The sequence below is a fragment of the Salmo salar genome, chromosome ssa01, assembly GCF_905237065.1.
Source record: "Salmo salar chromosome ssa01, Ssal_v3.1, whole genome shotgun sequence".
NCBI lineage: Eukaryota > Metazoa > Chordata > Actinopteri > Salmoniformes > Salmonidae > Salmo > Salmo salar.
The window spans coordinates 51,889,939-51,962,027 of NC_059442.1; the positions used below are offsets into that span (position 1 = coordinate 51,889,939).

General features: G+C 41.5%; 1 protein-coding gene across 5 annotated transcripts; it reads left to right on the plus strand.

The window, feature by feature from the left end:
• Positions 1–7,424: 7,424 nt before the first annotated feature.
• Positions 7,425–41,519, plus strand: LOC106604674 (rab11 family-interacting protein 2). 5 transcript variants are annotated; one of them, XR_006770052.1, is made up of 8 exons: positions 7,425–7,642; positions 8,014–8,662; positions 23,205–23,611; positions 26,682–27,048; positions 31,954–32,017; positions 34,551–34,785; positions 37,594–37,684; positions 41,025–41,519. XR_006770052.1 is itself a non-coding variant. In XM_014199582.2 (7 exons), the coding sequence occupies exons 2-6, from the start codon at positions 8,310–8,312 to the stop codon at positions 34,776–34,778; spliced, it is 1,419 nt and encodes a 472-aa protein (XP_014055057.1). In that variant the 5' UTR covers positions 7,425–7,642; positions 8,014–8,309; the 3' UTR covers positions 34,779–34,785; positions 37,594–41,519. The 5 variants fall into 5 exon arrangements, 3 of the variants coding, with proteins under 3 accessions (XP_014055057.1, XP_045575374.1, XP_014055050.1); XR_006770050.1 differs by having other exon boundaries at positions 34,551–37,684; XM_014199582.2 differs by having other exon boundaries at positions 37,594–41,519.
• The last annotated feature ends 30,570 nt before the right edge of the window (positions 41,520–72,089 follow it).

Sequence of the window (72,089 nt, forward strand, 5' to 3'; positions counted from 1 at the left end):
ATGCAGCCATTTTTATCTCAATATCAAATAATTTCTGGGTAACAATTAAGTACCCTATTATTATTGTTTTTAATTAAAATGGTTAAAAAGAAACAACAGTTGCTTCTTAGCAAAGTGCAATTTCTCAAGCAAGAATTTTGCTATGACTGTCTGGGAGTGATCCAAGTGGGGAGGGGAAAACTGAAAACTAGCTGTTTTTGGCAGAGGTTTGGAACTCTCTTTCTTATTGGTCTCACCAAAACAGGCTGACATTTCAGGCGGTCTTTTCAAACAGCTCTTACATTAAAAGGGCATTACCATCATTTTCATAATTTCACAGTATTCTTCCAACCACATTGTCCTCTGTTTTATATGTATTTCCAGACTATCTAATTTTGGACCGCACTGGGCCTTTAAGGATCTGTGTCATGACCGTGGCAGTGTATACTCACTGATGCAAAATCATGCTATTTCACTATATACATCCTGACAACACAATATATAAAAATACACTTGAAGCAACCATGAACATAGAACAGAATCGAGCATAAAGAGGAGAAGGAAAGCAGCTGGTTGGTAATTCAAGTATCTTATTGGTCCCAGAAACATTTAATTCTTATACTGGGTGTAACATTATATCTTTATAGTACATGGTCTTCTGCTAGCTTTTCTTACATAATAAGTAGCCTACTTCACACAATTCCTCACCCTGTCATTCTTACATTTTACTCCAATGGTTCCCCTTCTGTTTTCTGGTGTTTGAAGTCAGACTTAACATAAAATGGCCGGGGCGAAAAAGTACCTTCTTATTTAAAGCGGCCTGAAGCATGTTTAATACAGCCTAATATTTCACTAAGCCATAGCATTTCATTTAAAGATGAACTCCAGATAAGAGTAATAATCTGGCCCAGCTTCATCTCTGGGACTGTGCATACTGCACTGTTCATGACAGAACAATAAAACCGACATGGGCAGGTGCATTTGGTTAAGACGTAGAGGAGAGTGAGGTATGTTGAGCCATTTTTTACATTCAGCATCACTATATCTTTTCTGGGTTATTTTACCTTTATTTAACTAGGCAAGTCAGTTAATAACACATTTTTATTTACAATGACGACCTACCCCAGCCAAACCCATTCCAATTGTGTGCAACCAATCAAAGCTGGATCTGATTCAGCCTGGATTTGAACCAGGGACTGTAGTGATAGAGATGCAGTGCTTAGACCACTGCACCACTCAGGAGCCACAACATCAAGGGAACTATAGCATTATTTCTAACAAAGATATATACATATATTTCAGGATGTCATGTATCCCTGGAAATAATCAGAATTCATGTTAACACACACTACCGTTCAAAGGTTTGGGGTCAATTAGAAATGTCCTTGTTTTTGAAAGAAAAGCAATTTTTTTGGTCCATTAAAATAACATCAAATTGATCAGAAATACAGTGTAGACATTGTTAATGTTGTTACTGACTATTGTAGCTGGAAACGGCAGATTTTTTTAATGGAATATCTACATAGGCGTACAGAGGCCCATTATCAGCGACCATGACTCCTGTGTTCCAATGGCACGTTGTGTTAGCCAATCCAAGTTTATCATTTTAAAAGGCTAATTGATCATTAGAAAACCATTTTGCAATTATGTTAGCACAGAAGAAAACTGTTGTCCTGATTAAAGAAGCAATAAAACTGGCCTTCTTAATACTAGTGGAGTATCTGGAGCATCAAGGACAAGTATATTAGAGTGTCTAGTTTGAGAAACAGACGCCTCACAAGTCCTCAACTGGCAGCTTCATTAAATAGTACCCGCAAAACACCAGTCTCAATGTCAACAGTGAAGAGGTGACTTGGGGTGCTGGCCTTCTAAGCAGAGTTTCTCTGTCCAGGAGTCGCCTCTATACTGTTGACGTTGAGACTAATGTACTTGTCCTCTAAGCTCAGTTGTGCACCAGGTCCTCACACTCCTCTTTCTATTCTGCTTAGAGACACCTCCAAGCATGTAAACATTAAAAGTGACTATGTACATAAGGCAGCAGTCTCCAAGGTGTAGGGTAGAGTACCGGGTGGTAGCTGGCTAGTAACAGTAACTAAAGTTCAGGGCAGGGTACTGGGTGGAGGCCGGCTAGCCGTGACTATTTAAGTGTCTGATGGCCTGAAGATAGAAGCTGTTTTTCAGTCTCTTGGCCCCAGCTTTGATGCACCGGTACTGACACCGCCTTCTAGATGGTAGCGGGTTGAACAGGATGTGGCCCGGGTGGCTGATGTCCATGATGATCTTCTTGACTTGCCTGTTACACCGGGTGCTGTAGATGTTCTGGAGGGCAGGCAGTGTGCCCCCTGTGATGTGTTGGGCTGATTGCACCACCCTCTGGAGAGCTCTGCGGTTGCAGACGGGGCAATTGCCGTACCAGGCGGTGATTCAGCCCGACAGGATGCTCTCAATCTGTAAAAGTTTGTGAGGGTCTTAGAGGCGAATTTCTTCAGCCTTCTTCAGCCTCCTGACTGTGTGGATGAACCATTTCAGGTTGTCAGTGATGTGTACACAGAGGAACTTAAAGCTTTTCACCCTCTTCACTGTGCTCCCATCGATGTGGTGGGGGGTGTCCTCTCTCTGCCGTCTCCTGAAGTCCACGATCAGCTCCTTAGTTTTGTTGCCGTTGAGGGAGAGGTTATTTTCCTGACACCACTTCGCCAGGGTCCTCAACTCCTCCCAGTATACTGTTTCATCATTGTTGGTAGTCAGGCCTGCCCCTGTTTTGTCATCTGCAAACTTGATGTGTGTGGCCACGCAGTCATGGGTGAACAGGGAGTACACGAAGGGGCTGAGCACACACCCTTGTGGGGCCCCCGTGTTGAGGATCAGCGTAACGGAGGTGATGTTGCCTACCTTCACCACCTGGGTTCGGCCCATCAGGAAGTCCAGGACCCAATTGAACAGGGCAAGAGAAAAAAATAAATGCACTTCATGATGACAGAAGTGAGTGCAACAGGGCGATAGTCATTTAGTTCACTTAGGGACAGATCAATATTAACTGTGGGGAGAGGTGGTCCAAAATAGGAGAGGGTTGTCAATTTTTTTTGTTTATTTTGGGGAGGGTGTATTTTAGTGTGTACTTTCATTCTTCTGCTCCTATTTTCCCTATAAACAATGGCTTGACTTACTTTCGATATTACCCTAATAAAGTTTAGAAACGTTTGTGAAGGTTTGTTGTGGTGTAGCTATTATTAAGCTTTAGCTACTGCAGGCCTATGATATGAAGACAGTGTGCCCCGGCACTCCAACTGACTCCGACAATTGAACTTGAGGTGAGGAAGACTGTTTCAGGCCTACCAGAGTTACTCCTGTAATCTAACAAAATAATGCTTATCTTTAAACAAAAGATTTGGATCGGAACTGAACGAATTCCCCTCATTCTGTTCGTCTATATCTGTATAGCAGACGCAGTAGCCATCTAAATCAAATCAAATTTATTTATATAGCCCTTCGTACATCAGCTGATATCTCAAAGTGCTGTACAGAAACCCAGCCTAAAACCCCAAACAGCAAGCAATGCATGTGAAAGAAGCACGGTGGCTAGGAAAAACTCCCTAGGAAAAACTCCCTAGAAAGGCCAAAAACCTAGGAAGAAACCTAGAGAGGAACCAGGCTATGAGGGGTGGCCAGTCCTCTTCTGGCTGTGCCAGGTGGATATTATAACAGAACATGGTCAAGATGTTAAAATGTTCATAAATGACCAGCATGGTCAAATAATAATAATCATAGTAGTTGTCGAGGGTGCAACAAGCACGTCCGGTGAACAGGTCAGGGTTCCATAGCCGCAGGCAGAACAGTTGAAACTGGAGCAGCAGCACGGCCAGGTGGACTGGGGACAGCAAGGAGTCATCATGCCAGGTAGTCCTGAGGCATGGTCCTAGGGCTCAGGTCCTCCGAGAGAAAGAAAGAAAGAGAGAATTAGAGAGAGCATATTTAAAATTCACACAGGACACCGGATAAGACAAGAGAAATACTCCAGATGTAACAGACTGACCCTAGCCCCCCCGACACATAAACTACTGCAGCATAAATACTGGAGGCTGAGACAGGAGGGGTCAGGAGACACTGTGGCCCCATCCGATGAAACCCCCGGACAGGGCCAAACAGGCAGGATAAATAAAATAAATGGCGGTGTGGTAGCATCCCAACGGCATATTTCTATCTCTCTGGGTTTAGGCCTAAGCTGTTCTTCCTTTATATATAAATATTTACTAAATAAAATAAAGTTAAAAATGGAAAAGTAACACAAAAAACAACAATAACGAGGATATATACAGGGGGTACATGTTAGTCGATATACTTTTTTTTTTTTACCGCAACTAACATATTCAAATATGAATATTATACAGTGGACACCTATGCCTAAAGGCATTTGCAAGCAATTTCCTGATATATTAAGCGCTCAAATCTCTGACAGCTGAACCGTGAGGTGGACAAATTTTTGTTTAGGAAAGTAGCCTAAAAATAGTCTGTAAAGTTCTGCATATGCTACACATCGAAATACAAGGAGTAGTGATTTTGTATATTCTTATAGGCTGTTTTAAGGACAAGTAAATGTGGCTCATTTGGCTAACATCCCTCGATTATTGATGGCGCTGGCTGCGCCAGGTTGAATCTAAATTCATATGGATGTCCATTAAAGTTCTCAAATGTCCGGTAAATTAAAATCGTCCCTGTCATGTTGTCCAGCGGAAAATGTTCCTAAAGGAAATGTCATATTGTTTTTTTGAAGAATTTTGAATATTCACAAATCTGTCACCAATTGGATGGAAACCTAGCTATAGACACCGTAAAGACTGGCAAGTGTGCTAGTCCAGTGTCACTTTGATTATGCCTGCACGTCATGGTTCACCAGCAGCCCCAAATATCTAAAGAATAAGCTACCAGCCAAACAAGCTTGTAAGAATTGTACTTGAACTTCCCCGTCATACTCATCTGGAGGTTGATAATTTTTTTAGTCTCTGTAATGTGTCTGTATCTACACTATATATACAAAAGTATGTGGACACGCCTTCAAATGAGTGGATTCGGCTATTTCAGCCACACCCATTGCTGACAGGTGTATAAAATCAAGCACACAGCCATGCAATCTCCATAGACAAACATTTCCAACGAGTCAGTTAGTAGAATTTCTGCCCTGATAGAGCTGCCGCTGTCAACTGTAAGCGCTGTTATTGTGTAGTGGAAACATCTAGGAGCAACAATGGCTCAGCCGCAAAGTGATAAGCCACACAAGCACACAGAATGGGACTGCCGAGTGCTGAAGTGCGTAGCACATAAAAATCGTCTGTCCTCGGTTGCAGTTCCAAACTGCCTCTGGAAGCAACATCAGCAGAAGAACTGTTCGTTGGCCGCTTCATGAAATGGGTTTCCATGGTCGAGCAATGCACACAAGCCTAAGATCACCATGCACAATTCCAAGCGTCCGCTGGAGTGGTGTAAAGCTCCTTGCCCCAGTGCATAGTGCCAACTGTAAAGTTTGGTGGAGGAGGAATAATGGTCTGGGGCTGTTTTCCATGGTTCGGGCTAGGCCCCTTAGTTCCAGTGAAGGGAAATCTTAATGCTACAGCATTCAATGTCATTCTAAACGATTCTGTGCTTCCGACTTTGTGGCAACAGTTTGGGTAAGGCCCTTTCCTGTTTCAGCATGACAATATCCCCGCGGCCAAAGCGAGGTCCATTCAGAAATGGTTTGTTGAGATCGGTGTAGAAGACCTTGACTGGCCTGCACAGAGCCCTGACCTCAACCCCATCGAAAACTTTTGGGATGAATTGGAACACCGACTGCTCGACCTCACTATTGCTCTTGTGGCTGAATGGAAGCAAATTCCCACCACAGTGTTCCAACATCTAGTAGAAAGCCTTCCTAGAAGAGTGGAGGCTGTTATAGCAGCAGAGGGGGGACCAATTCCATATTTATGCCCATGATTTTGGAATGAGATGTCCACATACTTTTGGTAATGTAGTGTATGTAATTGTATATGTATTTATGTGAAAAAAATAGGGACCACAATGGAAATAAATCCCGACTTTATTGTGCAATCCCGGTCACTTTAAAAAAATATTTGTGTGTATATGTATTTTTTTTATTGACAAATAAAATCAATCAATCAAGCCAAACTGTGCCGTTGTCAATTGATGAATGGAAAGAGACATCTGTTACAAAACACCAAAAAGTTGAATGACATTTGGAGATTGTCAAGCCACGCCTTCAAGGTAGAGAGGGATGTATTTTCTGTTTGTCGAGATTGACATAGTCTATTTATTGTGGTGTTGAAAACGCAAACCATGATATTGAAGTGTTTATTGGTCGTGTGGAGCATTGGCACAGAAACCTGTTGGTGGATCATTTGTTGCATATATTTTACATAATTATAAATATGACATCAAAATATTGAAAATCTGATTATTCCCCTAGTTGATCATTGTCTGCAGTTAGCTCTGATTGTAGTGCTATGAAACAGAGAGAGTGACCTTGTCGGTGTTGGTCAGCGAACTCTCAACCTTATGGCCCGTAGCCCTGCGTGGCATCAACTGTGCCACAACATCACAACTTTGCTAAAGTCGCAAAGTGTATATCCACGTTTATAAACACAGGGTCGCTACTCTTATTGTTATTTGTGGTCATAAACAACCATACATTGTAGAGATTTGGGTCGTCACAACCACAGTCATAAGCCCCGCTTTCTACAATTTCTCAGATTTGAAACCTTACCCTAACCTTAATTTAAGGTTAAACCTTAATTTAAGGTTAGGATTAGAAATAAATTCAGCCGTGTGGTTAAGGTTGGGGTTGAGGTTAGGGTAAAGTTCATCATCTGAGAAATTGTAGAAGGTGGGTTTATGACTTTGTGGCTGTGATAACTAGTGGAAACCAGATATTTGGGGCTGTAAATCATAAAGACACATACTTTCTATTGTTTCATTATTACTTCCTTGTTTTAATTAATTACTGTTAGTTACGATATGATTGGATTCACCACTCTAATGAAACACTTTGTCATGCATTTTCCATGTTCAGCATGCACCAACTCTCTCCTAAACGAGAAAACTGTATCACCTACATTAGAACCACATGGACATATGTTTCCTGCTTTTTCGAAAAGGCACATTCTTCTTCCACAGTCTTGGCTCCTTTCTGTACCTAGTTGCTATGTACCTAGTTGAGCAGCGGTCGAAGGCACTGCATCTCAGTGCAAGAGGTGTCACTACAGTTCCTGCGGTGATTGGGAGTCCCATAGGGCTGCGCACAATTGGCCCAGCGTTGTCTGGTCTTTCCCGGGGTAGCAAGTCATTGTAAATAAGAATTTGTTTTGAACTGACTCGCCTAATTAAATAAATAGAAATAAAAATAAACCTAGGGCATGTACAAATATGAACATGTTCCTGTAACCCCGTTCGTTTCTACGGCAACAGAGGAGGAGCTTGAACTTTCACCTGTGACTGTTGCGGATGTAGTTGGCTAACAAGGAAATTAGAGTTTTTGGTTGGTACAACTAGCAGGCTGTAAAATCACGATATCTACCTCCAATAAATCAATTTGCAGTTTATTTGTGAAATATGTTAAACAATCGAATGGATTTACATGATGGCAAAATGTCGCAAGTTTGGAGAAAATGACGAGGTACAGTATTGAGCAAGCTTGTTTAGTTAGCTAACAATCAGCTGTCCAATCTAATGTACGGCTATTAATCAATGCTACTACTTTGCAACACGTTATTATTGTATAAGAATAACGATTTGTCTGTCACAATATGACAAACCCAACAGAACTGAGAAACACGCTATTTTTGCTGTATTGCTAAATAGCTAGCTAATACTTTAGCCAAACTAGCAGTGGTTATTGGTGTCAGCTGTTTAGCTTGTTCGTTAGTTGGCCTGCTTAACTTGAATCATAGACAGCACATATGTATTACATACGTTAGCTAGGTAACTAATGCTAGTCAACCTGCACAACTGCTTACAATGTACTCTTCTCTCCCATGTTACGTTCAGGTGACTTGCTTAACAACAGTGGCTTGGACATTTGTGATATGATAATCACAAAAGACAAGTGTGTAAAATGGACTGAAGTAATTAGTTGCTAACTATTGAGATGTGCTACTAGCTGTACATATAAATATATGACCAATAAGCACTTTAAGTTATCTTTGCCTACGAATCACCAATCTACATGAACATCATGTACTAAGAAATAAGTAGTTACTGTTTGCATGCTCTGTTGTCACTTTAAGGTCAATTCACCTCCACATACATTTGTTTTTGCTAACCACACATAAACAGAGCTGATCATGTCACTAGTAGAGCAGTCCCAAAAGTGGTTCCCAACTCATGTCCAAGCCACTGTTCTTCAAGCAACTGACCTACAAGCTAAGAGTAAGAATGGCACCAACGATGCCTACACTATCATTCAGCTGGGAAAGGAGAAGTACTCGACATCTGTGGCAGAGAAAACACTCAGCCCAGTGTGGAGAGAAGAAGCCTCCTTTGAACTGCCAGGTCTGCTTCTGGAGGGCAACCCAGAAATCTACGAACTATGCCTCATCGTGATGCACAGGTCCCTGGTGGGGATGGATAAATTCCTGGGCCAGAGTACCATCAATCTCAATGAAATTTTTGATAACAAGGAGAGAAGGAAAACTGAGTAAGTATCACCAACTCATCTAACTAATGTTTTTGCTGCCTTTCAAGGAAGTTTCAGAACATTAAGCCTAATACAATATAACTTTTTGTCCAACTGTTAAATCGGAAATTTGTCTTCTCTGCTCTCAACCCCACATGTATAAACACATAGGCTGTAAAGCATCCCTAGTCACAACGAACAATGCTAAGCCTTTGGTTTCCTAGTTCTGTATTTGATGTTTAAGGAACTGCCAACAGGAAGAAGTAGGTTAGATTTGCGGAACTGTCTTGTTCATGTCACAGGACTAACCTACAGAAATAATATGGAACATGATTCAGAGGGTTGGGTAGACAAGCCTAAATCATTTGATGGTTTGGAAAAACTGGCCCTAATCACCAATGATGTGTCTCTGTGGTCAGCATTGCAAACGTTTTAATGTGGCAGTCAATTGGAAAACATTCTAACAGTATTTCTGATTTTAGATTCTAAACTCGCAATCATATACTTTTAATGTGGGGCTATGACAGTCAATTTGAAATTAGTCTGACATTGTTTGTCTTATCTCACCGCCACTAATGAGATGGGTGTGCTTGATGCATGTCGCATTGGATCTTCTCAAAGTCAGAGGGCGAGGTTGACAGTGCACACCTCATCTCTCCTGTCACATCCAACCTGCTTCGATATTTGTTTTTAATGCGGACAAGAGCACTGAATAAGCGTACCATGAGTTTTAATGGTCTTTTTTCCTCACCAATTTCATGATATCCAAGTGGTAGTTAGTCTTGTCCTATCGCTGCAACTCCTGTACGGACTCGGGAGAGGCGAAGGTTGAGAGCCATGCGTTCTCTGAAACATGACCCTGCCAAGTCACACTGCTTCTTGACACACTGCTCGCTTAACCCTGGTCTGTTGTGACGCCTCAAGCACTGCGATGCAGTGTCTTAGACCGCTGCACCACTCGGGAGGCCCTCTCTAAAATAATTTGCACAAATGTATTTACATTCCTGTTAGTGAGCATTTTGTCTTTTGCCAACATGATCCATCCACCTGACAGGTGTGGTATATGAAGAAGCAGATTAAATAGCACGATCATTCAACCTACCAGGGTGTTTACAAACACTACAGGAACAAGATAATCCACATGCATCAATCACATTTTTACTAATACTGTAGAACTTTGTTCTAAAGCTGTATCCGTATCCATTGGATGCAGTGATCACCATTTTTTTTGTTTAATTTCACCTTTATTTAACCAGGTAGGCCAGTTGAGAACAAGTTCTCATTTAAACTGCGACCATGCCAAGATAAAGCAAAGCAGTGCGACAAAAACAACAGAGTTACACATAAACAAACGTACAGTCAATAACACAATAGAAAAATCTATGTACAGTGTGTGCAAATGTAGAAGAGTAGGGAGGCAAGGCAATAGATAGGCCATGGAGACTAAATAATTACAATTTAGCATTAACACTGGAGTGATAGATGTGCAGATGATGATGTGCAAGTAGAGTTAATGGGGTGCAAAAGAGCAAGAGGTTAAGTAACAATATGGGGATGAGGTAGTTGGGTGTGCTATTTACAGATTGGCTGTGTACAGGTACAGTGATCGGTAAGCTGCTTTGACAGCTAATGCTTAAAGTCAGAGAGGGAGATATAAGACTCCAGCTTCAGTGATCTTTGCAATTCGTTCCAGTCATTGGCAGCAGAGAACTGGAAGGAAAGGCGGCCAAAGGAAGTGTTGGCTTTGGGGGTGACCAGTGAAATATACCTGCTGGAGCGTGTGCTACGGGTGGGTGTTGCTATGGTGAACAGTGAGCTGAGATAAGGCGGGGCTTTACGTAGCATAGACTTATAGATTACCTGGAGCCAGTGGGTTTGGCGACGAATATGTAGCGAGGGCCAGCCGACGAGAGCATACAAGTCGCAGGGGCTTTGGTGCTTTGGTGACAAAACGGATGGCACTGTGATAGACTGCATACAATTTGCTGAGTAGAGTGTCGGAGGCTATTTTGTAAATGACATCGCTGAAGTCGAGGATCGGTAGGATAGTCAGTTTTACGAGGGTATGTTTGGCAGCATTTGTGAAGGAGGCTTTGTTGCGAAATAGGAAGCCGACTCTAGATTTAATTTTGGATTGGAGATGCTTAATGTGAGTCTGGAAGGAGAGTTTACAGTCTAACCAGACACCTTGGTATTGGTAGTTATCCACATATTCTAAGTCAGAACCGTCCAGAGTAGTGATGCTAGTCGGGCGGGAGGGTGCGGTCAGCAATCGGTTGAAGAGCATGCACTTAGTTTTACTTGCATTTAAAAGCAGTTGGAGGCCTCGGAAGGAGTGTTGTATGGCATTGAAGCATGTTTGGGGTTTGTTAGCACAGTGTCCAAAGGGCCAGATGTATACAGAATGGTGTCGTCTGCGTAGAGGTGGATCAGAGAATCACCAGCAGCAAGAGCGACATCATTGATATATACAGAGAAAAGAGTGGGCCTGAGAATTGAACCCTGTGGCACCCCCATAGAGACTGCCAGAGGTCCGTACAACAGGCCCTCCAATTTGACACACTGAACTCTATCAGAGAAGTAGTTGGTGAACCAGGCGAGGCAGTCATTTGAGAAACCAAGGCTATTGAGTTTGCCAATAAGAATGCGGTGATTGACAGTCGAAAGCCTTGGCCAGGTCGATGAAGACGGCTGCACAGTACTGTGTTTTATTGATGGCGGTTATGATATTGTTTAGGACCTTGAGCGTGGCTGAGGTGCACCCATGACCAGCTCGGAAACCAGATTGCATAGTGGAGAAGGTACGGTGGGATTCGAAATGGTCAGTGATCTGTTTGTTAACTTGGCTTTCGAAGATTTTAGAAAGGCAGGGCAGGATGGATATAGGTCTAACAGTTTGGGTCTAGAGTGTCTCCCGCTTTGAAGACGGGGATCTCAGACGATACGAAAGAGAGGTTGAATAGGCTTGTAATAGGGGTTGCAAAAGTGTTGGTGGATAATGAGATGTTGGCCGGTGTGAGATGCTGAAATGTTGGCCGGGGTAGGGGTAGCCAGGTGGAAAGCATGGCCAGCCGTAGAAAAATGCTTATTGAAATGATCGATTATTGGAGATTTATCGGTGGTGACAATGTTTCCTGTCCTCAGTGCAGTGGGCAGATGGGAGGGGAGGAGGTGCTCTTATTCTCCATGGACTTTACAGTGTCCCAAAACTTTTGGGAATTAGTGCTATAGGATGCAAATTTCTATTTGAAAAAGCTAGCCTTAGCTTTCCTAACTGACTGAGTATTTGTTCCTGACTTCCCTGAAAAGTCGCATATCGTGGGGGCTATTCGAAGCTAATGCAGAACACCACAGGATGTTTTTGTGCTGGTCAAGGGCAGTCAAATCTGGGGTGAACCAAGGGCTATATCTGTTCTTAGTTCTACATTTTTTTAAATTGGGCATGCTTATTTAAGATGGTGAGGAAAGCACTTTTAAAGAGCGACCAGGCATCCTCTACTGATGGGATGAGGTCAATATCCTTCCAGGATACCTGGGCCAGGTCAATTAGAAAGGCCTGCTTGCTGAAGTGTTTTAGGGAGCGTTTGACAGTGATGAGGGGTGGTCGTTTGACCATGGACCCATTACGCACCCAGGCAATGAGGTAATGATCGCTGAGATCCTGGTTGAAGACAGCAGAGGTGTATTTAGAGGGCAAGTTGGTCAGGATGATATCTATGAGGGTGCCCATGGTTACGGATTTAGGGTTGTACCTGGTAGGTTCCTTGATAATTTGTGTGAGATTGAGGGCATCTAGCTTAGATTGTAGGACGGCCGGGGTGTTAAGCATGTCCCAGTTTAGGTCACCTAGTAGCACGAGATCAGAAGATAGATGGGGGGCAATCAATTCACATATGGTGTCCAGGGCACAGCTGGGGGCTGAAGGGGGTCTATAACAAGCGGCAACGGTGAGAGAGTTGTTTCTGGAAAGGTGGATTTTTAAAAGTAGAAGCTCGAATTGTTTGGGAACAGACCTGGATAGTATGACAGATCTCTGCAGTAGATTGCAACTCCGCCTCCTTTAGCAGTTCTATCTTGTCGGAAAATGTTATAGTTGGGGATGGAAATTTCAGAATTCAGACACGGCTAGGACATCCGGATTGGCGGAGTGTGCTAAAGCAGTGAATAAAACAAACTTAGGGAGGAGGCTTCTAATGTTAACATGCATGAAACCAAGGCTTTTACGGTTACAGAAGTCAACAAATGAGAGCACCTGGGGAATGGGAGTGAAGCTAGGGGCTGCAGGGCTTTGTTTAGCCTCTACATTACCAGAGGAGTAGGATAAGGGTATGGCTAAAAGCTATAAGAACTGGTCGTCTAGTGCGCTCGGAACAGAGAGTGAAAGGAGCAGGTTTCTGAGCGTGGAAGAATAGATTCAAGGCATAATGTACAGACAAGGGTATGGTAGGATGTGAATACAGTGGAGGTAAGCCTAGGCATTGAGTGACGATGAGAGGTTTTGTCTCTTTAGGCACCATTTAAGCTGGCCACCCCTCATAGCCTGGTTCCTCTTTAGGTTTCTTCCTAGGTTCTGGCCTTTCTAGGGTGTTTTTCCTAGCCACCGTGCTTCTACACCTGCATTGCTTGCTGTTTGGGGTTTTAGGCTGGGTTTCTGTACAGCACTTTGTGACATCAGCTGATGTAAGAAGGGCTTTATAAATAAATACATTTGATTGATTAAGCCAGGTGAGGTCACTGCATGTGTGCGGGTTGGAACAAAAGGGCTAGCTAAGGCATATTGAGCAGGGCTGGAGGCTCTACAGTGAAATAGGACAATAATCAATAACCAAAACCGCAATAGACAAGGCATATTGACATTAGGGAGAGGCATGTGTAGCCAAGTGATCATAGGGTCCAGTGAGTAGCTAGGCGAGCTGGAGACACGGCGATTCGGACAGCTAGCGGGCCGGGGCTAGCAGATGGGCCTTCGGGGGACGTCGCAACGAGAGAGCCTTTTGAAACCCCCTCGGACGGTTACGTCGGCAGACCAATCATGATGGATTGGCGGGGCTCCGTGTCGGCAGTAAAAGGGTCCAGGCAAAATAGGTATTGTAGCCCAAGAATTGGCTGATGGACCTCTTCAGCTAGCCAGAAGATGGGCCTAGCTCCAGGCTAACTGATGCTTGCTTCGGGACAGAGATGTTAGCCAGGAGTAGCCACTCGGATAGCTGCTAGCTAGCTGCGATGATCCGGTGTAAAGGTTCAGAGCTTGCGGTAGGAATCTGGAGATGTGGTAGAGAAAAAGCAGTCCAATATGCTCTGGGTTGATATCGCGCTGTGCAGACTGGCAGGTATTGACTGGGCTGAGGCTGGCTGATGTCTGAGTTAACGGTGATGACTGCTAGCGGTGGCTAACTGACTACTAGCTAGTTAGCTGGCTCGCTTCTGATGGGGGTTCCGGTTCTAAAGTGTAAAAAATAGCAGATCCGTACCACATTGGGTGAGGGGGGTTGCAGGAGAGTATGTTCCGTCCGTAGATGTAAATTGAGATAAAAAAATAAAAAAATATATATACAAAGAAAAAGATATATATGCGGGACAAGACAAACAAGACGTTCGACTGCTACGCCATCTTGGAAAACAATATAGTGGCTATATCCAGGAAAGCCAAAGTTCCAAAAGCTGGGCCTAAAATAGTGTATTAGAGATCATGCAAAAGATTTTGCTGTGACTCTTATGTGGATGATGTAAAAAATATTTGTTGGTCTGATGTGATTAATATGCAGCCTCCAGATGCTGCACTTGATGAATTTATGAAATTGCCTCTTCCAATTATTAATAAACATGCACCTGGAGGAATTGAACAACTGTATGGTTGAAAGAAATGGGGCAAAAGGAGTGGCTAATAAGTCTGGCTGCACATCTGACTGGCTGACTTACTGCAAATTGAGATATTATGTGACTAAACTCAACAAAAAGAAGAAGAAACTGTATTATGAAGCCAAGATCACTTTACATGTAATTTACATTCAATTATGGGCAAATTCAACTCCATCTTTCATTGAATCAGATGGCTTATTCATCAAAAAACCATTTGATGTTGCCAATTTATTTTAATGATTACTTAATTGGCAAAGTGGGCAAACTTAGTCAGGAAATGCCAACAATGAACAGAGAGTCATCGTATTCATGCATTAAAAAAACTAATAATAAAAGTAAAGCATTTTAAGTTAGAATTTTGTTAAGTTAGTGTGGGAGAGGTGGAAAAATCATCAACTTAGATGGAAAGCTACTGAGGATGGTATCTGACTCTATGGCCACTCCTATCTGTCATATCTTTAATCTGAGCCTAGAGGAAAGTCTTTGTCCTCAGGCCTGGAGGGAAGCCAAAGTCATTCCGCTACCCAAGAGTGGTAAAGCAGCCTTTACTTGTTCTAACAGCAGACCTATCAGCTTGCTGCCAGCTCTTAGCTGGCATTTCTCTGTACACAAATTAACAACAGAGTTTCAGCATGCTAATTTAAAACAAAATTGAATTAACCTTTATTTAACTAGGCAAGTCAGTTAAGAACAAATTCTTATTTACAATGACGGCCTACCCCCGGCCAAACTATAACCTGAACGACGCTGGGCCTGTTGTGCACTGCCCTATGGGACTCCCAATCACGGCCGGTTGTGATACAGCCTGGAATCAAACCAGGGTCTGTAGTGACGCCTCTAGCACTGAGATGCAGTGCCTTAGATCGCTGCACCACTCGGGAGCCCAAATAGAGAAGGGCACTCAACATGTACTGCACTGACACAAATTACTGATGATTGGTTGAAAGAAATTGATAATAAAGATTGTGGGAGCTGTACTGTTAGATTTCAGTGCAGCCTTTGATATTATTGACCATAACCTGTTGTTGAGAGAACTTTTCAACCTCTTCCATATTGTGGATTGAGCTATCTGTCTAATAGAACTCAAAGGGTTTTCTTTCATGATAGCTTCTCTACTGTCAAACATGTAAAGTGTGGTGTACCGCAGGGCAGCTCTCTGGCATTAGATAAGGCATGTGTGTCTATGTATGCTGATTGATTTAACCATATACTGTACGCATCAGCAACCACAGCTAATGAAGTCACTGAAACCCTTAACAAAGAGTTGCAATCTGTTTTGGAATGGTGGCCAGTAATAAACTGGTCCTGAACATGTTTAAAACTAAGAGCATTGTATGTGGTACAAATCATTCCCTAAGTTCTAGACATCTGAATCTGGTAATGAATGGTGTGGCTGTTGAACAGGTTGAGTAGACTAAATTACTTGGCGCTACCTTGGATTGTAAACTGTCATTGTCAAGACATATAAACTCAGCAAAAAAGGAAACATCCCTTTTTCAGGACCATGTCTTTAAAAGATAATTTGTAAATATCCATATAACTTCACAGATCTTTATTGTAAAGGGTTTAATCACTGTTTCCCATGGTTGTTCAATGAATCATAAACAATTAATGAACATGCACCTGTGGAAGTCGTTAAGACACTAACTGCTTACAAACGGTAGGCAATTAAGGTCACAGTTATGAAAACTTAGGACACTAAAGAGGCCTTTCTACTGACTCTGAAAAACACCAAAAGAAAGATGCCCAGGGTCCCTGCTCATCTGCGTGAACATGCTATAGGCATGCTGCAAGGAGGCATGAGGACTGCAGATGTGACCAGGGCAATAAATTGCAAAGTCCGTACTGTGAGACGCCTAAGCCAGCGCTCCAGTGAGACAGGACGGACAGCTGAGCGTCCTCGCAGTGGCAGACCACGTGTAACAACACCTGCACACGATCGGTACATCCGAACATCACACCTGCGGGATAGGTACAGGATGGCAACAACAACTGCCCGAGTTATACCAGGAACGCACAATCCCTCCATCAGTGCTCAGACTGTCCACAATAGGCTGAGCGAGGCTGGACTGAGGGCTTGTAGGCCTGTTTGTAAGGCAGGCATGACCGACAACAACGTTGCCTATGGGCACAAACCCACCGTCGCTGGACCAGACAGGACTGGAAAAAAGTGCTCTTCACTGACACGTCGCGGTTTTGTCTCACCAGGGGTGATTATCGGATTCGCATTTATCGTCGAAGGAATGAGCGTTACACCGAGGCCTGTACTCTGGAGCGGGAACGATTTGGAGGTGGAGGGTCCGTCATGGTCTGGGGTGGTGTGTCACAGCATCATCGGACTGAGCTTGTTGTCATTGCAGGCAATCTCAACGCTGTGTGTTACAGGGAAGACATCCTTCTCCCTCATGTGGTACCCTTCCTGCAGGCTCATCCTGACATGACCCTCCAGCATGAAAATGCCACCACGCACAGAACGAGCAGTATGGCCGATTTCCTGCAAGACAGGAATGTCAGTGGCCAGCGAAGAGCACATCTGGGACCTGTTAGATCGGAGGGTGAGGGCTAGGGCCCATTCCCCCAGAAATGTCTGGGAACTTGCAGGTGCCTTGGTGGAAGAGTGGGGTAACATCTCACAGCAAGAACTGGCAAATCTGGTGCAGTCCATGAGGAGGAGATGCACTGCAGTACTTAATGCAGCTGGTGGCCACACCAGATACTGACTGTTACTTTGACCTCCTGAAAATAAACTCAGTTGACAGTGAGAGGGCGTTTTCTTTTTTTGCTGAGTTTACATTCAAAGTTTGTAAAGATGGGCAGATGTCTGCCCGTAATAAAAAGATCAATCATATGTATTTATAAAGCTCTTTTTACATCAGTCAAAGTACTATACCGAAACCCAGCCTAAAACCCCAAACGGCAAGCAATGCAGATGTAGAAGCACGGTGGCTAGAAAACAATCCCTAGAAAGGCAGGAACCTAGGAAGAAACCTAGAGAGGAACCAGGCTATGAGGGGTGGCCAGTCCTCTTCTTGCTGTGCCGGGTTGACATAGCAGTACATGGCCAAGATGTTCAAACATTCATAGATGACCAGCAGGGTCAAAAATAATCACATTAGTTGTAGAGGGTGCAACAGGTCAGCACCTCCATGAGTAAATGTCAGTTGGCTTTTTATAGTTGAGCATTCAGAGTTAGAGACAGCAGTTGCGGTAGAGAGTCGAAATCAGAAGTTCCGGGACAAGTTAGCACGTTCTGTGAACTGCCGCAGGCAGAACAGTTGAAACTGCTTTTTGACACCACACTCCAAAAAGCAAGTTCTGCAGGCTCTAGTTTTATTATTGTGATTACTGTGTGGTCGAGTGCTGCAAGGAAAGTCCTAGTTAAGCTGCAGCTGGCCCAGAACAGAGCGGCACGTCTTGCTCTTCATTATAATCAGAGGGCTGATATAAATACTATGCATACCAGTCTCTCTTGGCTAAGAGTTGAGAGGAGACTGACTGCATCACTTGTGTTAAATCCCAATGTTTGCATAGTCAACTTACACACAACTCTGACACACACACTTACCCAACCAGACATGCCACCAGGGGTCTTTTCACAGTCCCCAAATCCAGAACAAATTCAAGAAAGCGCACAGTATTTTTATAGCGCCATTATTGTGTGGAACTCCGTTCCATCTCATATTCCTCAAATAAACAGCAAACCTGGTTAAAAAAACAGCGAACCTTGACCTAGATAGTTTGTGTGTATGTATTAAATAAATAAAAAACGGACTGAGGAGCGTTTCTGTCTGTAATTAAGCCCTTTTGTGGGGAAAAACAAATCCTGATTGGCTGGGCCTGGCTCTCCAGTGAGTGGGGAAAGGCAGTCATGTGAAATCCATAGATTAGGGCCTAATGAGTTCATTTCAATTGACTGATTTCCTTATATGAACCGTAACTCAGTCAAATCTTTGAAGTTTTTGCATGTTGGGTTTATATTTTTGTTCAGTATATAATATTTCATTTATAAAACAGCATTTAATTTTTTTATTTTTTATCGCAAACCCATTTTCATATCAGGTCGTGACCCCTAGTTTGCGAACTGCTGGGGTAAGAATTAGAAAACCCTACCTCAATATTTGTAGCCATAGGTGATAATAGCTCTCTAGGAGCTGATTCGTCGTCAGTGTTGTGGAATAATTATAATGTTAAGGTAAGATTGGAAAGGGAGAACGCTGATCAGAGAGCAGTGCTGAATTTATTTAGATCCTATCCGTATTGACACAGGCCACAACGACGCACTGGGAAACGCATGTCGGCCTTTGTAGGAACGATGCGTCGTGAAAACACTCGTAAGCCTAAATTCCATCGCTATCGGGAAACCGGGCCCTGTACGATGGGGTCGATAAACCAGGAGGATTCTCAAACATTTTGGCTTCCCAGTAGATTACAACAGCGATGAACAGAGAGTTAACAGTACTATGTCGTCACTGTTCAACGAGAATAGCCCATGCAGCTGCCAACACCTCAAACATGTTGACAAATTTATGTCGACATCACCCTACCACCTGAGCAAGACGGAAACGCAAAAAAGCATCAACTTTTTCTTCCCTCTGCATTCAAGCAGCCCTTCGCAGCTGATTCTGACCGTGCCAAATAAATTACAAGAGCGATAGGCATGTTTATAGCCGCGGATATGCGCCCATTGCGAACTTCGCCCTCTCGCACCAATTTTCAGCAAAATGCTCTATATAAGCAATGGTGCATTGTGTTGCGCTTACTACAGATGGATGGGCCTCCAGTGCTACACAAAGGTACTTAATGACAGCCCATCACATTACCCCAGAGTGGGAGATGAGAGATACTGTGCTGCAAATGCACATATTTTCATCTTTGTAAGAAAACATCGTACCATAGGCCTATATAATGTCTGAGCCATGTTTGCACATTGATTTCACACGCATATTGCACTTTATTTTAGTGTTGTTGAGTAATCGTGTGTTTTCGTTTAGGAAAATACAAAGTGTTGGTATTCCTGATTGTGCACTCACCAGTCATTATATGACTCATGATCATTTATGGAATCGGGAATACCAACGTTTTGTATTTTCTCAAATAAACCAAAATTAACTACAGTAACTGTTGGTTTATTATTCCCGCTGTACCGAAACCGAACCGTAACCCCAAAAAAGCAATGCGTACTAAACTGGGTTTGGTGACTTGTTTCGCCCCTAGTTGCTTGCCTGTACATCTGTCTTGTTGTGACACAGGCTACGCCATTGTGCTAGTTAAAATATGTGCTTTGTTGACACCGAACAATGAATTAAGAGGTTAGTCTTTCGAGAATAGACTGCCATTCATGTTGTAATTGAGTTGACTGGGCGCAGCCTTTGTAGTTGGTGAACTAGTCCAGCGAGAACAGCAGTCCGCAGGCCATCAGATGATCTTTCCTGTCTAATAGCAGCAAACTGTTCCACCTCAATTCCAGTGATCACACAATCAACAAATGGCAATACTGTCCTTGCTTATTCTTGCATTATACTGGAATTGAGATGGCAAACTGTAATTTATGGACATGGCATAGGCTAAACATTATGTTGTGCTCTTTTGGGCATTAGCCTAGCTGAATGTGGTGGAACTGGCCAAACATGTCTTGTTACTAATTCTGACTCAAATGATATATATTTTTTCCAGTGGTGTGGATGTATGGGAAAGAAAAACACTACACCAGCTCCACCCAATCCAGTTGCGCTATGTAAAGTTATTTTTGGCTGTGTAGAATAACTATGGCACAATGTGTTGTAGCTAGCTAGGCCTAGGCTACATGATAAGTAAGCCTTCATTCTGCTCAGAGGAACAGGAACACAAGAGGATCTGGTGTCAATTAGCCATTGCTACATTTTATCATGCAAACATTAGCACACTTCCTCTTTACCCATTAGTTGGGGAGAATTGCGATGTGTCATAAGCAACCTTAATTATTTAAGGTGCCGGAGCTGATGCACCTCCAGGGTTTGCAGTCATTCAAGTACAGAGCTGTTGTGGAGATGTCAATGTACCAGTATTTAGTCATCCCACACAACTGACTCCAACTAGAATGAGCCAAAGGCCCACTCTTCTGCTGCCATATCCATATACTGGAGCAGTCCCAATTTGCTAACTAGCTGTGTCCGTCAACTGTATTTTCAAGCTGACACATGGGGAGGAGAGTCTATCTAGACATTGAAGTAGGCAGCCCCTAATTATCGCACACCTGTGTTGATTGTGAGGAGTTTCTCAGAGGTCTGGGTAGAGTGGGAGTATTGTGGTTCCAGGCAGAGGGAGGTTTATCTTGGCCTTGACACCCATGTGAAGTACAGGGCTGGCCCCCTCAGCAGCATGCTGTGGCTCCTAGATCGTGCTCCGAAGGACAGAGCACACTATGTGAATAAGGCTAGCTAGACCAAGAGGCCCTTGCCATGGAGGTTCTTTGGCCACAGTTTAGGGCAAAAAAACATCATGCCTGTCCACTTTTCCAATGACAGAAGTAGCCTATAGCTTGAACAGACAGAGAGAGGTTGTGCTCATTGAGGAATTGTGGAATTTACCAGAGCACCTGCTGTTTGAGAGGTGGTTTAAATGTTGACTTTGTATTTTGAGTGAGGTTTGTTCCCAGTTCTACATTGTTGCAGTCGACAAACCATTGGTTTAAAAAGGCCAGACCAGTGGTCACAAACCGGTCGATCTCCAAGACATTCCTAGTCGATCGCCAATCATTTCTATAAAAAAAAAACAATAAAGCCACAGAGTTTCTAAACCCAGAAGCGCAACTTCGTGAGACTTCCGGGAACGCTTGTGAAACAGACCAAATAGACCAGGCCGGGGTTTGAGAAGTCAATGAGAAGTGCAAAATTCTTTGTTAGTTGTTAATTTTCCCGAAATCTAAAGGCACAACCTAAATTCGAGCTTATGTCTTAAGTAGTTTAACATGTTATTACTCCAACCTCGTGATTGTGACAAACTGACACATTTTAATGTTTGTCTAAAACAACTTTATATTGAAGGAGTGCCTTTTTTGATTTGACAGCCTGCACGTGCGCAGTTCGGCGAGAAACGACCGTTTTGGATCCGATGACGTCACCTCAAGTGTGATCGGGGATTTCTATTGGAGAAGCAGTTTTGTCCTGTCTTTGATAAAGCCTTGCGTTGGTGTTTTTATATTTGTTTCACGCTGTTTGTAGTAGGTGCACTTGATTCAGCTGCCCTGTGCGGGGTAGTCGGAGGTGTCTCCATTTTGAACCATTTCATGTGTCTGAAGGTACAAACTCTGCCATCAGAGTTTCTACCTTCAGTGTCTTCTTTTTGGTCAGTCTCCCTCCGTTGAGATTGACCATCAGATGCAGGCACCATCAGTAAAATAAAATGAAAAAAGCAAATTATTTAAATGTATGCTCACTCAGCTATGCCTCGCAAGTAATACAGCAAATGATCTATTACCGGTGTGATCATATACCTCAAGTTAAAAAAAATATAATGTTAAAATTGTCTGAGAAGAACAACATTGCAATGCCGTTGGCAGGGTAATTCAAGCATAGCCAATATGCATTGATCATGTTTTGGGCCTATAGCCTATTGCACACACATCATTGGTACAGAACTGTTTTTAATTGGGTAATGTTGCATAGGCTTACGTTTTTTTAAGTCGTGTTTTTTCTTCTTCTGAGCGCTTAGACCTCAGCCTGACTTAAAGTGATCTCGCCTCAAAAGGTTGGTGACCACTGGGCTAGACCTAGGCAATGGAGAAGCCAGCGTTCTCATTAGCATGTATGAGTTGCATGGTTATCCTGCACCATTGCCTTTGTAATTTCCCAATTGCTTGTCGTCGCAGTTCTGAACAAAGGCCAGATTTGTGCAAATGTCACCCCTTTTTTCTCACAGCGAAGGCATCAATCGTATTACTTCCAGCAGAAAAGGCAAAGAGGTTAAATAAACAGGAGCAGAGTAGCAGAATGGCCTTGATGAACCATATTATTCAACATTCTTTTCGAGATTCAGACCATCACAGTAAGCAGGGAATTATGTTTATCCCTCGTATAATATGTATTCACAGGGAGACGAAAAGCTTCAAGTGACGTCGGCTGTGGATTTATTTGAGGTGAAATTGGGGACTTCCACCACAGACATTTTACCCTAATAATTTATTGAATACACAAGTTGTTACTCTTCCTCAGGGAAATGTCGGACTCAGTTTTTTTATCCCCACTTTTCTAATAATTTCTTCAAAATGAAATGGCTCAACTCACTTAGGTACTCTCAGATTTCTGTGTTGTACGTTTACTAATAGTTTTTACCTCAGTCGATAGAGCATATCACTTTAGCCTGTTTTTTTTTTTTAAGCTAATATTTCATAAACAAAGCCTAGAATTTAGATGCATTAAATAATAGGCCTATATTTTCCACTGATTTAAAAAAAAAACTTACACCAATATTTCCAAGCGGGAAAAGGTCTGAACATGTTCATAATTCATACATTTTTAAAAGGATGAATATGTAACCACCCCTGTTGCTATGACAAACCTGCATTATCTCAGAACAAAAACAAATAGCTTGAATTTGTGACGTTTTACCCCTCATTAAGGCACCTGATGTTTTCTTTGATGTTTTCATCTTATATTCCTGTATTCATTTTAATGTGCCACTAACAACAATTACCTGTCTAATAATTATCCCCATGTCCTTCTTTCAGCTGGTACTCTTTGGACTCCAGGCCAGGGAAGAAGAGGAAGGAGAGAGGGAAGATCCAGGTCAGCATCCAGTTCATGAGGAACAACATGACGGCCAGCATGTTCGACCTTTCCATAAAGGACAAGCCCCGCTCGCCCTTCACTAAACTCAAGGACAAGCTGAAGGGTCGCAAGCACGATGGTGGCTTCTCCGACACCTCCTCAGCCATCCTGCCCCGCTCCGCCATGTGTGACTCGGAGACCCTTCGCCAGCCCAATGCTCCGGACCATCAGCCCCAGCCAGAGCCCAAGATCAAGAGACCCTTACTGGCTGGCTCCCATAAGCTCTCCGCTGCCCACTCCATGTCCGACCTCATTGGCACCCACTTCCGCCCCAAGCTGGACTCTATGAACTCCATCGAGGAGCTGGGTAAGGACAACAGCTTCTTCTAGTGTTAGGCCTATTTTGTTACGTTACAACCTTATTCTAAAATGAATTCAATAGTTTTTTCCCCCTCATCAATCTACATACAATACTCCATAATGACAAAGCAAAAAAACAGTTTTTAATACATTTTTGTGAATGTAGCTTTTATTTTTATGATATCACATACACATAAGTATTCAGACACTTGACTCAGTACTTTGTTGAAGCACCTTTGGTAGTGATTACAGCCTCGAGTCTTCTTGAGTATGACGCTACAAGCTTGCAGATCCTCTCAAGCTCTGTCATGTTGGATTGGGAGTGTCACTGCACAGCTATTTTCAGGTCTCTCCAGAGATGTTGATCGGGTTCAAGCCCGGGCTCTGGCTGTTTCACTCAAGTACATTCAGAGACTTGTCCCAAAGTCACTCCTGTGTTATCTTGGCTGTGTGCTTAGGGTCGTTGTCCTGTTAGGGTGAAGGTTCACCTTCCAGTCTGACGTCCTGAGTGCTCTGGAGCAGGTTTTCATCAAGGATCTTTGTATTTTGTACTGCTCCGTTCATTTTTCCCTCGATCCTGACTAGTCTCACAGTCCCTGCCGCTGAAAAACATCCCCACATCATGATGCTGCCACCCATGCTTCACGGTAGGGATGGTGCCAGGTTTCCTACAGACGTGACGCTTGGCATTCAGGCCAAAGAGCTCAATCTTGGTTTCATCAGACCAGATAATCTTGTTTCTCATGGTCTCAGTCCTTTAGGTGCCTTTTGGCAAACTCCAAGAGGACTATCATGTGCCTTTTACTGAAGAGTGGCTTTCGTCTGGCCACTCTACCATAAAGGACTGATTGGTGGAGTGCTGCAGAGATGGTGGTCCTTCTGTAAGAATCTCCCATCTCCACAGAGGAACTCTAGAGCTCTGTCAGCGTGACCATCGGGTTCTATGTCACCTCCCTGACCAAGAGTTTGCAAAGCTGTCATCAAGGCAAAGGATGGCTACTTTGAAGAATCTCTAAAATATATTTAGATTTGTTTAACACCTTTTTTGGTTACTACATGATTCCATAAGTGTTATTTCATAGTTTTCATGTCTTCACTATTATTCTCCAAATGTATAAAATAGTAAAAATAAAGAAAAGCGCTTGATTGGGTAGGTGTGTCCAAACTTTTGACTGCTTGTTTGTGTGTGTGTGTACACATACATGCATGCATACGTACATACATACAGTTGAAGTCGGAAGTTTACATACACCTTAGCCAAATACATTTTTACTCAGTTTTTCACAATTCCTGGCATTTAATACTAGTAAAAATTCCCTGTCTGAGGTCAGTTAGGATCACCACTTTATTTAAAAAATGTCAAATGTCAGAATAATAGTTAAGAGTGATTTATTTCAGCTTTTATTTCTTTCATCACATTCCCAGTGGGTCAGAAGTTTACAGACACTCAATTAGTATTTGGTAGCATTGCCTTTAAATTGTTTAACTTGGGTCAAACGTTTCAGGTAGCCTTCCACAAGCTTCCCACAATAAGTTGGGTGAATTTTGGCCCATACCTCCTGACAGATGGTGTAACTGAGTCAGGTTTGTAGGCCTCCTTGCTCGTACACGCTTTTTCAGTTATGCCCACACATTTTCTATAGAATTGAGGTCAGGGCTTTGTGATGGCCACTCCAATACCTTGACTTTGTTGTCCTTAAGCCATTTTGCCACAACTTTGGAAGTATGCTTGGAGTCATTGTCCATTTGGAAGACCTATTTGCGACCAAGCTTTAACTTCCTGACTGATGTCTTGAGATGTTGCTTCAATATATCCACATAATTATCCTACCTCATGATGCCATCTATTTTGTGAAGTGCACCAGTCCCTTCTGCAGCAAATCACCCCCACAACATGATGCTGCCATCCCCGTGCTTCATGGTTGGGATGGTGTTCTTCGGCTTGCCAGCCTCCCCCTTTTTCCTCCAAACATGACGATGGTCATTATGGCCAAACAGTTCTATTTTTGTTTCATCAGACTAGAGGACATTTCTCCAAAAAGTACGGTCTTTGTCCCCATGTGCAGTTGCAAACCATAGTCTGTCTTTTTTATGGCGGTTTTGGAGCAATGGCTTCCTCCTTGCTGAGCGGCCTTTGGGGTTATGTCGATATAGGACTTGTTTAACTGTGGATATAGATACTTTTGTACCTGTCCTCCAGCAGCTTTACAAGGTCCTTTGCTGTTGTTCTGGGATTGATTTGCACTTTTCGCATCAAAGTACATTCATCTTTAGGAGACAGAACGCGTCTCCTTCCTGAGCGGTATGATCGTGGCGTGGTCCCATGGTGTTATTACTTGCGTACTATTGTTTGTACAGATGAACGTGGTACATTCAGACGTTTGGAAATTGCTCCCAAGGATGAACCAGACTTGTGGAGGTCTACAATTTCTTTTTCTGAGGTCTTGGCTAATTTATTTTGATTTTCCCATGATGTCAAGCAAAGAGGCACTGAGTTTGAAGGTAGGCCTTGAAATACATCCACAGGTACACCGCCAATTGACTCAAATGATGTCAATTAGCATATCAGAAGCTTCTAAAGCCATGACATTTGCTGGAATTTCCCAAGCTGTTTAAAGGCACAGTCAACTTAGTGTATGTAAACTTCTGACCCACTGGAATTGTGATACAGTGAATTATAAGTAAAATAATATGTCTGTAAACAATTGTTGGAAAAATGACCTGTGTCATGTACAAAGTAGATGTCCTAACCGACTTACCAAAACTATAGTTAACAAGAAATGTGTGGAGTGGTTGAAAAGCGAGTTTTAATGACTCCAACTTAAGTGTACGTAAACTTCCGACTTCAAGGTGTGTGTGTGTGTGTGTGTGTGTGTGTGTGTGTGTGTGTGTGTAAGCCATTTAGCAGACAGTTTTATCGAAGCGACTGAGTCATACATGCATACATCTTTTCCCTTTGGGAACCACTGTGTTAGTCAACATGTATCAGATTAGCACCACTAAGGAGCCATCCTTTTTTTGTGTGTGATTAGTATTATTTCCATGAAAATATCAGTTATTTTGTTTGTGTTTCATAGAGAAAGGGAGTGGTTCCGCCCCTCACAGGCGCTCCCAGAGTGAGGTGCGAGGCTACCAGAACACAGAGGAACACTGTGACCCTTTTACTGATATCAGCGATGGCCTGCCGCAGAAGTACGCCACCCTCCCACGCAACCGCAACCCATTTGAGGTGGAGCAGGGCCAGCTGTGGGACCAAGGGGAGAAAAAGGAGAAGAAGGAGAAGGTCAGCCTTCTTGAACGTGTGACCGGGAAGAAGGAGGGACGCAAGACCGACGGGGGGCGTTCGGGCAGCTCTGGAGACCTGCGCTCGCCCAATCCCTTCAACAGCGACTCTCAGGGCGACATCCAACTAACCAACCCCTTCAGCTCACACTACAAAGCAAGGTAAAGCTTTCCACGTCCACCCAACTATGTTTGGTATCCAGGCCAGGGTCATGTTCATTAGGCATAAAACGGCAACAAAAAAAAACTTTGTGAAACATGTGGGGACTACCTGGGCTTAGCCAATAGGAAACTGACCTTTTCGTTTTACATTGAAAAACATTTTCCAACCCTTTCAATTGTTTGCTTTAATGAACACGATCCAGATGCACGTGTATTGCACAGTATTCCTGATCCCTTAGAATAGTTTCAAATATTAGAACACTTCCAAAACTGAATGGCTTTTGCGGTCAGTGTGCTAACGTTAGGTCAGCTGTCTTATTCAGGACAAGTTAGGTAGCTAATACAACTAGAACTTCCACTACAAAACATTGCAACATGCTTTTATAACACAAACAAAGTAGGCAGTCATTGTAAAGAAAACAAATTCTTAAACTGTCTTGCCTAGTTAAATAAAGGTTAAATAAAAAAAATGACTTATCTGAACCTGTACCTTTCTAAGCTGTTTCACTGAACCATTCATATCAGTGGCAGGCCATCTGTGTTACACTTATGTAGTGTCAAACATAATGTTTGCCCAAATTGCTCATTTATACACTCACCAGTCAGTTTATTAGGTACACCCATCTAGTACCAGGTCGGACCCCCCTTTGCCTTCAGAACAGCCTTAATTCTTCAAGGCATTGTACAAGGTGTCAGAAACATTCCACAGGGATGTTGGTCCATGCTGACGCAATGGTATCACGAAGTTGCTGCAGATTGGATGGCGGTACGTTCATGCTGCGAACAGCCTGTTCCATCTCATCCCGAAGATGCTCTATTGGATTGAGTTCTGGGGACTGCGCAGGCCACTCAAGTAAAATGAACTCGCTGTTATGTTTTTTTTCTCCACTCAATTGTCCAGTGTTGGTGATCGGTGCCCGCTGGAGCCGCTTCTTCTTGTTTTTAGCTGATAGGAGTGGAACCTGGTGTGGATGTTTTTTGTTTGTCGCACCATTCTCGGTAAACCCTAGACACTGTTGTACGTGAAAAGCCCAGGAGGGCAGCTGTTTTCGGAGATATACTGGATCCGACGAGCCTGGGACCAACGATCATACTACGCTCACAAAGTCGCTTATGTCACTTGTTTTTTGCTCATTCTAATGTTCAATCATACAGTAACTGAATGCGTCGATGCCTGTCTGCCCGCTTTATAAAGCAAGCCACGGCCACGTGACTCACTGTCTGTAGGAGCAATACGTCACTGGGTTCACAAATGTATGTAATAAAATGTCCGGTGAGTGTATATCAGCGGTAGCATATAGTTATCCACGTGTTGGCCAAGTTTTCTTTATCATACTATACAGGTGTCATGACTGGCCTTAAGGGGCAATTTGCAGTTGCTACTTCCATTTTTATACCTTTTTAAATTCATTATGTATACTAGGGCCGGGACAATACCAGTATTGCGATACTCGTTAGTATCGTGTCAAGGAAACAAAACAAAAGCGTATTTAGCCATAATAATGGAGACATTATGTTGTCATCCAGAGTCACATTTATTTGTTTTCCAAGCTATAGCACTATCAGGTACCAAGGTAAGACCAAAGTGCAGACTGTGTGAAGTAACAATGTTTATTGTAACCACAGGGGCAGGCAAACGACAGGACAAGGCAGGCAGAGGTCGGTAATCCAGAGGTGGAGCAAAGGTACAGGATGGCAGGCAGGCTCAGGGATAGGCGGAGTGGTCAGGTGGGAGGGTACAGGGTCAGGACAGGCAAGGGTCAAAATCCAGGAGGACGATAAAGGAGAAACTGGAAAAAGCAGGAACTGAGACACAAAACTCTGGCATGCTTGAACAAACCAGATGAACTGGCAACAGACAGACAGGAAACACAGGTATAAATACACAGGGGAAGATGGGTGACACCTGGAGGGGGGTGAAGACAATCACAAAGACAGGTGAAACAGATCAGGGCATGACAAGCACACTATTTTACATAAAACAGATTTTGGCACCGACAGAGATGGTCTCCTCGCTTTGAGTCCTTAGGAAACTATGCTACTATACTATGCTTTTGTTTAATGTATTATTTCTTACATTGTTAGCCCAGAAAATCTTAAGTGTTATTACATACAGCCTGGAAGAACTATTGGATATACAGTTGAAGTCAGAAGTTTACGTACACTTAGGTTGGAGTCATTAAAACTCGTTTTTCAACCACTCCACAAATTTCTTGTTAACAAACTATAGTTTTGGCAAGTCGGTTAGGACATCTACTTTGTGCATGACACAAGTAATTTTTCCAACAATTGTTTACAGACAGATTATTTCACTTATAATTCACTGTATCACAATTCCAGTGGATCAGAAGTTTACATACACTAAGTTGACTGTGCATTTAAACAGCTTGGAAAATTCCAGAAAATTATGTGATGGCTTTAGAAGCTTCTGATAGGCTAATTAACATAATTTGAGTCAATTGGCGGTGTACCTGTGGATGTATTTTAAGGTCTACCTTCAAACTCAGTGCCTCTTTGCTTGACATCATGGGAAAATCAAAAGAAATCAGCCAAGACCTCAGAAAAATAAATTGGAGACCTCCACAAGTCTGGTTCATCCTTGGGAGCAATTTCCAAAAGCCTGAAAGTACCATGTTCATCTGTACAAACAATAGTACGCAAGTATAAAAACCATGGGACCACGCAGCGGTCATACCGCTAAGGATGGAGATGCGTTCTGTCTCCTAGAGATGAATGTATTTTGATGCGAAAAGTGCAAATCAATCCCAGAACAACAGCAAAGGACCCTGTGAAGCTGCTGGAGGAAACGGGTACAAAAGTATCTATATCCACAGTAAAACGAGTCCTATATCAACATAACCTGAAAGGTCACTCAGAAAGGAAGAAGCCACTGCTCCAAAACCGTCATAAAAAAGCCACACTACGGTTTTCAACTGCACATGGGGACAAAGATCGTACTTTTTGGAGAAATGTCCTCTGGTCTGATGAAACAAAAATTGAACTGTTGGGCCATAATGACCATCGTCATGTTTGGAGGAAAAAGGGGGAGGCTTGCAAGCCAAAGAACACCATCCCTCAGAATATTTTTTTTTTTTGTAGACCTCCACAGGTCTGGTTCATCCTTGGGAGCAATTTCCAAACACCTGAAGTTACCACGTTCATCTGTACTAACAATAGTACGCAAGTATAAACACCATTGGACCGTGTGTGTACGTACACACACACACAGTGCATTTGAAAGTATTCAGATTCCTTTAGGTGCTTTCTGGAAAACGGCAAGTGGGCTGTTGTGCCTTTTACTGAGTGGCTTCCATCTGGCCACTCTTCTATAAAGGCCTGATTGGTGGAGTCCTGCAGAGATGGTTGTCCTTCTGCAAGATTCTCCCATCTCCACAGACGAACTCCGGAGCTCTGTCAGAGTGACCATTGGGTTCTTGGTCACCTCCCTGACCAAGGCCCTTGCCTCCCTATTTCTCAGATTGGCCGGGCGGCCAGCTCTAGGAAGAGTCTTGGTGTTTCCAAACTACTTCCATTTAAGAATGATGGAGGCCACTGTGTTCTTGGGGACCTTCAATGCTGCAGAAATGTTTTGGTACCCTTCCCCAGATCTGTGCATCGACACCATCCTGTATCGGAGCTCTACTGACAATACCTTCAACCTCATGGCTTGGTTTTTGCTCTGACATGAACTGTCAACTCTGTGTGCCTTTCCAAATCATGTCCAATCAATTGAATTTACCACAGGTGGACTCCAAGTTGTGTAGAAACATCTCAAGGATGATCAGTGGAAACATGATGCACCTGAGCTGAATTTCGAGTCTCATAGCAAAGGTCTGAGTACTTATGTAAATCAGGTGTTACCAAAAACCTGTTTTCGCTCTGTCATTTTGGGATGTTGAGGATTTTTTTTTATTGAATCAATTTTAGAATACAGCTGTAACGTAACAAAATGTGGAAAAAGTTGAGAGGTCTGAATACTTTCCGAATGCACTGTATGTACCCATTGATTCTTGAAGAATATCATTTATAGATGCCTTATGAGCTTAGTTCAACTGTCGTACTACATCATAACCCAAAATATAAACTTGTTTTAATCCTTTCCTTGTGGATAATGTAAATTTAAACAAACACTGTCTAGCCTCAAAACATGGTTACAACTATAATCTTGATATCCTGGATGGTCAGATGCTCTGTCCATGAGTTTGTGAGTGGTTACATTTCTCCAGCGCCATCCCTCACCAAATCAGTGGTGGAGTGTCCACTTTGTTATTGTTCGCGCTACAGATTGCCCCTTTAAAGCTAGAATCCTTAGTTGCTACATCCATTTTTGACTTACAAATAATCATATATATATTGAACAATATTACTTCTAAATGCCATGTGAGCTTAGGTCAACTGTCGTACTCCATCAGAACCCAAAATATATGCTTGATTTTATTCCAATGTTGGTAAACAAATGAAATGTAAAGAAACACTGTATAGCCTCAACATGGTTAAAACCATAATTTTGATATCATGGGATGGTCAGTCTTTGTATCCATAGTCTTGTCTATGAATTTGAGTGGTTCCGTTTCTTCACCCCGGTCCCTTAGCTTTTTTGCGAGACAGGGGCGGTGAGAATGCCTTGTTATTGTTTCAGTTAAGGAGTGTAGCTTTAAAAGAAGCTAGGCTTGATAGCAGACCCCTCTTAGCCACACTGAGATCTGTCACACAATTAAACTCTTAGGCCTATCTCACTGTAGGCACTAGTCCATCGTCTTTACAGATACTATCGTACACTACCTTTTGTGTTCATTTAGGTTTAAGGCAAGATGTTACAGGGTGGTTTAACCGTGTTGGTAAACATGATTTGAGTTAATTTTTTTTAACGATTTTTGTAATTCTGTATTCTTGGATGTTTTGCAGTGATAAAAAGCCCACCGGCAATGAAGACATCCGACAGGCGAGAGAGAAACATGGCAAGAAAAATGTAAGAGCTCACACCTTACACTTTTTTTTTTTGTGATTCAATCTCAAACAAGGTTTATATTGGTATGAATAACCCTTTCATAAAGACCATGGGGGGGAAAAAAAATAAAGGGAGAGAGAACGTCAAAAAGCATGGGCCTAGTTTCAGAACACCGCCAACTTTTTAATTGAGTAGCTCTCCCTGATCTTACTTGACATTGCAGTTTGTGATGTTGATCTCTGAGCTGCTGTCTCTTCTGTCTTTTTTACACGTCACGATGAGTGTAATTTAACTAATTAACAGCTGAAAACAACGACCGGCATCTCTGATTGGCTCATCATTTAAAACCGTGTGAAGTTTCGGTCTCTCTAAGGTCAGGTAAAGTTCTATTATATCGTACTGGCGCCATAATTGGAGCACTATGTAGGGATAAATATGTGTGAAATTGTCATTGGATTGATGAGGGGGTTATTTGCCACCTTTAGTTTTGTCACCCCCCCCCCCACACAAAAACATAAAAAGCACAAAACATGCTCTGCTAGTGCATAATTCTAGTAGTTGCTGGCAATTACATTCCAGAATTAGTTTAACATGGTAAGAGAGCCATGTCCAAAGGGATGTTGAAATGAGAAACAGGGATTCTGATAATGGCTTTCCTCACCTCTCGTTGTGGGTGTTGAGGAGTTATCTTAGCCACGTGCCCCTCCGTCCACTCTATTGCAGAGCCTAGCAGAAATGAACTGGCAGTTCTATTTCCTCTGCTTTCAGGCCCTTGCTAATAAACCAGTGAGAGAGGGGGGGGAGGATAGGGAGAGAGTTCAAAGAACAGAGCTTTTAAATTCTCAAAGCAGACCTCATTAGATGTAGTAATGAGACAACTGGAGAATGCCAAGTGTGCTCGCCTTATCTACTTCTCACTACTGATCGCAGAAAAACTGTCTTCACTTAGCTAGTTCATGGTCATTTCTAGGTCTCTGTCATCAGCCACTACAGCTTCTGGCTGTGCAGCTTTATATAATGTCTGGGGCTCTTTGGTGTGTGAATTGGACGCCATTGCTCGTACAGTATAGTTAAACTGAGCTTGTAACTTGATTCATGTTAGGAAAATCTCTGCAAAATTGGTTGTCCTGATGACTGGAAGTGCAAAAGGCCCATTTCTTAGTATATTTTCCCTGTTTTGTTTCTAAAAGCATATTCAGTTACTGAGTAAGCAGTCGCTAAACCCCCAATCACATTTTTCTCTGACTGAAAACAAGAGGCATATTGCTGAGTTACTTTCAACTTTGGCCTGCCAGAACACTGACAAAATAACTTGAAGCTTATTTACGATGGAGGAATGCAGGACACCTAGCATGTCCACACTATTGAAAATGATGGAAATAAAGGTGCAGGCTGCTTTATCACCGCCATAGTCTTGAATTGTTTGGACATAGACTTTAGTGATGGGACCCTCACATTCTGGTTTATCTTTGTTTCGCATACTAGGAAGAGTTATTGTATACAGGTAAATATGGTCCGGCACTTCTTCACATCGTAGACACCGCACAGCGATGGCAGCTTGATTTGGGAACGGGGAGGAGAGGAGACTGATAAGTGAAGTATTTTAAACAGGTCGATGGCTTTGCCGCTGTATCTGCCCGGGGGAGGATGTCCATTGTTGAAGCGATAACGTGGCGTCTCATTAAAAATGATTGCAGCTCCTCTTGTCCCCCCCTGTAATGAGATCGGCACGGTCTACACAGACAATTTTTCCTCTAAAGAAAAAAACCTCAACCGAAATAGTTTGGTTGCATCTTTGTTTTCGTGTTTATTAGTCAGATCCTTTGTTCCCGAAATCTGCACTCTGCTGTTTCCCCTGGGAACGAAAAAGTCCCATTTTAATCTTTATTGCTGTTTTCTAGGGAGTTTAATCTTAATGTGATGCTCTTGTCCACCAGCTGGTCAAGGTCTCAGTCGTTGCTGGTTTGGGAGGAGGATAATGTGGTTCAACATTTTAAATAGGGAAGGAGAGTTGACGCGTTTATTTTCCCAGAACTGACACTAAAAACGTCAAATCAGATTCCCCGCCACAGGACTACTGATTGTTCGAGCCGTCTATCGTTTTCTGATTGAATACCATTGACTTGAACAGATCAAACACCTGAAATGAAATGGCGTTGACAGTGCCAACAGACCTTTGGAGTGATGTCTTATCACAGGCCCTCAATTAGTCCTGATTGCCACCTGGATATAAGAGATAAACACGTGCAGTAATGACACAGTTTGTGACATTATTCAAACACCTTTAATTAGGCAATTAGTCTATCTGCCATAATACGTGGGATTCCCTGGGCTAGCCTACCTTTAGTCTTGCTTTAGATACTCTTTAGCACCGATTTTTACCTTTTTATTTGTCTATTTATACCATCTACCTATAATACCCATTTGAGAGCAATTATTGGTAATTGTCTCATATCTCAAGCCACATTTGGAGTAATCCACTTTTACTGAGGTATTTGTAAATGGTGCTATCATGGTTGAATTCATCACAATGGCTGTGGTTTGCCCCCCGCAGGAGACGAAGCAGCCGAGCGTGGCCTCCTATAGCAACTTGTCTTTTGATGAGGTGGTGCGTGAGCTCATCAAGCAGAAGGAGGTGGTGAAAAAGAAGGACGCGCATATCCGTGAACTGGAAGACTACATTGATAACCTGCTGGTCCGCGTTATGGAGGATTCGCCGAGCATCCTACGGACACCCTACGAGCCCAACAGGAAAGCGGGGAAAATCTCCAAAAAGAAGTAGAGCCAAGGTAGAGAAAGGTCAAAAATAGAGGCTTGTAAACAGTAATGTCACGGCCTAGCCATTTTTTAAAATGTATTGTGGGTATGGAACAGAAAATGAACATAAGGGGGATTGACCAATGCCAAATCAGTCGTTTTTGATTTCTTTACAGAAACTGCATTGATGCAGCTTATAGGTTTTGTATGGTGTGATTTGAGTTTACACCAGTTTCCCCAGCAGAATATTATTGTGGAGTGAAGTACATCCGACGACATAAATATTTGACTTGCATTATAACTAACCCCATGGCTGTACCATTATGATAGGCAGACTAACCTCTGAATCAGTTGCTCTATGTCGATCCACTCATCCCTTTTAATTTTGTACCTCCTGCTCTGTTCTTTGCATGGCATTCCTATGTTTTTCAAATTCTGGTGAATTGAAAGAATGGGAAATGACATCGTGTATCTCACAAATTCATCAGAATACCTTAGCAGAAACCAGTGGGATTCAAATGAGCTATCACTGTGTTGACTACGTTCACCGTTTATTATGAGATGATGAAGAACAAACTAGTGGCGTTATACCATGCCTGATCGTTTCCCAAGGCCTTTAATAGTCTATCCATGTCATACACTATTAAAGGCCTTGGGAAACGATCAGGCATGGTATAACCCCACTAGTGCACTTTCACACACGTAACATGAAAATCCCAGACCGCTTCTGGAGCGGTTGTTTGAACATAGAACCACCATCAAGCTAGATTTGCGTTTTAACACCAAGGCGATCTAGATTGAATTAAATATTTAAAGGATGCACCTCTTCACCTCTCTCAAATCAGTTGTACTGAAAAATTGCACGATTTAGATTTAAAAAATAATAATGTCCTCGAGCTTCTAGTAAAGAGATACAACTTCTCTGATTGACTGAACTATGCCTCTTTTAGCCTTTCCAAGTGACTAAAATCTCTTGATTAGGTTGCTTTACTTTACTGACTTCATTGTCCCCATGGAGAAGTTTTGTTGCAGTGTCATGTACACGTTTAAAGTGGCGTTTTAAATACAAAACAAATTGACAATACAATTTTCATAACAGTTGCATACCAATAGAAAGAGACTAGCCTACTGGCCTTACTGGGTGGATAGGAACATTAGCCCGAGCTATTTAGGAGGGATATCACACCTGGCACAAATGATTGTCTAGTTGTGTTTTTCCTGCTGAGGGGTGCCCTATACCTGCGCCCAGAGAGGAGTAGTTCAAGTCGCTAGGTGTGGAACTAAGGTTACTATACCCCATTTATAATTGCTAACTGACTGGAGGAGTTTTGTTTTTAAATCCCCGACATTCATTCTCAACGTTAAAATGCATCGCTTGCGGTACGGTTTTGTGAAACATAAACATATCTTTCATATCAGTGAGAAATAATTTTCAAAAACGAAATGTTTATGGGGTTAGGGTTCCCACACGGCCATATTTCCATGTTACAGTGCTTTTTTACGGAAAACAGAAGGAAGACAGAGGCGTACCTGTGCTAATTAGATATCTACCTGTGAGTAAACGGAAGATGTTTTGGCTACCAGAGCCAATTTGCCAACAGAACATGTAAGGTCTTTGGACCACAAGGAGTAACCTTAGTCCATTATTAGGCTACGGTTGCTGTAGTATTTTAATAAAAGGGTCTATTTTTTTTATTTGATTGCATGCCTCACTTTTCCCCCCCAAAAATTATCCGTTAAACAGTTAATAAAATATATATGGCCTAAGTGTTAAAACGTATCCAAACAATTGTTAAGAAACCAAAAGGTAATGGTCTAGGGGTGTGGATGAGTGGATCTGTGTGGGTGTGCGCGTGAGTAAGGGCATGTTGCAGAGACTCAGTGCAGGTGGTCAGTCCAGATCAAGTGTTCCGGATTTTTTAAATTTAACTAGGCAAGCCGGTTAAAAACAAATTCTTATTTACAATGATGGCCAAACCCGGACGATGCTGGGACAATTGTGTGCCGCCCTATGGGACTCCCAATCACGGCCGGTTGTGATAAAGCCTGGAATCAAACCAGGGTCTGTAGTGACGCCTCTAGCACTGAGATGCAGTGCCTTAGACCGCTGAGCCACTCGGGGAGCACCATAGGGCGGCATTCTTTTGGCTTCTATTTAGAAATTGTCTCTGAGCCTGTTGGTATCAGACCTCATGCTCCAATACCGTCTCCCCGACGGTGAAGGGGTGACCCGCTTGTGGCTGGGGTATGTGAGGTCCTTGATCTTGCTGTGGGCCTGCCTCAGGCACTGTTTCGAGTAGATGTCCTGGATGGGTGGGAGCACGGTAACCAGCTGAGCTAGCAAATAATGTAACAAAAGTAGTTTTTGGGAATCACAAAATATACCAACAGGCTCTGCCTTTCAGGAATCACAGAAGCAAGCTCTCCTGGTGCACTGTTCAGTCATTTAGCCATTTAAACATTTTGTTTTTGGATAAACTCACTTTTTGCAATGCCCTCAATGGCTTCCATGCTTTTAAAATGTGACCTTGTCCGAGGGGTCGGTCTTGACAACACTTTCTATCTGTTGGAGTGCTTTGATTGCCCCAAATTCTGCGGTCGGGCTTAGTGAAGGGTCAATTGAATAGGGTTTGCAATTTTTAATAGGTCTGACATGAAAGCGTGAACCAACATATAGCCATAACAAATATGGCCGCTTGATGCGGTATTCAACCCAAATGCTCTTATGTGAATGTAGTCAAGTATATGTTTACCAGATGCTCCAGAGGCAGTCGTGTGCTGTTGGCAGTGGTCAAGTGGTTGAGTACTGCAGAGCATTAATGACTGTGTTTACACTTCAGACCAAGACGCAGGATTATGACACAAGCTCTACACTCTGCCAATCAGCCCGCCACTGCGCTTACTGCAATACAAGATTGTGTTGATATGCAGGTATGAACATGCTGTTATTGCCTGTCTGTGACTGATGTGAGCTTTTTGGCATTAGGATGGTTTGGACCTACAGTATCTGTTGACATTTGCCATCTTAGTACAAAAATATATTATTTAAAGGTACTCTTATGAGAGTAGGTACTACTGAATTTTTTTTACTCAAAGCATGCATTTCCAAACACGCATCCGAAAACGATGTGACACTGCATTCCAATTTTGTGACCTTGCAGTGAAAACTAAAAAAAATGTGTCAACACTGTATTCTCTGGTCAATTTTGATGATATGGAATGTGTGGGCATCGTGCAGGTGCAGAATGTAATTGAGTGGAGGCAAACTGAAGACAGTGCTATTGAAGCCTCCCTAATATTTACACCAAAGTTAATTCATTCAAAGAGCTACCATTGTCCAGCATATCAACTCTGAAGTCATCGCTTTTGGGTTTGTTATTTTAGATTTTTCAGTGACTCTTGATTTTGTTTTTAGGATCAAGCGCATTGTACGACCTTAATTTGCATTAAGTGTAGGCTCATACATTGTCATACAAAAATGTGTATAAACCATTGGTCAAGTTATTCTCGCTTTACTCTACTAGTATGGCTTTACACAGACAGAAAGATGAAGTGCAATCATAATTTAGCGACATGCTTAATATTCTATTGGTGTCCACAAATTGTTTACACTTTGAATCATTATGTTGTGTACTCAAGTGGAACACGTCTGAATGACATCCGTTCTACACTTGTGATCTGTCGTTGTTTGTCAACAGCGAGAAAATATGATTCCATTAGGTAGAAGTGGTTACATTTTTGTTCGTTTCTAGATTTACTGATTTCTTGCTTGAATTGTTTTAACTATTTTGACGGAAATATAATCAAGGTACCTAGCTACATAGCAATGCATTTGCAGGCTGATTTTTAATGTATTGATTTTGTTAAAATGTTACACTGCCCATTGACAGATCAAAGTGCTCTTGACTAATTGCTCTCCACAAAGGCTATCGGTTATATTTTACTAGTAATACACTGTGTACTAACTTAACACATCCAGAAAACCAAACTATCAGTACAGATTGTAACAAGGGCTCAAGTTAACCTGTTTATTACAATTTATATGTGATCATTCATGACATTTTCATGTTTTACTGAATAATTTGTCATACATCCTTCACACTGTCCAAAGCAAGGCCAAATATATAACATATCATGACAGTTTTACAATCAATGTAGGCTAACTCTGTTATGAAATGTTACCATAAATAGTACTATGACGACATAACAAACAGTATCAGCTTGTCAAAAAACGGACCACCCTCAATTTGAATAATTTGTGTCACCGTGGCGTATCGCTTCATAACACATACAATGTCTGTTCTACATAGCCTACACACATTCTGCTGTTACCTTTATTGCCAAGTATCAATGTATGCTTTAAGCAGGCAGTTGCCCCGCTCTGTACGTCGTCATATTTCTGAGTCTACTTTTCTTTAATAGTTACATACACTGTAATGCTTTTCAAAAAGGTTACTACGTCTTAGTTATTACTTTATTGCTGTAAGTAGGTCAAACTATTACTGTGTTACTGAAATATTTTCCCTCAAGATGTACTCACCTAATTAGCAGAACGGTTTACATTTTTGTCATGTTTTTTTTCTTTTTGTAGAATGTTGTGCCATTTCCAGTGTTATATGCTTGGTATTTTAGATTAATGTTACAAAAGTTGTGTACTAATTGTATTGTGACCCCTGTTGTGAACTATTGATTCCTCAGAAGTCTAAAACATTGACCACACTGAGTTGCATAGTCACACATTTGAGACAATTTTTGTTGCTTTTTCCTGTCTTTTGTCTACTATTTTTTTTATTTGGTAAACTTTTACTGTCTAATTTTTATATTCTTTATTTGTAAAGTTACTGGATGTCCACACATCAAGTCAGGATACAGCCCTAAGTGAACATGTGAGAATTTTACGACATTCCTTTTCGGAAGTTCAAAACCGCCAGAGGCTTCAATTTCAGAACTGTTTGGATGACTCACTCTACATTAAAAAGGGCTATCTCATTGCTTTTTTTTTTTTACTGCAAAATCGTCCCAATTCAGTCGCAGTAAAGTAGGACAAAGAGAATTTAATTGTATTCCACAAAATGCAAAAGCTGCCTTTTTTATAAAGCTTGTCCTAGCAAGCATCACTGACACACTTTTTTGTTTTCTTGCACCTATTGTGTACAGATTCTTAGCCTCTCTTAAATGTATTTTGTTTTTGAAAAAAGCTTCCCCCCCAATTTTTTTTATTCTCAATCTTTATCTAAATCGTCCTCTATTGAATGTAGGCTCTAAACTGTGCCCTCGTTCATTATACTGATTTATAATTAAGCAACATTTCTTCCTCATGTTTTAAAATTTGACCTTTATCCAGACCAGCTACTGTTTTTACCATAATTCAAAATGACTTCATGTACATATACATTATTCAGCTGTTTGTATTTGACTTTGAATGTGTTTTGATGCAACAGAAATTACTTTATCCAGAATAAGATGGGGTAACACACATGCTAACGAATAACAACAGATGTTTGTGTTGCGCCGTAAATTCAAAGGTAATTTGTTAGAATTTTTACAGCGACATTTATAGCAGAACTAATACTCTTGCTCCAATGAATCTTCCATTTTTATTGAAAAATGTGATGATAATGAAATCTCATGAATTCAATCATGTGAAAAAGCTAGGACAATATTATTAAATGTTCAAATGGCTGTATAGGATTGGGGGGGCATATTCATTTCATGCTAAATGAGGTAATAGGTGTTTTCTTCAGCATCCGACAACTAGGTTGATGTTGAAGTCTCACAATGTCTACATTGAGAGATCTCCATGGAGACAGCATCATTGAAAGCACTGAACTCCATGAAGGCTGTTACGCTTACAAATAAATAATACAACTATAATACCAGTTTCAAGCCCACAATCACTGTTTATGTTTAGTATTTAAAATCCTGTCATTGTGTTGCTATACAGCTAATATTCTAACCTTTTCTCCATTAGTTAATTCCATAGCACATCTTTGTACCTTTTACTTAGCACTCAGATAATGATTCACTAACTCTGCAGTTCGCTTCCATCCTAAATTGCATGTCAGTTATTTTTGCAATACAGCTTCATACAATTGTATCACTTTCTGTTTAGAGAGCCATCACAGTTGCTCATATATGTGTATGAAAAAAGAACAGTATTTGATCAAAATCGAGATTGTACAATAATACGAGCAGGAATGTCTCCAAACACCTCTTCCTTGTATGGTGGCAATGGCACTAAACTTTTCCTTATGCATTTCTTTAACCTTAGGTGCAGTTCACGAAGGCGGGTGTAAGTTTGCACAAGACAATACAATTTTTCACTTTATGCAAAAGTTTGTCGGGGTGTGAAGGCATGTGGGGTTGAGGGGAAAAATGTGGTTTGTTTGGAAAACTGTTGATTGTGATACTGAACAAAAAAATGAATGTCATGTCTATGTTGGCATACAAGGTATAATTTTGGGGACAACAATGCAGATTATGTAAAAAGCTAAGAATGGTGCTGCTTGACATGACTGCTTCAAAAGCTTTCAGTGTGAACTGTATGTTTATTGTCCATCTCTCACACACTGTCCCACCAAAAGCTGGTTGCTTCCTAACTATTTAAACAATTTTGGCATGTGGCATGGATGTACTTACATGAATGTGTTTAGAGTAGAAATGTTTTAGGAATTGTCAGTGATCCATTGGATAACAAATTTGGAAGCCACAAACAAGATGATTGCATTGCTCTTTTCAATAAATACACTGTACTTCTTAAAGAAAATACCAGTTGTTTTAATGAATTTACTAATGCAGCTATATTGCTTATTTTCAGGATTATTTCTAATACAATGTGCTTTTTCTGTATATAGGCACAAACAAAATACAGAAACAAATGTAGATGTACACTACACACCATTGTGAACAAATCGTTGCAAAAGTACAGTGAATTTGGCAAGTATTCAGACCCCTTGACTTTTTCCACATTTTGTTACATTACAGCCTTATTCTAAAATTGATAAAATTGTTTTCCCCCCTCATCAATCTACACACAATACCCCATAAAGAAAAAACAGGTTTTTAGACATTTTATCAAATGTATTTAAAAAAATAAATAATTCAGACCCTTTACTACTCAGTACTTTGTTGAAACACCTTTGGCTGCAATTACAGCCTCAAGTCTTATTGGGTATGACGCTTCAAGCTTGGCACACCTGCATTTGGGGAGTTTCTCCCATTCTTCTCTGCAGATCCTCTCAAGCTCTGTCAGGTTGGGTGGGGAGTGTTGCTGCACAGCTATTTTCAGGTCTCTCCAGATATGTTCGATCGGGTTCAAGTCCGAGTTCTGGCTGGGCCACTCAAGGACATTCAGAGACTTGTCCCAAGGCCACTCCTGTGTCGTCTTGGCTGTGTGCTTAGGGTCATTGTCCTGTTGGAAGGGACCTTTTCTATTGACCGGTGTTTGCCTTTCCAAATCATGTCCAATCAATTGAATTTACCTCCGGTGGACTCCAATCAAGTTGTAGAAACATCTCATGGATGATCAATGGAAACAGGATGCACCTGAGCTCAATGTCTTGTCTTTTTAGCAAAGGGTCTGAATACTTATGTAAACAAGGCATTTCTGTTTATTTGAAATAAATGTGCAAAAACTTTGAAAACCCTGTTTTCCCTTTGTCATTATGGGGTGTTGTGTGTCGATTGGTGAGAACAATTATTTAATACATTTTAGAATAAGGCTGTAACGTAGCAAAATGTTGAAAAAGTGAAGGGGTCTGAATACTTTCCGAATGCACTGTACATACATTGTAATCACCAGTTCATTGAATAAAAAGGAAAGTAATTTCCCTACATTCCATTCCTGTAATAATAGTCCTTATACACATTTCAGTATACAATGCAGTACTCAGATTTCATGAATAGAACTGTATTTGTGTTGGATTTCTTGTCCAACTTTCTGTGCCTACCGTTGAGTGGCTGTTTTTGTTCCGGAGAAATTCCCATGCCTTCCCTGGAAAAAACGAGTGGCTTGGTGAGACAATTGTGAGTGGTAAGGTTGCTCGTTAAACTTCGCATCTAATTTGCTTATACGTATAAGAAGTGTGTGTGAAATCATTCAGGAAAAGCAACACTTGTTCTGTTTACAAACTGGTGCTTATGTGGGCAGGTTTTGTTCCACCTTTCCAAATAGCAAGTTAACACATGACCCCTCTTCTGTCACCCCGGCCAGCACCCAAAGGCAGTAGGCTACATCCCAGCTCTCAGACAGCTGTCAGGTTAAAACCAAAGACTACAGTTTTACTGTTCAGTAGAGCTGTTCACGCTCAATAGAACTAAGAACAAGTGGCAAAGGCCCCTATTCAATCAAACTCGTTTTTAGGGTAAAACAAATTCTCCTTGCTCTCCGTGAATACATGTTTTGATTGTGGTATTCAACAAAATGTTTATTTTGTAATACCACGAAAATCATTAGTGAACTGTGGAATGAAGTTTTGACCTGCTCAAGTACAAGTATTTTAACAATAGGAACATGTTTGGTTGCAGACAACTAAAGCAAACCAATCTCCAAAAGGTTTTAACGAATAACATATTGCTTCTTTGAAAAAAGGCAATATATATATATATATATATATATATATACATATACACACACACAAGCCTATAATCCCTTATTGATGTCGCTCGTTAAATCCACTTCGATCAGTGTAGATGAAGGGGAGGTGACAGGTTAAAGAAGGATTTTTAAGCCTTGAGACAATATAGACGTGGATTGTGTATTTGTGCCATTCAGAGGGTGAATTGGCAAGACGGAAGATTTAAGTACTTTTAAACACTATCCTTTGTGTATCACCACCAGAGGACACCCAGCCAACTTGACACAACTGTGGGGAGCATGGGAGTCAACATTGGCCCGCGTCCCTGTGAATCGCTTTCGACACCTTGTAGAATCCATGCCCTGACGAATTGGGGGGGGGAAGCAGGGGTTAGACTCAATATTAGGTGGGTGTTCCTAATGTTTGGAATACTGTGTGTGTGTGTTTTAATATATATACACACAAATTATTTATCTATACTGAACAAAAATATAAACGAAACATGCATCAATTTCGAAGATGTTACTGAATTACAGTTCATATGATGAAATCAGCCAATTGAAATGTATTAATTAGGACCTAATCTATGCATTTCATGTGACTGGGAATACAGCTATGGGTCTCTTGGTCACAGATACCTTAAAAAAAAAATGGGCCTCACAATGGGCCTCAGGATCTCGTATTTCTATTTTTGTGCATTCAAATTGCCGTCAATAAAATGCAATTGTGTTCATTGTCCGTAGCTTATGCCTGTCCATGCCATAACCCCACCGCCACCATGGGGCACTCTGTTCACAACGTTGACATCAGCAAACTACTTGCACACACGACGCCATACACATGGTCTGCGGTTGTGAGGCTGGTTGGACGTACTGCCAAATTGTCTAAAACAACGGAGGTGGCTTATGGTAGAGAAATTAACATTAAATTCTCTGGCAACAGCTCTGGTAGACATTCCTGCAGTCTGCATGCCAATTGCATGCTCCCTCAACTTGAGACATCTGTGGCATTGTGTTGTGTGACAAAACTGCACATTTTAGAATGACCTTTTATTGTCCCCAGCACAAGGTGCACCTGTGTAATGAACATGCTGTTTAATCAGCTCCTTGATATGTCCCACCTGTCAGGTGGATGAATTAGCTTGGCATAGGAGAAATGCCCACTAACAGAGATGCAAACAAATTTGTGCACAAACTTTGAGAGAAGTACGCTTTTTGTGCGTATGAAACATTTCTGGGATCTTTAATTTCAGCTTATGAAACATGGGACCAACACTTACATTTTGTGTTTATATTTTTGTTCAGTGTATATACAATCAGCTCTTTGTTGCTCCGTTGGTAGAGCATGGCTCTTATAATGCCAGGGTAATGGGTTCGATTCTCTGGACCACCCATACGTAAAATGTATGCATGAGTGACTGTAAGTCCCTTTGGATAAAATCGTCTGCTGAATGGCTTATTATATTTTACAAATATGTTTTATCATGCTGTAATAATTATGATACTCTGTTGGAAACCATTACCCATAATCTTTCTGAGATGGGATTTACTCAGACTGGGGACTATGAACTGTGAATAAACTGTTCATTCACACCTCTTAACACTTATTATATGAATGTTCAACTGCTAACATATCCCAAGTTACTGAGTGTGTGGTGTGGCTCGTTTATATACTGCTTTTGGTTCATTTATTTTAGGTCTGTTATGCATTTTAAATCCTCTGTCAAGACAATCTCAAAGTCATTGATATGTATTTGTTGCTATTAACTTTTGAATTGCTGCATAATTTGGTATAGTATGTTTCATATGTCATAATCATTGATTAAATGGTCCTTACAGTATGTGTTAGGTGTCATCTGATCTAATGAGGAGCTAATTGAAACACTCACTGCTACCAATACACATTCATCAGAAGATAAAGTTTCACATAGGCCAAGCTTTGGATGGCAGGTGTCGCAAGGACACTTCCAAAAATGAAAGCCCGTTCGATCATTCTATTAGTGTATATTAAATTGCTGAAATTTTAGAATAATGACAAAACATGTTATGTATGAGAATAAGTGAATGGCAGGGGTAACAACAGCTTGGGTAGGGAGTTTGCCCACTGGACAGCACGGTGTGAAGGTAAAGAGGACACTTGCCAGAGTGGGGCCACATACAGGTCACCTGCGCTCCCCTTTAAAAATGGGTGTGTGGCGCGGTCGGGGATCAATATCACCCCGTACGAGTCGATGAATGGGGAATGCCCTCTGCAATCACGAAGACACTTAAGAGTGCCATCAGAAAGTATTTACACTCCTTGGCTTTTTCCACATGTTGTTTTACAGCCTGAATTTAAAATGGATTACATTTAGATTTTTTTTTTTTGGGGGGGGGGTCAGTGGCCTACACACAATACCCCATAATGTCAAAGTGGATTATGTTTTTTGACATTTTTACAAATTAGTATAAAATGTAAAACTGAAATGTCTTGAGTTAGTAATCATTCAACGGCTTTGTTATGGCAAGCCTAAATAAGTTAAGGCGTAAACATTTGCTTTACAACATAAGTTGCATAGACTCTGTGTGCAATAATAGTTTTGAACATGATTTTTATTAATGACTACCTCATCTCCGTACCCCGCATGCTGTTATCTGTAAGGTCCCTCAGTTGAGCATTGAATTTCAAGCACAGATTCAACCACAAAGACCAGGGAGGTTATGAGGTACAGTGGGGGGGGAAAGTATTTGATCCCCTGCTGATTTTGTATGTTTGCCCACTGATAAAGAAAGGATCAGTCTATAATTTTAATGGTAGGTTTATTTGAACAGTGAGAGACAAAATAACAAAAATATCCAGAAAAACGCATGTCAAAAATGTTATAAATTGATTTGCATTTAATTTGACCCCCTCTCAATCAGAAAGATTTCTGGCTCCCAGGTGTCTTTTATACTCTTAAAGGGAGTGCTCCTAACCCCATCTTGTTACCTGTAAAAAAGACACATGTTCACAGAAGCAATCAATCAATCAGATTCCAAACTCTCCACCATGGCCAAGACCAAAGAGCTCTCCAAGGATGTCAGGGACAAGATTGTAGACCTACACAAGGCTGGAATGGGCTACAAGACCATCGCCAAGCAGCTTGGTGAGAAGGTGACAACATTTGGTGCGATTATTCGCAAATGGAAGAAAGATAAAAGAACTGTCAATATCCCTCGGCCTGGGGCTCCATGCAAGATCTCACCTCGTGGGGTTGCAATGATCATGGGAACGGTGAGGAATCAGCCCAGCACTACACGGGAGGATCTTGTCAATGATCTCAAGGCAGCTGGGACCATTGTCACCAAGAAAACAATTGGTAACGCACTACGCCGTGAAGGACTGAAATCCTGCAGCGCCCGCAAGGTCCCCCTGCTCAAGAATACATATACATGCCCGTCTGAAGTTTGCCAATGAACATCTGAATGATTCAGAGGACAACTGGTGAAAGTGTTGTGGTCAGATGAGACCAAAATGGAGCTCTTTGGCATCAACTCAACTCGCCGTGTTTGGAGGAGGAGGAATGCTGCCTATGACCCCAAGAACACCATCTCCACCGTCAAACATGGAGGTGGAAACATTATGCTTTGGGGGTGTTTTTCTGCTAAGGGGACAGGATAACTTCACCGCATCATTTGACGGGGCCATGTACTGTCAAATCTTGGGCGAGAACCTCCTTCCCTCAGTCAGGGCATTGAAAATGGGTCTCGGATGGGTAATCCAGCATGACAATGACCCAAAACACACGGCCAAGGCAACAAAGGAGTGGCTCAAGAAGAAACACATTAAGGTCCTGGAGTGGCCTAGCCAGTCTCCAGACCTTAATCCCATAGAAAATCTGTGGAGGGAGCTGAAGGTTCGAGTTGCCAAACATCAGCCTCAAAACCTTAATGACTTGGAGAAGATCTGCAAAGAGGAGTGGGACAAAATCCCTCCTGAGATGTGTGCAAACCTGGTGGCCAACTACAAGAAATGTCTGACCTCAGTACTTGGTGGCAAAACCTTTGTTGGCAATCACAAAGTCATGTTTTGCAGAGGGGTCAAATACTTATTTCCCTCATTAAAATGGAAATCATTTTATAACATTTTTGACATGTGTTTTTCTGGATTTTTTGTTGTTGTTATTCTGTCTCTCACTGTTCATATAAACCTACCATTAAAATTATAGACTGATCATTTCTTTGTAAGTGGGCAAACGTACAAAATCAGCAGGGGATCAAATACTTTTTCCCCCCACTGTAGATGGGGGGGGAAAAAGAACAGCCACTAAATATCCCTTTGAGCATGGTGAAGTTATTCATTACACTGTGGATGCTGTATCAATACACTGTCACTACAAAGATACAGGCGTCCTTCCTAACTCAGTTGCCAGAGAGGAAGGAAACCGCTCAGGGATTTCACAGAGGTCACTTTAAAACAGTTACAGAGTTTAATGGCTGTGATTGGAGAAAACTGAGGATGGATCAACAACATTGTAGTTACTCCACAATACTAACCTAAATGACAGAGTGAAAAGAAGGAAGCATGTGCAGAATAAAACAAGACACTAAAGTAATACTGCAATACATTTGGCAAAGCAATTCACTTTTTGTCCTGAAAACAAAGGGTTATGTTTGGGGCAAATCCAATACAACACATTACTGAGTACCACTCTCCATATTTTCAAGCATAGTGGTGGCTGCATCATGTCATGGGTATGCTTGTAATCTTTAAGGACTGGGGAGTTTTTCAGGATAAAAAATAAACGAATTGGAGATGAGCACAGGCAAAATCCTAAAGGAAAATCTGATTGTCTGCCTTCTACCAGATACTGGGAGATGAACTGATCTTTCAGCAGGACAATACCCTAAAACACAAGGCCAAATCTACACTAGAGTTTACCAAGAAGACCGTGAACGTTCCGGGGTGGCCAAGTTACAGTTTTCACTTAAATCTACATGAAAATGTATGGCAATACCTGAAAATGGTTGTCTAGCAATGATGAACAACCAATTTTATAAAGGTTGAAGAATTTTGAAAATAATAATAATTTTGAAAATAAATAAAGACTCCCAGCTGTAATCGCTGTCAAAGGTGCTTCTGCAAAGTATTGACTCAGGTGTGTGAATACTTATGTAAATGAGACTTTTCTGTATTTCATTTTCAATAAATTGGCAAATGTTGTTTTCACTGTTTTCACTTTCTAATTATGGGGTACAGTGTGTAGATGGGTGAGAAAAATGTATTTTTAAACCGTTTTGAATTCAGGCTATAACACAACACGTGGAATAAGTCAAGGGGTATGAATAATTTCTGAGGTGAAATTTACTAGATGGATTAGGTGCTTTTGAGGGAGAATGTAGACCTATATTTGGGCCGCTGACCCAGACAAGGTAGATGAACAGGGGCCAGATGTCAATGTCAATCCCGCCCGCTATGGAGCCTCCATGGCTCCATACAAAAGATAGTTAGCTGATCTGAATCAGAGATATCAGGTGTCAAATGTGTCACCAGGGCCGGCCCTTGCCTTTTGGAGGCCCTAAACGAGACTTGGTTTCGGGGGGTCAAAACATTTTAGTGGCCCCCTACTTGACATTGGAATTTTTTTCAATTACACACGTTTAGCCATGAGGCATAGAGAAAATGTTGCAGTTTTAAAGCAAGTTTTGTACAAAATAATTCAAGGGGTGGAGAGAACATTTTGCAATTTTATAACTAACTTCCTGCAATTCTAATAATTGTATCATGGAGTGCTAATTTCCTGCAATTTTACATATTTTTCCATGGGGTGGAGAAAAACTTGTGTCGTTTTAAAGCTAATTTCCTGCAATTCCATACTTTTTTGCATTGACTTATGTCATGTTAATATGATATCTGAGTGAGAGTGACTAACAAAATCAATGGGGGCCCCCTGGACGTCAGGGCCCCTGAGCCCATGCCTTGTGTGCACAGTCGATAATTTGACCATGATTATTACAAGGTTTAGATTAGACTAATTTACCAATCAAAACAGTTGAGTGCCTGTCAGTGAGAGAAAAACTGCTGATGCACAACCAAATTTCTAAATTCCACCTTGCGTATTATACTATACTAACCCTGAACATGACTGAGTTCCCAAAAACATAATTCTAATTTTAAAAAGTAATAATTTTTGGTCGGGGGCCCCCGGCCGCAGCAGCTTACGTTCCGCTCACTTCAGCCAAGACCCGAGCCCTGTACATTGTGTCTCTATTGTCTGCCTCTGATCGCTGTCACACGTCTAGGATCAGGTGAACAAAGCCAGATGACACCCTGTAACCATGTCTCTCTGTAAAAGGGTCATGCTGAAGTAATGAGTATTTAACGTCTTTAAAGCTAAAAATGTACACACATTGACTTGTATTCCCTTAGGATCTAACTGTAGATATCCTGAAGTAACTGTTAGAGAATGCACAGTATTCAATGAGAAAGTGACATGGGTTTCATTTCTATGCTACTTGCAATTTACCCTTCCTTTTTTTTCATAACAAATTGAGCAGATATCACACAATTTATTGGCAATATGCGTATCATCGAGAAATAATGATTAAAATATAGAGCCTTTAGGAACAATGGAGCAAGAAAAGCACCTGCCAAGGACTGAGTCTGTCCAGCCTCAGTGGTCAGTGTGTCACGTTTCAGCTGGGCCTTTTGACTTTCTTTGTGGCTATCCATCCTGTCAGAAGCCATGGAAAATCTGCTCCACCACACCTTGACAGCAGCAGCGTCCCAGATCCATGCTCTATCAATGTGTAACTGTTGTGGCGAAACAGATTAAGCTCGTGCATCTAGGCCTACTCACTGCCATTCTGGAGGTGTCAGGAAAAAAACATCCTTCAGCAAGCTGGTGAGCGACTTCTCTCCTTATTAGCACTGTGTGACCAGCATGTGCCTGATGAGACTTATCATGCAAAAGCTATGAAACATGAGCTGGCTCAATGAGGAGACTACAGGCTGTAGTGTTTAGTCATTTATATCCTGTAATTGGCACCACAAAGGCTCTTGGGAGGGATTATATTAGTGTGAAACACAGTAGGAAAGCCAGTTTGAGTGCAAACTACAAGGTAATGATGATCTCATTGTCGACCAGGATTTTCATTAGGGGTGCTCATGATCTCTCAGACAGCAGGTCAACACTGAAGATGAGTTAACCAATGTTCTACATGTGACAGAAGTGACACTTATTAACTTCTAACCTCTGTCAGGTTAATTAGATGGGTGGAATCTGTATGATGTTTATTCACGTTGCACAGCCAGACCGGTCAAGGTACCAACATACTAGTAATGGTTAACATAATCAACATGGGTTTGTGAGTCTCGCAGCAGACTTATGCTCGCAGGTAGTTTGCATTTGAACTTTTATTGCTTGCTCAGTATAAACACACGCTAAACTGGGAGTAATACAATCAATCAGTCATCTCACTGACTTCACAGGGCAGGGAAGCTCTGCTGGAATGCTGCTAAGCTGCAGATGTACCAGCCAAATTACTCTAGTGGGGAATTACCCAGACATAAATTCACATGTCACTGGGGTGGCTGTATTTTACAGCAAATCCACGCTGTCCTCGTTTCCGTAACTGTCGTTAGAACTTGTTTCTCTGCAGAGCTGAAAGTTATCACCGTTGGCAAATCGAAACATGCTCACGTCAAAACATGGCCTCAAATCAACGAGATCTCTGAGGAAATGTCTTGAGAGTAACGTGGCTCCCCGCCCTGTCGTAACGGGTCTGCTGAAACAAGAGATGTGTGAGATGTCAAATCCAAGAGCAATATAAATCATAATTTAAGACAATTCATAATCCTGTGTGAATACGAGGCAAGTTACAACTAAGTATTTTTCTCCCTCAGTTCAAACTGTTTACTTACCTTACGAGCACATCAAGTCTATGGACATTTTTTCATTTCCACAGAATAAAATAATGTAGATTTACAATTTATACAGAGAAACAAAGAAGTCGAAACATTCCAATCATTTTATTCTGGTAAATGAATCTAACATTTACTGTAGTAACAGCCAAACAACAGACATACACAGTCAACGCTTGGCAACACTGGCATCAGATTTTGGCAGATAGCACCCCTCATTATTGCTAATTAAGATGTATAAATATGTTGTCTGGCACTTGACTTGTCAGCTACAATGTGTCACTTTTTCCATCAAATGTGTAAAGTGCCAAGGTAGACACAGTGAGGGCATGAGGAGTGCTAGTAGAGATGCCACTGTATGTACACTGTGTACAGACTTCAGCTCGGCTGGTATTGCTTGCCAGCAGCTAAACAAGCCGAGGTTTGAGAGGAAAACGTTGTATATTTGGGCTACCTTCGACTCAGTGTCCTGCCAATGTCTTTGAGTGTCTGGCTCGACAGTTAACCCTCGTAGTTCTGCACAGAGCACCACTGTTCAAGTGTGAAAGTGTGAAAGCTGCTGTTTAGGCTGTGCATATTCACCTGTTTGCAGGCCATGACATCACATGGTGGTTCAGCTGACGATACTCTACCGTAGTTTTTGGAGTCTTCAAAATTCTTCGAAAATTGTTTTTGTTCAAAGGATTGATCTGGGGTACTCCACTAACTACGCCACTGAGTGGAGGAATTTCATCCAAGGAGGTGACAATTCAATGGTTTATTTGTGTAAAACCTTGGATCAAGCTAACAAAATTACAAAGCTGTACATTTTAGTTAGGAAAAATAAAATAAAGGGTTTGTATGTAAGGTTTTGAAAAACATTTTAAATGCAATGTTTAACTGCAAAATACTCAATACAACTTATTTTGTTGAAATGGTTTGTATAGTTTATTAGACTGTTTTGCCCTATACACTAATTCACAGATATTTGTTTGCATATTTCTTGTATTGTATTGATTTGACAATTCTACGTTATAGTGTTCCGTTTTTCAAACTACTTATTATTTAGTTCCAGCAGGTGAACAAACAAGTCAGGTCCTCGTAATGTTTTGTACTGTAAATAACTTCAGTTATTATCCTTCACTATGTGTTTGAGCATAACAGTCAATCAGATGTGAATACTGTCATTTTCACCATGTGTGTATTAGAGAATACACAAGAGGTGATGGGATTTCTCCGATACACAGATATTTTTACAATGGCATGATTCCACAATTTGCCCCCATTTTGTAATTTGTCTGTTATGTTGCCTATGTGCGCAATACTGTATTGTGAGCTAGTGCAGTTATGCTGAATGTGGCTTGCATGAATGAGGTAATGAAACTACACCTTGGTGCTTTGCACATTAAATGAGGGTCATTTAGTGAAGACAATTATTCCTCTGCGGTGCCTAATTAAGCAACAGAACAATTAGGCAATTCATTACAATCCTTTAATCTACATAAGATGACTGGCTGGAAAGATCCATTGGTGTTTATCCTTTGCACAAAGAGAAGCTCCATGGGCACTCCACAGCAGACGAGATTTAAAGGGTCTTTAATCAAATTAATCGGAGATAAATAATAGTTTACTCCATTTCAAAATTGCTTCCAGGGAGGATTACAATACCATAAACACCAAACCGAATAATAACTTTTTATCGATGGGCCCGCCCCATCTCGTCTCTCTCTCTCTCTCTCTCTCTCTCTCTCCATTTTAAACCTACACTAAAATATTCTAAAGCCTTGTTCACACTGCAGGCCATAATGCTCAAATCAGTTTTGTATTTCAAATCCGTTTTGGAATACGGACTGTCCAAACAGAAAGTCACAAGTGACCAAATCCGATTTGAGTGTGTTCAGACAACAGTCATTTGCTGACATGGCTATGCTAGTTTCCATAGTAACGGCGGATGTGTGCGCGGTGGTGTAGGCTGATTGGTGGTGATGCTCGTGCTTCCTATCACGCAGAAGTTATTTTGCAACCAAGAGAAGGTGACAACAATGCCTGCCATGGATGTTTCCCAGTTGCTTCGAATGATCCTAATCATAGTGTAAGAACACCTTTAAAGCTTTAAAGGATAAGATGATCCAACTTTCGAACAAGTCCTTTTTGGCTAGCTACAGCAGTCAACTAGTTAGCGAGGTTGCTGTTTAGCTTTTTTGCACATTCACTGATTTGTTTGTAAACAATTAACAAGCTAGTTAGCTACCACATGTTCTTGTCAAACTGTAAACAGAGTAGCTAGCAACAAGTTATTCCAAATAACAGTCTAAAAAAAACACTTGATGGCAAATAAATCAGATTTGACCGTTCAGACACAAGTCACATGGCCAGGAATCAGATTTGGATCTGATTTCAAACCCCCTACAAAAAAATTGGATTTGAGTCACTTCAAACTGCCAATGTGAACAAGGCTTCAGAGTTAACCTTTCTGATAAGATTAGTGTTAGCAGTATGGTTAACATAGTGTCAAGAGCAAGCTCAATTATGCAGCAGCAATGTGCTCTCAAGGTTCTCAGCAGAAGTGCTCCAGGTTTGCAGTTTTCTTTTGGTGATACTTAATTGTGAATGCTAATACCACTTCAGCCTACCTCTATTCTTCATGTAGCCCAGCTTTAATATAAAGGTTGTAAATGATCTTAGAGTCGACTTGAGGAATGATCATCCAAGTCCTATTCACGTCCAACAAACCAAGCTTTCACTGTCCCTCTCAGTAGCATGCCTGAGAACATGCCGAGGTTTATTTATTTAAACACAAGTCAAGTGCATGGCAGATCCTCGTGAAGGATTTCTCCAAACAGCCCAGCGTAGATGACCAGCACCATACTCTCAGGCCATATGTTCTCATTAGGGCTCCACATGCTCATTTTCCAGCCTGAAATTAGATGGAAAGTCTCCAATGTTTTCCAAGTGTCACATAGCTCCATGAAGTCCCATCAAGTCAGAGCTGGCTGTATTCTAGCTAACCTTTGTGGACCTTACATCTTTTTTTTTTCTCCTCCAAAAACGTCCTTGATTTGCAAGTGAAATGAGGCTTCGGGGTCTGTTTTGGAAACATGTTGCTCAATTTGTCTCCTCGTTTTAATACAATTGAGGCAGTGAGCCTAAGAGTGAGGAGTGAGTTCTAGGAGTTTCGCTGTGAGTTGAAGAAGTGCCGCAATTAATTATGTCTGCCCAGTTTTGACAAACATAACATTATGCCGTCAGTCTCCGAGAAGGATGATGTTGACAATTTTATCCCTGAGAGATAATTGCTAGCTGTCAGTTAGACGGCGGGAGCAAGAGAGAAGGGATGAAAACATCCATTATTCTCTTCCACTTGTGATGAATAGCAAAGTTGAGAAATGTAAATGAACATAGAAGGATAACCCTTAAATTGCCTGATGTGGAGGAAAATAAAGTAGGTGTCACCAAATTCGTTCAAGTATTACAGTACAGTACAGTAGATAATGGAACTAAACCAAAATATATAACTCTCATAGAGAGTAGCTCAGTAGTATTGTAATACGAGTTGTGCTCATTAAAATGACAATCATTTCCAATCATTTTGGAAAATGGAGGACACTATCATCCATATTGGTTTGTCAGTGATTAAGGTCCGTTAGGACATTCCTTTGCTACTGTGTGTTAAAATGTTAAAATGATATCACAATGTTCACAACACCACGACAGATCCATTGATGGAGGAGATGGACGTAGTGAACGGAGTGGCTGAGATGAGGAAGAAATAGATAGAGGGGTGGTTAGTTGCGGGTGGGTTAGTGGGTATGAACTTGGAACATCAAGTCCCCTCTCCGGGAGCTCTGAACCAGAACCAAGTGGAGCGTGGGGCTGGCGGCCCACAAGAGCGCCATTGTTCCCCACGTTAATCAAACTGAGCAAGGCCAGGTAGCATTTCCCCAGCTCACCCCAAACACACACCCTGCCAGGCTCCATGCTTTTTTAGCTGCTTTTTTAGCTGGCAGCGATTGGCCATTGGAGCTCAGAGAGGATGTCTGTCTGTTTAATTAGTGTGATGAGCTCAGCGGAGTTTGGGTGCTGTGTTGGACACCAGGTATAACTTCAGTTTGACCCTGCAAGGGGGAGGTGACCTCAATCACCACATCTCTCTCTCTCTCTCTTGTTCTGTCTTTCCATTAGAGAAAGACCGAGATTAGACAGGTAAACAGGGGGACTGAAAGAGGAGGGCTCTGGCAACCTCCAACCTGGGTTCTTCACCCACCCACTTTGCAGACTTCCCTTCAGATGAAAATAATAATTACCACAATGATACTTCCAATTATACTGTCATTTGCAGTGCGCAAACCTCTCTCCTTCCTAGGCTGCATCACGTAATATGATCTGGTGGGACGGTGGCCCAAAGTGTTTAACTCCCCAGAGGAATCACACGTACATGCACACACGTACGCATGCATACACGCACACACACACACAGCACACACATGCAAACACACACATTGATTGTTGTTGGTGCAATAGAGCTTTAACTGTATGTTGAGTTCTTCTCATGGAAAATACATGATTTTATCCCTAGCTTGAAATACTGCAATGGTGTCAACTGATACCAAAACAGAAGGCAGAAACTAACCTCTCAAGGTTGTAGGTTCCTTCATTTTGTCAAATCAGCATGCATAACAGTGAAATACAGCTGTTTCATTGGCAGTTGACTTCATATGTTTTGGATGAAATGAGTGTAATGTGTTAACTTCACCCAGGGGCGCTCCACACTAATTCATTTCACCACAACAGTGTTTTCTTACCTGCTTCAGTTGGCGATTAAAAACCATGGGAAGAAAACAGCCTTACCATAGTAGATGTGATTTCTACAAAGGTAAAACAACCACTTCAGGCAGAATAAAAGCTCAGGATATCATCTCTCAATGGATTACACACTTATTAGTTTAGTGTAACAAACAAAACCACTTCAGAGACAACTACTGTATCGTTAAATTGCGATAAATCCTTTGCTCTGATAGCTGCTTGGAATACGGTATAATTTCCTGGTAAACGGCAAATGTCTTGGTGGTTATCGGTGTGCTCGCTTCCATGCCCACCCGGACGACGGGCGGGGCTTTGTCCTTCCCGCCCTTCGAAAATCCCTTCAGGCCCTGCCGACGTCTCGGGGCTGGTGGAGGCAAGCGTACCCGCTGACCAGAGCACCCACTGATTGGAGCGGCCGTTCGTATTGTCTTTATGTTGTATTGTAATGTTGTTTTAATCAAATCAAATAAAAATAATTTATAATTATATTTTGGTAACACTTAGAACTTGCAGACCGTGCTTTATAACTTTTAAAAGAACATGGGTCTTTGTTGTAATGTGTTATAATTGTTATGTCGGTATTTAGTCAGGATCATTATGAAGTGATTATAAGACATTATAAGAGGGTCATGCAAGCTCAATAAAAGTCTTACAATGCATTATAACTGCATCGAAATGTAAAGTGTCACCATTACTTCTAAATCTTAAAATATTATTCTCTAAGTTAGTGAGGTTGTTAAAGGACACATAGAGGGTATTCTCTCTGATGAGTTTTTGCAATGACTTCGTAATTCTCAGCTATTCCCAATTAAGTGATCCCCATTAATCCTATAAATGACAAATTTATGAACCAAGTTTACCTAAGTTTAAACCTAAATGGTTTAGCATGGTTCAATGGTTGGTTATTCATTTATTGAACTATGTGGCCTAAGATGAACACTTTTGACTTGGCTCATGAGGGTTACGTGAGTTCTATCATCTGATGCCATTATACCAATTTTAAACTGTACACATGTATTTGTAATAGAGAGAACATTTCTGTGTTTTATGATTTATGACTTCAAATGTTTTATGTACAATATGTTCGCAGCAAATAGCTAGAGATGGCTTGAGTCGAATGTCCTGAGCACTGTCTAAGATGTGTTGATAAATAGTCTTCTAAGGAATGTCAATATATGTCTTATTTTGTGAGAATATAAGCAAAAGCCTTTATCTTGCTGTTTTCCTTTAGACTGAGGCTTCAGGCTTCAAGTTTGTACTTTATTAATACCACGCTAGCTACAGAGGCAGTGGCAACTAACAAAGGACTTTGACTCCCAGCATGTCAGCTTTCTAAAGAGCAGTGTTTTCTGCTCCCCCCTCTGAAAACACATGATTAATTGGATTTAGATATTTGCAAAATGATCTATTTAATGGGATTACCACTAGTATAATGATCTTATTTATGAGGGAAGCAATCCCAAAGCTTTGGGGCGGGCTGATAATACATTTCCAGCTTTTTGGTAGTTAATGTTGTGTTACGGTGAGAGATAAAGTTTAAGTCCCATTGAAAATGAATAGGTAAGTTAGCCCTAGTGAAATGGAGCTGGTTCGGTGGCAGGTCGGACGGGCTTGAGTGACCGCACTCTCGTTCCAGGAGCCTGGTATGGACCATAGTCACAGAGACGGCTGAACTCCTGACAAGTTCAAGGTGGACGTGAAGAGGGAAAGAGGGATGGAGAGAGAGAGATAGTCCCCGCTCGGCAGCATAACGGCCCTTTCTTACGTCTTTATCCACCTCGATATCTCCTCAAAGCTATAACAGGCCCCGTTTCCACTTAAATGCCTGAAGATAATGTCCTACCTCTTTCTCTCCCTCTCTACTCTCTCCTCTCTTCCATAGAAATCAAATGTATACTTGTCACGTATACAGTATTGGGGAGGTGATACCAAAAGTGATACCATGAAGAAACAAGGGGGAATGTGTGTAACATGGGCAAATGGCACAAAGAGACTGTTTACAGTTGTTTTCATGGTCCACTAAATTAATTTCTCGTGTCTGATAACACATTTAAGCTGTTGGATGCTTTCCATCATGGAGGTTTTAGCTCAGGTTTTGTATCTTGTCAAGTAGAGTGGAACAGCTTATGCTCAAAAGTGCATATGTAAATGGAACTCCTTTTTTTCACAGTTGCACACCACTTTTAAAATATTAACATTTCAATATACCATTGAGATATATACACTATACAGTGCATTCAGAAAGTATTCAAACGCCTTCTCCTTTTTCCACATTTTGTTAAGTTACAGCCTTATTCTAAAATGGAATGAATAAAAACATGTCCTCATCAATCAACACACAATACCCCATAATGACAAAGCAAAAACAGGTTTTTCGAAATTTTTGCAAACGTATTAAAAGACAACAGAAATACCTTATTTACATAAGTATTCAGACCGTTTGCTATAAGACTTGAAATTAAGCTTGGGTGCATCCTGTTTCCATTGATCATCCTTGAGTTGTTTCTACAACTACAACTTTGAGTCCGCCTGTGGTAAATTCATTTTGAATGGCATCTTGAATGTCGTCGGAGGAGAAGGCGGGTTTTACGGGCTCTTAACCAATTGTGCTATTGTGTGTGTTTTTTCACGTTATTTGTAACTTATTTTGTACATAATGTTTCCGCCACCGTCTCTTATGACCGGAAAGAGCTTCTGGATGAGTGAGTAATCTGCCTCTACCATCAGTCCTATTAGTCAACTTACAATCATTGGATAACAAAATAGTTGAGCTACAATCACGAATATCCTACCAACGGGACATTAAAAACTGTAATATCTTATGTTTCACCAAGTCGTGGCTGAACAACGATATGGATAAAATACTGCTGGCTGGGTTTACGCTGCATCGGCAAGATAGAACAGCTGCCTCCGGTAAGACAAGGGGTGGTGGTCTTTGTATATTTGTAAACAACAGCTGGTGCACGAAATCTAATATTAAGGAAGTCTCAAGGTTTTGTTCGCCTGAATGAGAGTATCTCAATATAAGCTGTAGACCACACTATTTACCAATCTATATTTTTCATAGCTGTCTATTTAACACCACAAACCGATGCTGGCACTGAGTCCGCACTCAATGAGCTGTATAAGGCCATAAGCAAACAAGAAAACGCTCATCCAGAGGCGGTGCTCCTAGTGGCCGGGGACTTTAATGCAGAGAAACTTTAATCCTTTTTACCTCATTTCTAACAGCATGTTAAATGTGCAACCAGAGGAAAAAAACTCTAGACCACCTTTACTCCACACACAGTGACGCATACAAAGCTCTCCCTCGCCCTCCATTTGGCAAATCTGACCATAATTCTATTCTCCTGATTCCTGCTTTATAAGCAAAAACTAAACCAGGAATCACCAGTGACTCGGTCAATAAAGAAGTGGTCAGATGACGCAGATGCTAAGCTACAGGACTGTTTTGCTAGCACAGATTGGATTATGTTCCGGGATTCTTCCGATGGCATTGAGGAGTGCACCACGTCAGTCACTGGCTTCATCAATAAGTGCATCAATGACGTTGTCCTCACAGTCAACGTACGTGCAAATCCCAACCAGAAGCTATGGATTACAGGCAACATCTGCACTGAGCTAAAGGGTAGAGCTGCTGCTTTCAAGGAGCGGGACTCTAACACGGACACTTATAAGAAATCCCACTATGCCCTCAGACAAACCATCAAACAGGTAAAGCATCAATACAGGACTAAGATTGAATCATAGTACACTGGCTCCAACGCTCGTTGGATGTGGCAGGGCTTGCAAACTATTACAGACTACAAAGGGAACCACAGCCGCGAGCTGCCCAATGACACAGGCCTACAAGATGAGCTAAATGACTTCTATGCTCGCTTCGAGGCAAGCAACACTGAAGCATACATGAGAGCATCAGCTGTTCTGGACGACTGTGTGATCACACTCTCCGTAGCCGATGTGAGTAAGACCTTTAAACAGGTCAACATTCACAAGGCTGCAGGGCCAGATGGATTACCAAGACGTGTACTCCGAGCATGCGCTGACCAAGTGGCAAGTGTCTTCACTGACATTTTCAACCTGTCCCTGACTGAGTCTGTAATACCAACATGTTTCAAGCAGACCACCATAGTCCCTGTGCCCAAGAACACAAAGGTAACCTGCCTAAATGACTACCGACCCGTAGCACCCACGTCTGTAGCCATGAAATGCTTTGAAAGGCTGGTCATGGCTTACATCAACACCATTATCCCAGAAACCATAGACCCACTCCAATTTGCATACCACCCCAACAGATCCACAGATGACGCAATCTCTATTGCACTCCACACTGCCCTTTCCCACCTGGACAAAAGGAACCCCTACGTGAGAATGCTATTCACTGTCTACAGCTCAGCGTTCAACACCATAGTGCCCTCAAAGCTCATCACTAAGCTAAGGATCCTGGGACTAAACACCTCCCTCTGCAACTGGATCCTGGACTTCCTGATGGGCCACCCCCAGGTTGTAAGGGTAGGTAACAACACATCTGCCACATTGATCCTCAACATGGGGGTCCGTCAGGGGTGCATGCTCAGTCACCTCCTGTACTCCCTGTTCACACATGACTGCACGGCCAGGAACGATTCCAACACCATGATTAAGTTTTCCGACAACACAACAGTGGTAAGCTTGATCCCCGACAACAATAAGACAGCCTACAGGGAGGAGGTCAGAGACCTGACCATGTGGTGCCAGGATAACAACCTCTCCCTTAACGTGATCAAGGCAAAGGAGATGATTGTGGACTTCAGGAAAAGGAGGGCCGAGCACACCCCCATTCTCATCGACAGGGGTGTCATCGAGCAGGTTGAGAGCTTCAAGTTTCTTGGTGTCCACATCACCAACAAACTATCATGGTCCAAACACACCAAGATAGTCATGAAGAGGGCACGACAAAGCCTATTCCCCCTCAGAAGACCGAAAGTGTTTGGCATGGGTCCTCAGATCCTCAAAAAGTTCTACAGCTGCACCATCGAGAGCATCCTGACTGGTTGCATCACTGCCTGGTATGGCAACTGCTTGGCCTCCGACCGCAAGACACTACAGAGGGTTTTGCGTACGCCCTAGTACATCACTGGGGCAAAGCCTGCCATCCAGGACCTCTACACCAGGCGGTGTCAGAGGAAGGCCCTAAAAATTGTCAGACTCCAGCCACCCTAGTCATAGACTGTTCTCTCTGCTACCGCACGGCAAGCGGTACAGAGCGACAAGTCTAGGTCTAAAAGGCTTCTTAACAGCTTCTACCCCCAAGCCATAAGATTCCTGAACAGCTAATCAAATGGCTACCCAGACTATTTGCATTGTCCCCCCCTCCTTTACACTGCTGCTATTCTCTGGTTATTATCTATGTCTAACCTGTGCCCCCGCACCTTGACTCTGTACCAGTACCCCCTGTATATAGCCTTGCTACTGTTATTTTACTACTGCTATTTAACTATTTGTTATTTAAACATTTTTCTGATCTATTTTAACACTTCTTTTTCTTAAAACTGCATTGTTGGTTATGGGCTTGTAAGTAAGCATTCCACTGCAAGGTCTACACCTGTTGTATTCGGCACATGTGACAAATACAATTGATTTCAATTGATTGGACATGATTTGGAAAGGCACACACCTTTCTATACAAGGTTCCACAGTTGGCAGTGCATGTCAGAGCAAAAATCAAGCCATGAGGTCGTGGGAATTGTCCGATGAGCTCAGAGACAGGATTGTGTCAAGGCACAGATGTGGGTAAGGGTACCCAAAAATATTTATTCAGCATTGAAGGTCCCCAAGAACACAGTGGCCTCCATCATTTTTAAATGGAAGAAGTGTTGAACCACCAAGCCTCTGCTTAGAGCTGGCCACCCGGCCAAACTGAGCAATCAGGGGAGAAGGTCCTTGATCTGGGAGGTGACCAAGAACCCGATGGTCACTCTGATAGAGCTCCAGAGTTCCTCTGTGGAGATGGGAGAAACTTCCAGAAGGACAACCATCTCTACAGCACTCCACCAATCAGGACTTTATGGTAGAGTGGCCAGAAGGAAGCCACTCCTCAGTAAATGGCACATGACAGCCCAGTTGGAGTTTGATTAAAAAAAACAACTCAAAGGACTCTCAGACGTTGAGAAACAAGATTCTCTGGTCTGATGAAAACAAAATTTAACTCTTTGGACTGAATGCCAAGCGTCACTTCTGGAGGAAACCTGGCACCATCCGTCCGGTGAAGCATGGTCGTGGCAGCATCATGCTGTGGGGATATTTTTCAGTGGCAAGGACTGGGAGACTAGTCAGGATCAAGGGAAATATGAACGATCCTTGATGAAAATGTGCTCCAGAGCATTCAGGACCTCAGACTAGGGCGAAGGTTCACCTTCCAACAGGACAGCAACCCTAAGCACACAGCCAAGACAACGCAGTGTGGCTTAGGGACAATTCTCTGAATCCCCTTGAGTGGGCCAGCCAGAGCCCAGACTTGAACCCGATCGAACATCTCTAGAGTGTCCTGAATATAGTTGTGCAGCGACGCTCCCCATCCAACCTGACAGAGCTTGAGACGATCTGCAGAGAAGAATGGGAAAAACTCCCCAAATACAGGTTTGCCAAACATACCCAAGACGCAAGGCTGTAATCACTCCCAAAGGTGCTTCAACAAAGTACTGAGTAAAGGGTCTGAATACTTATGTAAATGTGATATTTCTCTTTTTAATTTTTTATAAATTTGCTAACATTTCTAAAAACCTGTTTTTGCTTTGTCATTATGGGGTGTAGATTGATGAGCAATTATTATAATTTTTTTATCCGTTTTAGAATAAGCCTGTAACGTAACAAAATTTGGACAAAGTCAAGGGATCTGAATACTTTCCGAATGCACTGTATATACAAAAGTATGTGAACACCCCTTCAAATTAGTGGATTTGGCTATTTCAGCCACACCCGTTGCTGACAGGTGTATAAAATCAGGTACACAGCCATGCGATCTCCATAGACAAACATTGGCAGTAGAATGGCCTTACTGAAGAGCTCAGTGACTTTCAACGTGGGACTGTCATAGGATGCCACCTTTACAACAAGTCAGTTCGTAAAATTTCTGCCCTGCTAGAGCTTCCCTGGTCAACTGTAACTGCTGTTATTGTGAAGTGGAAAAGTCTAGGAGCAACAATGGCTCAGCCGTGAAATGGTAGGCCACACAGACCGCCGAGTGCTAAAGCTCGTAAGGCATAACATTAGCTTCCAACTTTGTGGCAACAGTTTGGGGAAGGGCCTTTTCTTTTTCAATATGACAATGCCCCCGTGCACAAAGCGAGGTCCATACTAACATGGTTTGTTGAGATCTGTGTGGAAGAACTTGACTGGCCAGCACAGAGCCCTGACCTCAACCCCACCTTTGGGATGAATTGGAACACTGACTGCGAGCCAGGCATTATCGCCCAACATCAGTGCCCGACCTCACTAATGCTCTTGTCGCTGAATGGAAGCAAGTCCCCGCAGCAATGTTCCAACATCTAGTGGAAAGCCTTCCCAGAAGAGTGGAGACTGTTATAGCAGCAGAGAGGGGACCAACTCCATATTAATGCCCATGATATTGGAATGAGATGTTCAGGTGTCAACATACTTTTGGTAATGTATTAAAACATAGGTTTTTTCACTTTATGAGGATGTATTTCTCAAATGTGATTATGCTAATGGTCCTGATTTGCATAAAGATCGAGAAAATATTAAATGAGAATTAGATGTTTAATATTTAACACTGCCATCCATGCTGTTAGTCAACAAATATATTCATTTTCCCAGAGAATATTAGTATTAAATATTGAGTATGGCATTGTAGAAAACAGCTAAATAACAGTTACAATTAGTGTAAGCACTGCAGAGCAAGTTCATATGTAAGGTGTTTGTTAGTAGTATGTTATTTGGGTTTAAAAAGGGACTACACCTTTATTGATTTTGACCATGTGAAGTTTAACTAATATGTTTTGTAAACACTACATCCCTTCACTTTCACTGAAAGCACTGTGGCTAGTCTTGAGGATTGGTAGTGAAAGTTTAGATCAGGGCTCAGGCCCACACGTGAAGCCAACCATAAAGAGTGGCCTCACAGGCCTCCATTTAAGACAATAATCTGCAAACAAGTGTTTTTTTGTTTGTTTTAGAGTCTTATTTTCATCGCCATCAATTCATACACAGATTGAATAAGATTTGAGTTGTGCTATCGAGTTCCATGCCCTCATAACCCCCCTTCTTTATCCCTCTTTGACCCTCTTTGTCGAACAGCCCTTTTTTGTTTTAATTCGGTCTATGGATGATTTAGATACTGATACAGATTGATTCCCCTAGCCCAACCACCAAGCAACTCACACATGTACAGTGTCTTCAGAAAGTATTCGCGCCCAATGACTTTTCCCACATTTTGTTGTTACAAAGTGGGGTTGAAATGGATTTCATTGTCCTTTTTGTGTCAACAATCTACACAAAATGTTCTATAATGTCAAAGTGGAAGAGAAATGATTCAACAAAATGTAAAGGCTGGGTGTATTGATATACCATCCAAAGCCTAATTAACAGTTTCACCATGCACAAAGGGATATTCAGTGTCTGCTTTTTAAATTTTTTACCATTCTACCAATCGGTGCCCTTTATGAGGCACTGGTCCCTGGTCTTTGTGGTGGAATCTGCTTGAAATTCACTACTCGTCTCAGGTACCTTACAGATGTATGTGTGGGGTACAGAGATTGGGTAGTCATTCAAAAATCATGTTAACCCCTATTATTGAGTCCATGCAACTTATTATGTGATTTGTTACTTATTTAGGCTTGTGATAAAGAAGAGGTTGAATACCTTTTGACTCAACTTTTCATTTTTATTTAATTTGTAAAAATGTCTAAAAACAAAAATCCACTTTAACATTATGGGGTATTATGTGTAAATCAGTGACCCAAAAACAGAATTTGGTACGTTTTATATTCAGGCTGTCACATTAAAATGTGGAAAAAGTCAAGGGGTGTGATTACTTTCTGAAGGCACTGTATGCATGCGCATGTACTATACAGGCTACTGGCCTACCTGAACATACATACAAACATTACATACTGTTATCTCACTGTGTTCCTTAGTCTCTCTCTGTCCCTCCCCTCTCGCTCTCTATCCCTCCCTCACTACTCTTCTTCCAGAGCTGGCACACTCATTTCCTTTAATATGAAACAATCTAATCTGAAGAATTAAAAAAGGAGAGCAAGGCTTCCAACTAATTCAAATAACTTGATTCCACTAAGAAGCTATTAATTGGCAACATTAAATATTTAACATTCCCCTGGGCCACTTTTAATGGCATTTAGAAAATGAATAGAAGACTGTTTAAAGTAAATAGGCCTTTGGTCATCTTGGGTTTCTTGTTCTTGTTATTCTATTCTTTGACCTTTGACCGGCCTCCGGTATAATGTCACAGATTGATTATGACAATGTACCATCTCCAACCAAATTAAGTATCTCTGATGTTACCATCCAAAATGTTGTTTCATTATCTGGAGACAATCTCCATATTAATTATGTATATAATAGCACTACTGAGATACATGCCTTGGAGAAAGAGGACACTATAATTACATGCCGAAAGCCATTGCTAACTTTTTCCTTCCCTTCTGGGTGCAGAGATTTCAAATGTTATTCGTCACATGCTTCATAAACAACAGGTGTGGACTAACAGTGAAATGCTTACTTGCGGGCCCTTCCCAGCAATGCAGAGAGAAAGCAAATAGAGAAATAATAGAAAAGTAAAACAAGTAATAATAAAAAGTAATAATAGATACACAATGAGTAACGATAACTTGCCGATATGCGAGGGGTACCAGTACCGAGTTACAATAGTGTGCCATGTAGTCTTTATTCCATCAGCAAAACAATGTATTTTTGCCCAGGAAATGACAATTATTTCATGTTAGAAACATTGTACTTAAGAAAATATGCATCCACAACACAATGCTGGGCTTATGTCTAAAGTACAAGTATCAAAACTCTCTACAAGTGCATTGAAGTAACCACTGCCCACTCAAGTCATTAAAACAGGATTATGCTACACTTAATATTGAGTAATAGACCGACAAGGAAAGGCATCATAAACGAAGATGATTAACTGGTCTTACCTCATCCTTTCTTTCAAGGATAATAAAGTAGGCTACTTGCAAACCACCAGCAGTTCTATGAACCCTTCCTGTCCCTTCATGTTTGTGGGGATATTTCAACAATTACTGTGATGATTAATCTAACAGTAATTTTATATTTTCAGTATCAAACTCTGCACATTGTGGCACACACTGGGACTGTGTCTTGGTAGCCAGCTCCTCTCTTTGCCCGGAGGCCTATCAATTACTACACTAATGTTATTTGTTGGTTTATATGAATCATTTTAAGATTACTTTGGATTTGATATTGTTTTAATTTAGTCTTGTTCCAAAATGGGATTAATAATACAGTTAAATATGCATTGAAGCACTCATAACCATTCATCACTGGGAAGTGACCAATCATGAAATGATCACGCCCACAATATGAATCTATGTTTAACCATGTCCAAATAAGCTAACTTCTCAATAACAGAGGATGTGATAAAAGTGAACCAATATTATAAGTATCTAGGATCCTCTTACCGTAAGTAGTAGCACACCTTGTGTACCATGATGTATACTCTGCACTTACACCCAACATCAAGAGTATTCTCATTGTAAATTTATGAGACTATAATCATCAGCAGATGTCCTCATCTCCTCTCTTCTTAATCAAGAGAGGAATTTATTACTTCCTAAAGATTGCTCCGACAGGTGGCATTTTATGCATATGGGAACCTTGCCTTTGTGACCTGAAAGCATTCCTTAAATAGCAGCAAACATATATTAGACATATTTGCCATATGATGTGTGTTATTTAAAGCTGCAATTTTGTTTATATAGATTTATGATGTGTTGGAGACTGAGGTCACTGGCCTATTGGAGATTTATTAAATAGCCATGAAGAGCCATTACCTAAACCCAATCAATCATGTGTGTTTTATTATTGTTGTGATTGGACCGTTACAACCTTTATCAAATGCATCTCAGGAGATTGGAGTTAGCTACACAATTTTACATAATATATACAATGTTGTATCACATATTAAACAGCTAAATAACGTGTCTGTTTGCCTGCCAACTACATGGCAATGTGTAAAACACATTTCAGCAAAAAAATGTAATTTTAACTTCTTCTTCTTCTATTCAAATTTTTTCCATTATTTTACAAAGAAACATCTTGGGTTGTATGGAAAAAACAAACAATCATATACAGTTTCTATGTGTCATACACATAATATGTCATTTCATGAATGTGAGGTCAGTTTTCAATATTGTAAGAACATTTTGGGAGTTATAAGAACTAGCACCTTGTGTTAGTGCTTCATTCTTATCAACACAATCTTTTCAGCTCCAGTGTGCAGCAACACAATTTAGCTTTTGCTTACGCTGTCACACCCTGATCAGTTTCACCTGTCCTCGTTGTCTCCACCCACTCTAGGTGTCACTTGTTTTCCCCAGTGTATTTATCCCTGTGTTTCCTGTCTCTCTGTGCCAGTTCGTCTTGTATGATTCCAAGTTAACCAGCGGTTTTTCCATTCTGCTTTTTGCATTCTCCTTTTTCTAGTCCTCCCGGTTTTGACCTTTGCCTGTTTCTGGACTTTGTACCCGCCTACCTGACCACGAGCCTGTCTGCCACTCTGTACCTCCTGGACTCTGATCTGGTTTTGACCTTTTGCCTGTCCACGACCATTCTCTTGCCTACCCCTTTGGATTAATAAACATTGTAAGACTCTGCCTCCTGTGTCTGCATTTGGGTCTCACCTTGATAAACGCGGCTATCTGAGTGGACAAGAATAAATGTTTTGGCAGCATTTTCACATCTTTTAATGTAGCTCTCCTTTTCATCGAGGCTGGTGGGTGTGTTTCGTTCTTGTGGGCAGGAACAGTTTATGTCCCAGATCTTCAGTATGAATAAAGTCATATTGTAAAGTGAGTGTTGGCAGATATGCTTGGCAGTCAACTCTGACAAGTAGATTAGTTCTCGCAGGGCCACCTCTGAATGGCATGCATACGACTCATGTGCGTTTTCCATCTCAACGCCATACACAGTATCAAACATCTAACACATGGCAACAAGGATGAAGGCACATCAAAACATTGAAAAAACGGCTGTATTTGATGTGGCTTCTCTATGGTTGTGATGGTTAACGTGACTGAAAATTTGCCATGTCTAAAGTGGGATAATGATTATAAATGTGACAGGCTGAAAACTAATTACAATTGTCTCACTGCGTTTTCCAATAATGCCTCTAACATTTCCATAAAACTAATTTAAATCTTCCACAAGTCCAAAACACAGTCTTGCTCTAAAGCCATTTGGCCCATTTTTCCTCAGTTTACAGTTAGAGGATTAGCTGAAGAGCTGAAAATAATCATGCCAGATGTCTTTTATACCAAGAAAACTGCCTCCCCAGTGGGCATTCCATTTTATTGTGTTTTTATCAATCTTAAGTGAACGCACACTTGGGTCCTTAGAATGCATAGCCTCATGTTGGTATGTCATGTAAGCAAATTGAATATCCTGTCACATTTTCTGATAATAGATTTTTTTTTTTCACCAGAAAGACTGCTCTCTGATGCAATTGTTCAGGGAAGGGTTAAAAAAAAGAAAGGCAGCAATTGTCTATTTATGCACACACTCCAATGAGACAGAAATAAACATTCAATGGCAGGTTTGAATACTTTTGTACAGAAACTTAACCACATCTGTAGAGTTTGTAAAAACCATACCATCTAGTCTCTCTACAAAAGGTGTGTGAACAATTTTAAAGACTGTAATTTCAAAGGCCTTACTGTGCCACTTTGTTTGGTAGGCTGAGGGATGAGTCTGGGGAAATGTAACCATTGTCAAATGACAGAGCTATGAATGCATGAACTGACTGTCCATGAGATTGACAGACATGGTTGTTTTAAACATATTTTGTTTTGTATTTAAGCAATATGTTATTTGTTTACAAAGAATCAATGACATAAAAAACACCCACAAGTCCTAAAACCCACAAGTCATAAAACAACCTCATAAATATTGAAACAAATAATGGGTATATCTGGCATTTGATTAGGACAACAATTGGAAAGTACTGCAAAGTAGGACATGCAGATTGTGGCTTTAGGAAAACATTTTATTGTGCAGCTGTCAATCATAAATAACATGCTGTTTAAAATGATTTGTTAGTTAGATTCTACACTTCGATGTGAGATTCCACATCAACTAACACTAACTGTAACTGTATTACCTCAATTACTTCAACTATTTCGTACCCCTGCACATTGACTCGGTACTGGTACTCGTTATTGTTTTTGTTGTGTTCCTATTTACTTTTTTATTTAGCAGATATTTGTCTTACTTTTAATTCTGCACTGTTGGGAATGGGCTCGTCAGTATGCATTTCACTGTAAAGTCTACACCTGTTGTACTCAGTGCATGTAACCAATAAAACTTTTCTTGATTTTGACAACTGTAAGCCACACTACAATTCTCACTTTACTGCAGATGAAGGCCCTTCGGTAAACACAGGCAGCTATTATGTTCCACATAATTGTTCCTCTGCTGACTACATAGTCAGTCCATCCTACAATGTTGTGACTGGTGCACTGTTTGTGGAAGTTATGTTTTAGCTTTAATTAGCCCGGCTGGAATGCAGTTTCTCCCACGTCTAGCAACGGGCGGAGCCATCTTATTGCTGCCACATGTTGGGCTCCTAGTGGCTCTTCCAGGCCTGTGTGGTCAGCCCAGTTCAAAGGCTCCAGCCTCATTTGTTATACAACTTTACGTAACAACGAACCGATGCTTCAGTGCGTCTGAAGAGGCAACAAAGGAATGCCGCCCTCTTGCCTCCTCCAAAAGTGGGCTTGGACTTTGAATCATCTGGTTCAGTAATTAACATGTTTGAAACACAAAATGTGGAGTGGGAGGGATTGAACTTTCAAACAGCTCAGGGGCTCTCTACCTTGAGAAGTTTTTTAGGATTTGAACTCCAAGTGATCATGTCAAGTCCATTGTGGAGATGATGGGGACACTGCACAGTAGTAGTTGATCACTGTCATTGTGTGAGCGGTGCTCCGTGCCACATATGGCAACAATCTGACATGGCAATCCAGTCTTGAGGTTATGAGAGACTGGGTATGGGCTCCCTGGATCATACAGACTCCATCAATTTTTCTGTTAGCCATTTTTAAGAGATAGAGGCAGGAACCCCTGGTAGTAGTTGACAGAAGAACTCAGCAGGAGCGCTGAGTCTGGCCTCAGTAAAGTCCCTCAATGCAGCTGTGATGCATTTAAAGTAACAAGGGAGATGGGTGAAAATAATATGTCACTTTTTAGATGTTGCCTACTAGGCTATTTTACTGGATGTTGAACTCATATACGATTGAAGTCGGAAGTTTACATGCACTTAGGTTGGAGTCATTAAAACTAGTTTCTCAACCTCTCCAAAATTTCTTATTAACAAACTATAGTTTTGGCAAGTCGGTTAGGACATCTACTTTGTGCATGACACAATTAATTGTTTACAATTGTTTACAGACAGATTATTTCACTTATAATTCACTGTATCACAATTCCAGTGGCTCAGAAGTTTACATACACTAAGTTGACTGTGCCTTTAAACAGCTTGGAAAATTCCAGAAAATGATGTCATGGCCTTAGAAGCTTCTGATAGGCTAATTGACATCATTTGAGTCAATTGGAGGTGTACCTGCCTCTTTGCTTGACATCATGGAAAAATCTAAAGAAATCAGCCAAGACCTCACCTCAGCAATTTCCAAACGCCTGAAGGTACCACGTTCATCTGTACAAACAATAGTACGCAAGTATAAACACCATGGGACCATGCAGCCGTCATACAGCTCAGGAAGGAGATGCATTCTGTCTCTTAGAGATGAACGTACTTTGGTGCGAAAAGTGCAAATCAATCCCAGAACAACAGCAAAGGACCTTGTGAAGATGCTGGAGGAAACAGGTACAAAAGTATCTATATCCACAGTAAAACGAGTCCTTTATCGACATCACCTGAAAGGCCGCTCAGCAAGGAAGAAGCCACTGCTCCAAAACCGCCATAAAAAAGCCACACTACGGGTTGCAACTGCACATGGGGAAAAATATCATACTTTTTGGAGAAACGTCCTCTGGTCTGATGAAACAAAAATAGAACTGTTTGGCCATAATGACCATCGTTATGTTTGGAGGAAAAAGGGGAGGATTGCAAGCTGAAGAACACCATCCCAACCGTGAAGCACAGGGGTGGTGGCATCATGTTGTGGGGGTGCTTTGCTGCAGGAGGTACTGGTGTACTTCACAAAATAGATGGCATCATGAGGAAGGAAAATTATGTGGATATATTGAAGCAACATCTCAAGACATCAGTCAGGAAGTTAAAGCTTGGTCGCAAATGGACAAGGACTCCAAGCATACTTCCAAAGTTGTGGCAAAATGGCTTAAGGACAACAAAGTCAAGGTATTGGAGTGGCCATCACAAAGCCCTGACCTCAATCCTATAGAAAATGTATGGGCATAACTGAAAAAGCGTGCGCGAGCAAGGAGACCTACAAACCTGACTCAGTTACACCAGCTCTGTCAGGAGGAATGGGCCAAAATTTACCCAACTTATTGTGGGAAGCTTGTGGAAGGCGACCCTGAAACATTTGACCCAAGTTAAACAATTTAAAGGCAATGCTACCAAATACTAATTGAGTGTATGTAAACTTCTGACACACTGGGAATGTGATGAAAAAAATAAAAGCTGAAATAAATCATTCTCTCTACTATTATTCTGACATTTCACATTCTTAAAATAAAGTGGTGATCCTAACCAACCTAAGACAGGGAATTTTTACTAGAATTAAATGTCAGGAATTGTGAAAAACTGAGTTTAAATGTATTTGGCTAAGGTGTATGTAAACTTCCGACTTCAACTGTATACTGTAGTTCCAATACATTCCTTCCAACCGCACCAATATTAAATGTGGATATTT

What these genes read in the sequence shown, in the direction of transcription:
- LOC106604674 (XM_014199575.2), top strand. Translation starts at nt 8,310, where the DNA reads ATGTCACTAGTAGAGCAGTCCCAAAAGTGGTTCCCAACTCATGTCCAA. An exon ending in AAGGAGAGAAGGAAAACTGA is followed by an intron (nt 8,663 to 23,204) that starts GTAAGTATCACC and finishes TCCTTCTTTCAG; the next exon opens with CTGGTACTCTTTGGACTCCA. An exon ending in AGAAACATGGCAAGAAAAAT is followed by an intron (nt 32,018 to 34,550) that starts GTAAGAGCTCAC and finishes TGCCCCCCGCAG; the next exon opens with GAGACGAAGCAGCCGAGCGT.